Source organism: Capra hircus, chromosome 23, assembly GCF_001704415.2.
Source record: "Capra hircus breed San Clemente chromosome 23, ASM170441v1, whole genome shotgun sequence".
Taxonomy (NCBI): Eukaryota; Metazoa; Chordata; class Mammalia; order Artiodactyla; family Bovidae; genus Capra; species Capra hircus.
This window is the reverse complement of record NC_030830.1, coordinates 37,712,892-37,784,980: the sequence shown is the minus strand read 5'-3', so window position 1 is coordinate 37,784,980 and position 72,089 is coordinate 37,712,892. Positions and strand designations below refer to the sequence as shown.

The window sequence follows — 72,089 nt, the reverse complement described above, 5'->3', positions numbered from 1 at the left end:
GATAGTTCTTCTAGTGTGTATTTTGCAAAACTAGATGTTTAGTGTGATCCTAGAGAGAGAAAGGTTGTTTTTTTTTTTAATGGAGACAGAAGGTGTTTGTTTTTTTTTAATGTCACTCTTTTTTTTTTTTTAAGGTCTTTATTGAATTTGTTACAATATTGCTTCAGTTTGATGTTTTGGTTTTTCAGCAGTGAGGCTGGGATCTCAGCTCCCCAACCAGGGATTGAACCCATACCCTCTCCACTGGAAATTGATGTCCCAACCACTGGACCACCAGGGGAGTCCCCAGGAAGATTTGTTGAAATACTGCCTGGTTGCTATATTCTTTAGACTCTGGAGGAAAATTAGTGAAGATGAACCTCCTTCGAAATTCCAAAACTGGTTCTTTTCGCATATGCAGTTAGAGAAAGCTGGCTTGATGGAATACTTTTTACAGAATTCTGACCCTGAGAAACTAGAAATATTTCTAGGAGAAATCTTGAAATTAGCTAAGTAAATTTAACTTATTTCAACTGTTACTTTTGGTTTTGCATTTGCCAGGTGAGTGGCCAGGACACATGTGGTCATGATTCCCCATCTTTCCATTTGCGTGTTGTTTGTTGTTTGAAGAGAAGGATACTTGTTTGAAAAAGTTGACAAAATTGTTAGAATTCACCTTTTTCTTTTTTGTCCTGCAGGAATTAGATTCTGTTCTTTGCCTGTATGTCTGCATTTGTCTTATCTGCGAGTGTGCTGGCTATGGGAAACTCAAATGTGTTTCCGGAGTGCAGCCCCTTGAGGTCCTTTCTTCAAACTGGACCACTTTCAGTTGCAATATTGCTGAGTTAACTTGTAAATGAGCTCTATTTGATTGACTTAAAAGTACGCACTTACAAATGAAAGGCTTCCTAATATTTACAAAATGGGCCAAAATGAATTTCAGGCCCTCATGATTCTGGAAATATTCAGTACTGAATTGATATCTGCTTTTGGAGGTGGCTTAAGCTTGTTGGTTTGTTAAATGTAATATTTCTGCTGTACCTAGGTATCAGTTCAGTCGCTCAGCCGTGTCTGACTCTTTGCGACCCCATGGACTGCAACACGCCAGGCCTCCCTGTCCGTCACCAACTCCCGGAGCTTACACAGACTCATGTCCATCGAGTAGGTGATACTATACAACCATCTCATCTTCTGTCTCTGCCTTCTCCTCCTGCCCTCAATCTTTCTGAGCATCAGGGTCTTTTCAAATGAGTCAGCTCTTCCCATCAGGTGGCCAAACTATTGGAGTTTCAGCTTTAGCATCAGTTCTTCCAATGAATATTCAGGACTGATTTCCTTTAGGATTGACTGGTTGGATTTCTTTGCTGTCCAAGGACTTTCAAGAGTCTTCAACACCACAGTTCAAAAGCATCAATTCTTTGGCACTCAGATTTCTTTATAGTTCAACTCTCACATCCATATGTGACTACTGGAAAAACCATAGCTTTGACTAGACGGACTTTTGTCAGCAAAGTAATGTCACTGCTTTATAATATGCTATCTAGGGTGGTCATAGCTTTTCATCCAAGGAGCAAGTGTCTTTTAATTTCATAGCTGCAGTCACCATCTGCAATGATTTTAAAGCTCAAGAAAATAAAGTCTGTCGCTGTTTCCATTGTTTCCTCATCTATTTGCCATGAAGTGATGGGACTGGATGACATGACCTTAGTTTTTTGAATGATGAGTTTTAAGCCAGTTTTTTCACTCTCCTCTCACCTTCATCAAGCGGCTCTTTAGTTCCTCTTTGCTTTCTGCTATAAGGGTGGCATCATCTGCATATCTGAAGGTACTGATATTTCTCCCAGCAGTCTTGTATATTAGAGATCAACTCAAACTTTATATGTGTTGCAAATTAGTCAGCAAGGAAAAATAACTTTATATGATAAAACTTTATATCCACCTAAAATAGCCTGTCCAGATTTTGGTAACTTGAAACTGAACTAAGTTAAATGGCAGGAATTCAGTGACTATCTGGGTCATTTCAAATAGAATAAGGGAATTCCCTGACAGTCCAGCAGTTAGGACTCTGCTCTTCCAGGGCAGGGAGCACAAGTTTGATCTCTGCTCAAAAAACTAAAATCCTTCATGTTGCATGGCACAGCCAAAAAAAAGAAAAAAAATCAAATAGGATAAAATATTGGAACATTGGTTGCTAGGCAAATCTAAGTTTACCTACCTTTGCATTTTGAGGAAAGAAAAACTAAAGCATAAGTTTCCAAGCAGAAAATGCTGGTATGACAGTTATTTATATGTTTTGAGTTTAAAAAGGAGTTTTATGTATGCTCAGGCTGAGATTAGATTAAATTTAGGCAAATGGCTTTTGTTATTAAAACTAGGTAGTACAAGGCTAGATTTGGTTCCTGTCTGCTAAGAGAACAAGTTTACTTAGAATGCTACATTTGATAACAGATTATATGAACTTCCTTACCTTTAAGTAGTCTGTATTTGCTTTTGAGATCTCTTCTCGCTTTGGATAAGAAATAAATATTGTCTTACAGTGACCTATGATCTTATTTGACCAAGTATTCTGAAACTTTTTGACAACTGTTCCAAATATCAATTTTTAATTATATTTCCAGCTAACTTTGGGATGCTTTAGTTAGGCATCTCAGAGAGGAATATTTAACTTGTATTATTTGGTATGGTGAATTACATAGGGAAGCATTATCAAATGAGTGATAAGTCTCAGATTATATGCCATGGATAAATTCTACTATAGATATTCTAGAAATTACATAAAGTTTCTGAAATACGGATATGTCATCGTATAATCTATCAGCCATAATTCTGGTTAAATCACAGGTACTTGATTAAGCTTCTTTGTCAACACACTGTGATCTTTAATTTGCCTTTTTAAGTCTTTGTGCGTGTGTGCTTGCTAAGTTGCTTTGGTCGTATCCAACTCTGTGTATACCTATGGACTCTAGCCTGCCAGGCTCCTCTGTCCATGGGATTCTCCAGGCAAGAATTACTGCAGAGGCTTGCCATTCCCTTCTCCAGGGTTTCTTCCCAACCCACAGATGGAACCCATGTCTGTTAGCCTCCTGCATTGGCAGGTGGTTTCTTTACCACCTGGGAAGCCCTTTTAAGTCTTTAATAGACAGTCTGATGCTTTGCAAAAATACTTCGTCTTTAAGAAGTTTCATAGGAAAGACTTTTTGTCAAGTACAGGTCTCTAATAAATTTCAGACTATACCAGTGAACTGGGTGAGAAATTTAAATTCCTAATGGAAAACCTAATGGATTCATAAAACATTGACAAAAGGATTGGTTACTGAGTAAACTGTTGAATATGGTTATAATGTTTATGGGTTTTGTCTGGCATGTCACTGATTTTGATCTATGTTCTCCAGATATAGGAAAGCCCTTCCCCTCAAGTTACCCATGACTTACAACAATTTGGTAAATTATAGCTCTGTGAGTAAAATGAAAATATTTTTCTTTTCTCTCTGGCTGGTCCCTCCAGAAACTGGAGACTCCTGGGTTCTGAGCAGGTTTATCAGGTGAATTGGAGAGATTGTTTCCCAGCATGTGCAGGAATCTTGATTTTGGGGGAGCAAGAATTCCACTAAGACATGCCTTTGGCATACATTTCCTGGCCTTAAGAGCTTTGGGGCATTGTCTGAGACTCCTGAGGTGTTCCACTGAAACCACTTTGGAGGGGTGTAGCGATCAATTGACCAGGCTTACTTTACAAGCAAATTAGTCTTTATTTGGCGTATATGTGGAGAATACGTCCTGCTTTAACTCTCTTGCTAAAGCACACGCTTGTGTTACAGTTGGGAATAAGTGACAAAATGTATGACATACAAAATGTTTCCCCGTTAGCATAGCTCTGAGCCTGTTCACAATATCTGATCAGTTTCCCCAATGTGAATATCTAGGTAAATATCAATATAAAGGAGGCCTAGCACCATGGGACGTGATCTAGGCCCTTCTCTGGGCAAGCAGCTAAGTCACCCCAACATCAAGGGACATGTTTTGGTCTGTTGAAGAATTTGCAATTGAAAATGGAGATGACAGGGAATTCCCTGGTAGTCCAGTGGTTAGGACTTGACCCTTTCAGTGCCAGGGTCCAGATTTAATCCCTAGTGGGAGAACTAAAGTCCCACAAGCCATATGGCATGGCAAAAAAAAAAAAAAAAAAGATATAGGGAAATGATGGGAAAATCTGCATGTATTTTGAGGTATGGAAAGTCATTCTGGCTGATACATGATCTAACTTGAACTTTACTGACCAAAGCAGCCTGATTATGGTCTTTCAGACATGCATTGTACATCTGCCTTGGCCATAGGGGAGGGGAGTACATTTGAAAGTCAGAAATGGAATAGCTGTGGTTCAAACATCCAAGGTAAAGCTGGGGAGCCATAGTGGGTATAATTTTAGACTCATGCCCATATTGCTGAAAACTTGAATTTCCCGAGTTATGTCATGCTTGGGATGCTATCAACTATTCTCAAAGCAGTACCTGCTGGAAGATGGGAGGCGCCACCTTATGACCTCAAGATCTCCTCTGGTAACATTAGCAGAAAAAGGAGACATGTGTAGTGGCCAACAGCTCCTTTTATGTACGCCTTAATACCACATGGGAGGCTAAAATCACTCCAAAATCACCACGGATGGTTACTGCAGCCATGAAATTAAAAGACGCTTGTCCCTTAAAAGAAAAGCTACAACAAACCTAGACAGTATATTAAAAAGCAGCAACAAAGGTCTGTGTAGTCAAAACTATGGTTTTTCCGGTAGTCACGTAGGGATGTGCCAAGTTGGACCATAGAGAAGGTTGAGCTCTGAAGAATTGATACTTTCAAATTGGAATGCTGTAGAAGACTCTTGAGGGTCCCCTGGACTGCAAGGACATCAAACCAGTCTATCCTAGAGGAAATCAAGCCTGAATATTCCTTGGAAGGACTGATGTTGAAGCTGAAGCCCCAATACTTTGGGCACCTGATGTAAAGATTCAACTCATGGGAAAATACCCTGATTCTGGGAAAGATCGAAGGCGGGAGGAGAAGGAGGCAACAGAGAATGAGATGGTTAGATAGCATCACCAACTCAAAGGACATGAGTTTGAGCAAGTTCTGGGAAATAGAGAAAGACAGGGAAGCCTGGCATGCTGCAGTCCATGGGGTTGCAAAGAGTCGAATACGACTTAGTGACTAAACAATAAGAGGTTTAAAACCTCCTTAGATAAAAGTATTATACAAGGATCAGGACTTAGAACTCAGGAATATTTCCAACTAGGTATCCATTCCCCAAATCAAGGTAAGACAGCACCCCATTACAGTAGGAAGTAGCCAGAGCGGTCATCACCCCATTTCTTGAAAGACTTGCGGAAGGATGAAACAGGATTGGAGGTTGAAACTGAGTCTCCCTAAAACCAAGTTCCTCTTCTACGCTTACGATTAACCTCTCTATCCAAAACATTATACTCATGTGTTCTCCTCAAGATTGAGGAATGTCAAAGAAAAAGGGGGACTTGTAACAGGGGTGGGGCAGGTGCATGACTGCTGGCATGGGGCCGTTAGTGCCAGACCTTTAGCGTGAGACTGTCAGCGAGGTGGTTAGAGGTCCCACTGCAGCAACAGGCAGCCTCACAGCGGTGCTCACAGCAGAGAAAGAGGTGAGGTAACATCTTCATAGAAAGTACCATGTAAGGACTTCCCCGGTGGTCCGGTGGTTAAGAATCTGTCTGCCAATGCAGGCTACACATGTTCAATCCCTGGTCCGGGAAGATTCCACATGCTTCTTGGGGTCACTGTGCCCATGCACCCACGACTACTGAGCCCGTGGGCCCTAGGGCCTGTGCTCCGCAACAAGAGAGTAGCCCCTCCTCACCACAGCTGGAGAAAGCCTGCACACAGCAGTGAAGACCCAGCACAGCCAAAAATAAATAAATAAATAGTAAAAATATAAAAATAAAGTTTTTTTTTTTTAATACCATTTAAGCACTTTAGGCTCACAAAGCGTTTTCACATACATTAAGGTATTTGCTCCTGATGGAATCCCTGGATAAAAGAGATCATTATCATTTGCATTTCAGACAGGGAAGCACAACTCAGAGAGATGTGTTCAGAGTCCCCCAGCTGGGATTACAATCATTGGAGGCACGACTGGACATGTGTCTCAGGCCCCCACATCCTGCAATGCTTTTGCAGGTGGCCTCATGAGTTACAGCCAGGCTCCCCGTCTTGCTCAGCCTTCTCTGTCGGTCTTGTGCTATGCTCACCTGCTGACCGAGACGGTGAGCCTTGATCTCCAAGGCCAAATAAATTGCAGACTGTCCTTGTGAAGGCCAGAGATGCCTTTCTTGAGACTGCAGTTTTAGCATCGAATACCCAGCCAAGTATTGTAACCATGTGCCAGTGAGTGAAATGTTGGGGCATTCCCAGGCCCAGGAAAGGGCTGGTCAGAGGGGCTGGGCTGGAGTCCAGCTAAGCAGGGAGGCCTGGCAGCTGGCATAGGGCAGGGAGGCACAGACAGGGTCAGGCTTAGGGCTGTAGCTAAGGCCGTGACGTTGATATGAGCCAACATGGTCTGCTGCCCAGGGGTCAGAGCCTTGCTCAGAGGGGCCAGAGTAGGCAGAGGGGAGGAAAACAAGGACCTATCTCCCACCCCCCAACCCTGCCCCACCCCTGCCAAGGGTGGGCAGCTGCAAGCCTGAGGATGCTGGCCCTAGAGTGAGTGAGGGTGGTCACAGCCTGCAGGTGGGAGCAGCAGGATGCCCACCCAGTGGCCAACCACATCTGTTTGGTCCTTTCATTATGACATTTTTTTTCCTCTGATTACTAAAGTATCTTGTTTTCACAATAAAAAAGAAATTGAAGGCTACCAAAAAAAAAAAAAACACACACATAAGCACAAAATAAAAAGCACCCATAATGCTCTCTCTCTCTTTTAACTGTATAAAGGACAAAAGGTAAAAAGTAAAGGCCCTCATCTCCCTGCTCCTCACTGTCCCCTCCCCCACACACCCAGGGGTCATCACTGATGGCAGGCTGATAATGTTTGTTAAGGCTCCCTCTCTTCTCTTTCTTTTGGAGAGAAGCGGGTAGTGATTTTCCCAAGAAGTGAAACAAAACCTTAGTCACTGTTTTGACCGACAACATAAACATTTGATTCTAATTCCTTTGAAATATGTTGGTGACAAGGACCTCTTTCTGGGAAGTATCCTGGCTCGGTCCACCCTGGACACCTGCACCTCCTGCTCACATCTGGCGGCCTCTGCCACCTCCCTGTGAGGAAAATCAGGAAAGAAGGTCTCTGGGGGCAGATTTCAAGGCAACTAGGAGTCTTGCTGCCTCCAAACATTTCTCTATTAAGTCACTAGTGGTCAAAATTCCATTAGGACGTTATACCTTTAACAGAAAGCTTCATTTTCCCTGAAAATACAACTCCCTCATGAGAACTGCGAATCCGTTAAGAGTATGGAATACAAAATGAGTTTTAAATTTCTTTCCTGAGGACAGAGTTTTGCTTTTGTTTTTAGTTTTAAAGATATTAACATTTCTTCCCTACCTTCTCCTTGATGATAAAAGTCACACTTTTGTTGTGGAAAATGTGCAAAAAGAGAAAAGCATAAATGAGAAAACAAAACAAAATTTGCTCTAGAATATCACACAGAGAAAACAAAGCTAACGTTTTTATATAAAAATCTTCTGCTCTTTTAAAACTTTATTTTTGGGCGCACTGCATGGCTTGTGGGGTTTAGTTCCCCAAGCAGGGATCGAACCCACTTCCCTTGCAGTGGAAACATGGAGTCCTAACCACTGGGCTGCCAGGGTCTTTTTTCTGTGTGATTCATACACGTGTAGATAAACGTACCCACACACATTCCCACACACACATACAAATAATTCCAGATGGGCACTTCTGTTAATATTACACCACGTCGTTAAGTTTTTTGATACCGTAATTTAACATATACAGGCACACTGTCATATAAATATACCCAAATAGGGAACTAGTTCCCCCACTGCTAGACAATAAACTGGGGCTAACTTTTTCTCTACGTTGTCCAGCACCGCAGTGACCGTTCTTGCATAGAAATGCTGCAGGCAGTTTTTAATCATGGGATTAGGGAGCACACAGACATGCCCATGTCTGGGGGCAAAGAGCTGTTGAGAAGAGTGTCGTCCACTGAAAACCTGTAGAAGGTGGAGATCGAGGACACCACAACCTTTCACAGGCTGCACGGTGTGTGTCCTGAGGCTGACCCTCCCCGAGGGGCCCACGAGATATGGGCAGGAAGGTGCTGTTTGCTGGCCGGATTAACAGCCTCAGTGCTGTGCTCTCGCCATAAAAATCGCTCGCATTCTGTGATGGACAGTCTGCATTACCCTCTCTGAGGGCAAGCCGCGCCCGCGGCCCCCACAGGCCCTACCTGGCACCGCTGGGGTATAGAAGCCCACACCCCAGCCACAGCAGTCCAGGCCAAGTTTCGGCCTGACACAAAGGCAGTCCTTCACAGGGTGGATGTGCAGGACGGCCAGATCAGAGGGCCCCACCAGCATTAAAACTGCCCAGTGGGGACAGTCTCTATTGGACAGTGGCTCACCCAGCCAGCTTGCTCCCCAGGATGCTTGGAAACCAGCCCAACATTAAGTAGTCAGAAGGTGAGGGTTCTGCGGGGAGAAGGGAGTGGGCAGGAACCAGGACACAGAAACGGGGGGGGGCAGCAGAGGACATGAGGCAGAGAGAGCTCATAATCAGGTTTGGCACACAGGCATCCATGGACTCCAGGATGAGGACTCAGTTGTCCCCGAGGGCTGCTCTCTGTCTGGTGAGACCCCTCCTGGCGCAGCCTGACCATCAAGGTGGAAGTAACCAGAGTCGGTCTGTGTCCTCTGCAGGCTGCAGAAGTCTTACCCCACACATACGGGTGGTATTCTACAGCTTACAGGACGCTTCCCTAGGCTTTCTCATGCCACAGCTGTGGGAGGGAGTGTAGCTTATTCCCATTTAACAGATGAGGAAACTGATATTCAGAGAGGATCTGAATCTGCTGGCAGGTTAGGGAGCTCAGAGCGAGTTTTGCTGACTCCATATCCATGCTGTTCTCACCACACTAAGTGGCCTCCTGTTCCCTCCGCAGGGATGGCCTCACTATGTGGCTGTACTGTGGTCACGAGTCCTGTCTCCGAAGGCGAACTAGCCTGAGTTGATTTCATGTGTTTCAATTTGTCTATTCAACTCATTCTAATGCATGAGGACTGGGTTTGCAGGTTTTCTTGTCCATAGTGCTCAATACTTGTGAGGATACAGTAGGTGCTCAATAAGTGCTGATGGTTCCAAACACAGTTTTTCAAAATGCAGAGGCCCACATCCCACCTCAGAGTACAAAACAGGACTCTGGGCAGCTCTAAAAATTCCCCTGGAAGTCTGATCACATTCCAGGTTGAAAATCAGGTATAGAGGATGTTTAATCAGCCCCCTTAACTCTCAGAAAAACAATCACGACCCAGGTAATAGGCAAAAATATGTAAGTGAGCAACCAAACTGAATCTCATAAATGTTATGCACAAAAGGTGAAACATATTTATCTTAAAAAAACCTGCTCTAGCCTCACTCTGCACCTCCAGACCCTTACTTTACACGTTCTTCTAACAAGGCTGGTCACTTGGTTTCTCAACCCACGGTTTATTGGAAGCACACACAGAAATAGCTGTGGGAAACAAAGCTGTCGCAAACATCAGTAATTCTAATAGTGGTCGTGAGTGATCGAGAAAGGTCAACTTGCATACAGCAGGAAGATGTACAATCCATTTTAGAAAGATCTTCTAAAGAGAATCGGTTTTGATGTTTAAAGGGTAGGGTTTCAGTTACCCTGAAAACTGACCACATGCCAGAAAGGAGCCTAACCCTCCCCTCTCCTGTTGCCAATCCTGCCTGTAGTGATTGTGTCATCACACCGCATTGACAGGGACCAGCTCTCCAAGTTGTACGTAGTGTAGTAGCCAACAGCGTGAACTCTGGAGACAGGCTCACTGGGTTCAAATTCTGACTCTGCAACTTATGAGCTGTGTGGCCTTAGGTAAGTTACCTAATCCCTCCCTTCTTGTTTCCTCATCCGTCAATGAGGATAATTATAGCACCCACCTCCAGATCAGGTACATAGAGAACTCTTCTACAATGGGAGCAATAACAGCAGCGATTGAATCTCTTTTTTAAAATCAATGCATTTATTATTTACTTATTTATTTGGCCGCGTTGGGTCTCGGCTGCAGCACGCAGGATCTTTGTTGCACCATGCGGATTTTTCGTTGTGGCACGCGGGCTCTCTAGTCGCAGTTCGTGGGCTTAGGTGCCCTGTGGCATGTGGAATCTTAGTTCCCCGACCAGGGATCAAACTTGAGCCCCCTGCTTTGCAAGGCAGATCCTTAAGCACTGGACCTCCAGGGAGTTCCTCCTGGGATTGCATATTATCCAGCTCTGTGTCCCCACCTCTCCCTTAGGCCCTTACTCTTCAAAGTGGGATTCGACAGCAACTGGGAGCTGGACAGGAATGTAGGCTATTGCACGCAGACCTACTTGGAGTCAGCATCTTAAGATTTCGTGTGCACGTCAGAGTACGAGAAGCCCTGGATGAATACTGTCGGATGAGTGAAATTAGGCATTAGTATATACCGAAATCCCAGGAGACAGAAAGACAGAAACAGGGAGCAGAGGCGGGGGTGGGGGTGGGGGACTAGCTCCTGAGGAAACGAGGAACTAGACGCAAAGGAGAAAGCGTGGGCAGCCCCTCTCCCAGGTGGATGACCTTGGGTCTCAGTACCCTCATGCGGGACATGCAGGACCGCCCGCCTAACAGGGCTCTGACCAGGATGAGAGACGGATACATAGGTAAAGCGCCTGCGCACAGCGGGTTGTCATTACTGCAGGCTCACGGCTCCTCACCCGAAGCCCTGGGGCCAGACGCCTGTGGGTTTTCGGAGCTTTCCAGATTTCAGAAAGGTCACATGACGTGGGTGCTGATGCTCCAGAACACCCAGCAGGGTCTGGACGGCACCCTCAATTAAACACAGCAAAGCTTTTGCGACAAGATCTATGAACGGTAAGAGACATAATAAAGACTTTAAACAGCCTCACACCGGGGCAGACCAGCTTTGTAGCCAAATCAGTTTATATCAAACCTTTTTTTTTTTTTTTTTTTTTTTAGATCTGATTTTCAGAGCTTTTGGATTCCAGAATTGTAGACAGGGGAGTGTGAGCCGGAATGACCAAGGAGGGGGCAGCACTGAGCCAGGCTCAGAGGGGCACGCAGGAAAAGGGCTGAGTGGCCGTTTAACGCGGCGGTCAGCCCACAGGCAGAAGGAGAGGGCAGAAAGCAAGACTTCAGAGGTCTTGGAGACAAGAGGGACTCTGACACATGGATGGTAGGAAGTCACCAAGGTTAGGGCCTGAACAGGAGTGTGACTTAATCAAAGACAGCAACAAGTTGGTCAGGCTTACAAGCAGATAGGACAGGGCATCTGGCTCCGGGGAACCTGCCAGCACAGAAGGAAGAGTGGGCTCACCGCTGCTCCCCATCCACCATGCTCTCCCAACCACCCAGAAACACAGAGGAGAAGTTTTCATGATTCCATCACACTGTCAGGGCAGCCTGTAGGGTCTTATCAACTACATAGGCACAAATAAAATGATCACCATATGAACAAAAAGTAAAGAGAAGAGCTCCAGTGTGTCGCTTGCCACGAACCTATTGTCTCCAGCTCTTACAGTGGCTCTCTAAGATATTAGTTATTGTTCCATTCTACAGAGGAGAATACTGAGGCTCAGGTAGCCCTAGAAAGTCCAGGGTTACATGGTTGGTTCATCTAACACACCAGTGCCTGAGTGCCTTCTACTACACCACATGCTCACAGGATGACTGAGGCCAAGGCAAGAAAGGGACCAGCTGGGAGGCTGAAATCTGGGAGAGAGGGCAGTTCCTACAGCTTCAGAGATCTTTGATGTAGACTTAGGCTCTGCCTTCCCCCTTTCTGAATCCTTATTTATGCCTTCGATGTATCTCTTGTAAACCCCAGAGAGTCAGGCTCTGTCCTCTATCCACTCTGACAACCTTTATCTTTTAACAGCAACATTTCATCCATTTGTATTTAATGTAATTGTAAATGTGTGTTCAAATGTGTGTGCTCAGTCATTCAGTCCTATCCGACTCTTTTCCACCCTGTGAACTGTAGCCTGCCAGTCCATAGGACAGTCCCCTGTCCATGGGATTCTCCAGGCAAGAATACTGGAGAGGGCTGCCATTTCCTCCTCTAGGGGATCTTCCCAACCCAGGGATCAAACGCACATGTCCTGTGTCTCCAGCATTGGCAGGTGGATTCTTCACCACTGTGCCACCTTACAAGGCCCAGTTGTGAATATATTTAGGATTAAATCTATTTTCTATTGGTTCCATCAGTCCTATATTCTTTTTTCCCCTCTTTATATATATTGCCATTGAATGCTTCCTTCTATTATTTTGGAAATTATTCCACTTTCTCAGTTTGGCCCTCCTTTCAATATTTCAAGGGTTATGTGATATATGCATATTTTGTACCATTAGTCCAATAGCTTGAGATGATCTTATAAAAACAAGACAGGACTTGGACAGGCCTGGGTTAGAACCCTGGCTTTAGAACTTTTTAACTGTGTGCTCCTTTCCAGCTGCTTTTCGGTAAATCTCAGTTTGTGAAATACGGGTTGATGGAACTCATCATTCAGCTTATTGTGTCACCTCAGAGAGCTGAGGGGTGCCAAGTGCCCTTCCCAGGGCTTGGCACAGAGAAAGGGCTCGCTGTTCCACTCTCCACTCTGGACTTTGCCTCTCGGCATCCCGGAAGGACTGGCCCCGGATGGAGGCTGCTCAAGAGCCTGGTTGCACAGCTGGGCTTGACCGTAGAAAGCCTTCCCGGAAGGAATCTCTCTGGAATAAGATGTTCCCAGGGTGCAGCCAGTCTGCAGCCTCATCAGTGGACAGCACAACCTCAGTCTGGGAAGTGGGAGGCTGTTGGGAAATTCTGCTGAAACAGGGCGGGGAATGGGTTGCACTGATCAGTGTCCCAGGGGAGCCCACGGAATGGAGGGGGGGCTCCCCAACACTGTGTGTGTCTCTAATCTGGCCAGGGAAGTGAGAGGCTGACCCTCAAGCACCAGCTTCCCCTCCTGGGAGGCAGGTGTGTCCTCTCGGAAAGCAGAGCCATGACTCACCAGACTGCCAAGGCTTGTTATAAATATCCCCCGAGACACCTAACTCCCTCGGCCCTATTCTATATTAGCACAAGTGTCGCTCCATAATTCCATAATTAATTAGGTTTCCTAGGCACCTCGAGACTGGGAGAGGGTGTCTCAATCTGTGGACACAAATATTAAGAACTACAATGGCAGGTCCCCTGCCCACACTGTGAATAAAAAAATAAGTCCTCTTTTTCTATCTTATCTATTTCCTTATTGACAGTTAGCACTGGGTGAATTTTGAGAAGTGAGGGCGGCCAAATGTCGCCTGCACAAATAATTACTTTTTGTTGTTGCTTTTTGGCAGAACTGCATGGCTTCTGGAATCTTAGTTCCCCAACCAGGCGTTGAACCCAGGCCCTAGGCAGTGAGAGCACAGAGCTCTAAGCAGTGGGCCACGAGGGAATTCCCTGAAATAATTCTAAAATGTTCTAGGTGTATCCAGTAACCCAAACCAACCTCCCTCTCATTTACTTAACCCCGTTGGGGAAACTGAGGCCCAGAGAGGAAAATGAGCACCCAGATCTGGAAACAAGAGGAGGAGGAACTGGGTGGGAACTCAAGGCTTCTCTCTGGATTCAACCTGCACAAGAACCCAGAACATGGAGGGGCAAGAGTGTGGGTCCCTCTCTCTCTGCTTCCTTGAATTACACGTGGAGACGGACACAGTCTCGATGACATGATTAGAAATCGGATTTTAGTGGCTTCCCTGGTGGTCCAATGGTTAAGAATCTGCCTTGCAATGCAAGGGACACCGGTTTGATCCCTGGTCTGGCAAAATCACTACATGCTGTCGAGCAACGAAGCTCGTGGGCCGAAACTGCTAAGCCTGAGCTCTAGAAACCACCACAGTGAGAAGCCCTAAGACCACAGCAAAGAGCAGTCCCTGCTCTCTGCAACTAGACAAAGCCCGAGTGCAGCAACAAAGACCACCACAGCCAAAAAATAAATAAAGCAAATAAGTCTTTTTAAAAATTGGATTCTACCTTTAGACACTCTAGGTAAAATCCAATATAATAACAAAGACACTGTTTACGAAATACCTACTATGTGCTAGACACCGGTGTTCGTACATTATCATTTTACTTATTTAAATCTGAGTTGTCCAGCATTGAAGTCACTAGCCATACATGGCTACTGAGCATTTGAAAAGTGGCTAGTGCAATTAAGGAACTAAATGTTTAATTTAACTCAGTTTTAATTCAGTTATCAGAAAACTTTCAAGTATGTTTGGAGCAACTTTGGTATATGAATGAACTGTTTCAACCATATGTTTTCTGGAAGTCTTACTACACAGCAAGCAAAAAAAATTGTCTCTAAATTGAAATGTGCTATAAGATCCACACTGATTTCAAAGACTTACTATTTTTAAAATATCAACTATCTCATTCATAATGTCTTTTATATTGACTAATGCTGCTATGACACTATTTTGGATATGCTGGCTTAAAATACATTATTAAAATTAACTTTACCTGTCTTTTTAATTTTTTCATTTGAATTTTTATTGACTGATTGAGTTTTGGTCTTGACGTGAGGCTTGCGGGATCTTAGTTCTCCAACCAGTGACTGAATCCAGATCCCCTGGAAGCGAGGAGCCCTAACCACTGTACCACCAGAGAATTCCCTTACCTGTTTTTTTTTTTTTAATGTACCCAGAAGAAAGTGTAAAATTACATTTGATTGAGAAAACTAGTACAATCTGAATAAAGTTGATGTGCCATTGTTAATTTCTTAGTTTTGGCAAATGTACCATGGTTATGCAAGATGCTGACCTTAGGAGAAGCTGGGTGAAGAGTTTACTGGAACTCCCTGTATAATTTTTGCAACTTTCCTATAAATCTAAAATGCTTCCAAAATGAAAGTGTAAAATACCCTCGCCCATTACATGTGTGTTGACGTTATATTTCTACTGGATAAATATACAATAGAATTATATTTCTATCACAGAGCTTAAAACATTTCTTAGGGCTTCTCCGGTGACTCAGTGGTAAAGAATCCGCCTGCAAATGTGGAAGACATGGGTTCAACCTCTGATCTGGGAAGATCCCACATGCTGTGGAGCAACTGAGCCCCGTGCACCACAGCTACTGAGCCTGCGCTCTGGAGCCCGGGAACTGCAACTACTGAGCCCACGTGCCCTGGAGCCTGAGCTCCGCAGCAAGAGGAGCGACCACAGTGAGAAGCCCACTCACAGCAACTAGAGAAAAGCCTGAGCTGCAAAGAAAACCCAGCACAGCCAAAAATAAATAAATAAATGAAATTTAAGACAAACAAACAGTTCTCTAAGAGATATCATCTCGCAGCTGAAAAAAACAGTGCTCAGAGGGGTTAGTCAGCAGCGTCTGGGACTGTGTCTGTGGGGTTTGCAGCCCTTGAACTTTCTGCTGTACTCCTTGGCCTCCACTCCTACAGCTGGCACCCACTAGGGCTTTCTGAGGATTCCTCTGAGGGTGCTCGTGCGGGCATGTGGACCCGCGGGTAAGCCACTCTCCGCGGTGGGCAGGGGCTGGTGGGTGAGAGGCGGCGGAGAGAGGGAGAGCAGAAGCAGGAGAATTTGGGGGTTGCTGGGGCAAAGGGGCTGTCCAGGTGGGAGCCAAGGTCCGGGGCCCTAGGACAAAGGGGACGAGTGACAACTGAGGTGACAGGCCTTCTGTTTCATTGACTGGCTGTTTTCTTTGACCTCTGCCTCGTTTTGGAAAGGACATCAGGAGTATCTATCTACCTCTGTCTCAAGGAAAGAACCGGCAAGGTTGCTCAAGACTCGGCTGAGCCGACCCCAAAGGGGCAAATAATGGCACACAGGGGCAGAGCCGGGTCTGGGTGTGTCCTGGACAAGGCGATGGGGATGCTGTTTCCATCTTGTCTCCTTGCACCTCCCTCCTTTCTCATATGGTCCTGATGTAGAAGACCCTGCCTCCGGACCTGCAACCCCAGGGCTCAGCCACCCAGAGCTTAGGCAGTCCCCATTCCTATCCATTTCTGCTTTGCAATGGGGTCTGAAGCTGCCCTGGCAAGCTCCCCGGGGAACCCAGCCCCAGGCCGCCCAAGGGCAAGAGCACCCGGCCTGGATTAGAGCCCCCGCCTCTCAGTCTGGGAGGTCACAGGGGCCCCCTGGCTCTACCACCAGGGAGGGAGCTTCTCTGCCGGGCGGGGGCGGGGCGGGGCGCGGGCCCCCCCAGCCCGCAGGGTACTGTACTGTCCGCGGCCAGCCGCCCACCACCTTCCCACGTCCAGATGCGCTCCGGGCGGCCCTGTCCTGACGTGCCCCTTCCCCTCTGCTGCCCTGACGCGCACTCCGCCGCGCGGCGGCCAGATGTGCGGGCTTTGGTGCTGGCGGCTCCTAATGAGGTCCAGATGTTTGGCCTGGCCTGGGCCGGCGGCTGCGGCGGCTACCAAAGGCGAGGGAGGCCCTGGGAGGGAGGAGCCTGGCTGCAGCTGGACGCGCGGTGCTGGGGGAGGAATGCGCCGGGAAGAATCCCCGCTGGAATGCGAGCTCGGGCGGCTCTGCCTAAATAAGGACCTGGCCTCGCCGCAGCCGCCAGCCAAGCGGGACGCTCAGCTCCTGCAGGTGGGGCAGCGCCCTGCACGGGCCTTCAGCGTCACTCCCTCTTCTAAACAATTTTTTTTTCTTTTGTAACTCATTATAAAAACTATACACAGCAAAGAGAGGCAGTTTAGAAAACCCAAATCAATGAACAAATGAAGACTGAAATCACCGAAAATCTCGCCACCCCAACCACCCTTGCCTTTCTGGGATGTGTCCTGCTAGACTTTTTCCAAATACAGATAGACCATTGGTTGGCTTGTGAGTTTGAATTGTCCTGCAGAAACTCTCAGAACCCGCATTTTTCAGCCAGCTCTTCCCATTCGCGTCTCCTGTAACCAGTGTTCCCCAAACGGGTCCCACAGAGCACCAAAGCCATTTTGCTTTTCATAGGTGTGTCTTTCCCTGACTGTCTGGGACGCACTGGCTCACGCCAGCTTAAATGGGCTTCTTTCCTGGAGGACTTCTCAGAGTCTTTAATTTACTAGTGTGTATTCTGAATCATCAGGAGGAGACTGGCGGTTCCTAGACATATTTCACTGTGACGTCCCTTGAGGGATCCTCCTGGGGCTCGGGTCTGTGGAGCTCAGGTCTGTGGAGCTCGGGTCTCTGTCTGTTCTCTGACATTCTTCGTCATGGCTGCACGGAAGCCAGCTTTGCGTGGACTCCCTCATTTATCCCAGCATCCGTCACGGGGTGGACATTGTGGTTGCTGTCAACTTAACTGCTATTACAAATAACTCCGTGATGACCATCTTCATTCTTTCCCACTTGGTTGTACAGAAACATTCCAAAAAGCAGGACTGTTTTCCGTGGGAAAGACCATTTCTAACTCTCAGGTTCTGGGGCACTGGTGGCTCTTGCCCCAGCCTCTCATCCAGCCCTTATATGGTGAGGAAGGGTTTTACCCCACTCCCACAACAGCGAGCATCTGAGAGGATGAGGGTGGGATCTGCAAATCTTTATTTATATTTATTTAAAATATTTATTTGGCTGCCCTGGATCTTATTTGTGGCATGCAGGATCTAGTTCCCTCCCTAGGGATTAAACCCAGGCTTCCTGCATTGGGAGCACAGAGTCTTAGCCACCGACCACCAGGGAATTCCCTGCAAATCTTTAGCTTAATCAGTTCTTGAGCACTTGTAGGCATTGAGCCTTGGGGGCTATAATGAAAAATAACTTTTCTTGGGCTATTATCATCTGTTAACAAGCAACTATTTTCCTAAGAACTATTGCAACCAGAGAGTAAAACCACATTGAGGGGTGCAGAGAACCTGTTAGTGGGTCACCCATGAGGCCATACAGCCCCATAGTGCCCCTGGGTGCCTCACAGGTAGAATGACAACCCCTAACATGCTGCTACTTCAGGTGCTGAGTGCGGGTTGCCTGTGAGATCGGGAACACAGCACACACATTGTGAGCATAGTTCAGACCTGTGTAAGCCTTGCCATTGATGTCTTCCTCCATACTCTTCCCTTTGATCCTCACAACATCCTGTAAAGTAGGGAGCAGTAGGCCACTGGTCCAAGGTCACACAGCTAAGTGGTGGGGAAAATGGGACTTCCCTGGTGGCCCAGTGGTTACAACTCTGAGCTTCCACTGTAGGGGGCACAGATTCAGTCCCCGGCCAGGGAACTAAGATCCCCCATGCCAAGTGGCACAGCAAAAAAAAAAAGGGGGGGTGATATTGGAAAGGAACTAAAACGCCAGCAACACCACTCCACACCTCTGAGAAACACATCACCTTAGTGGCTGCACGTTGCTGTCAGCAAAGAAAGCCTTCCTTCCTTTCGACTGGTCTTTATCAACATGGGACCTAGGAGGGTGGGGTGGGAGAAAGCCCAAAAGGTTTAGAGCCTGAAACCTGTATTGCGAGGTCACTCCTGGGGGGGGTGTGTGTGTGTGTGTTTCCTTTAGTGGTGGAGAGGGGTGGAATGGGAACCCATCAGAGAGATACAGTCTAGCTCCCACAGGCTTACAGACAGGGAGAAGTGCTTATTTCTCTTCGCATCCTCAGCCCTGGACAGAAAGTAAATGTTCCATGTAGGCTCCTAAACTCAAGACATAACCCCCAACCCCAGGGAGAAACTCTCCTGGGCTCAGACCCACACAGTGTACACAGGGGCCGGGAGCGACCCATGTATATTTTCTTCTTGGCTCCCCTCACACTCATCCCTAACTCCAACCCCAAATTCTCCTCCTTCCCCCTCCCTCTCCACACCTCAGCCTCTCTGTGCACGGTTGCCGCCTGTCACCACCTCATCTGATCGTCACTGAGAGTCTGTCATCAGAGACAGTCTGTTAGACAGCCAGGTCCAAGCAGAGGAGCTCTAACTAAGCACCGCTTTGACCCTCAAGGGCACCCTCTAACTAAGCTCTAAGCCTCATTTGTGTAGACTTCTTTTGAAAATCTAAGCAAAGATAGAGATCTCAGAAAAATGCCCAAGACACATGCTTCTTCAGCGTCGGAAGCTCATGTGTGGACCCGCCAACAGCCCTAACCAAGAAACTCTGCTCCTGACGGACCGGCTTGGTGCACACTTCCAGAGGGCTGGGCGGGGGAGGGGGTGGGGTGGGGGCTGCTTTCTGTAACCTTCTATCAGCCCTGGATCCGGGTGCTTGCCTCCCACAGAGCCGATGGCTCATCGGGAACTAACAGGTTCACTATTCTTTTTTTCGGTTCAAAAACCCCAAACCTCTGAAAGCGTTTTATCTTAAGTCATTTGACTGCAAAGCCTAACCCGAGGTGAACTTCTTTAGCTGCAAAACCAACCTCAACTGAGGGGGAGTGGGGGGGGTGCTATTTACAGCCTTTATTTACACTACTTAGTGTGTGAATATTCAAAGACTTTTCTCAGAAATGTTTGTATGTTTACCCAGTGCTGCCCTAGACCCTGCTGGGGGCATTTTATAATATATACAGTGTAAGTGATCTCATCAAGCCACCTTTCTAAACTATGAAAAATCCTGCATTTCCAAAACTTATTAGGCCCCAGTGGTCATAGGCAAAGGATTGTGGATCTGTATTCATTAAATTTTCCTTAAAAAGTTCATGGACTTATGAGTGAAAGGAGCCAGACATGGGCCATATGTACTATATGATCCCATTTGTATGAAGTTCAGGAACAGACTAGGACTTCCCTGGTGGTGCAGTAGACAGGAATCGGCCCCCAATATGGGAGACATGCGTTTCCATCCCTGGTCTGGGAAGATTCCACGTGCCGAGCAGCAACCAAGCCCTAGAGCCACAACTATGGAGGCTGCGTGCTGCAACTACTAAAGCCCGTGTGCCTGGAGCTCGTGCTCTGAAACCAAGGGTATCCCCTGCTCGCTGCAACTCAAGAAAGCCCGAGCGCAGCACCGAAGCCCCAGTGCAGCCCCAAATAATGCATAAATAAAGAACGGGCTAAACTGACAGCTGTAGAAATCAGAATAGAAATTACCTCTGGGAAGGGGAATTGACTAGGAGGAAGCGTGAGAGAACTCTCTAGGGTATTGGAAATGTTCTGAGTCTTGTTCTGGGTGGAGGCTACACAGGTACATACATATGCAGAAATTCACCAAGCTCTACATTAAAGATGAGCGCTTTTTGCTGTAAGTCTGTTACACCTCAAAATAAAAGTAAAACTTAAATCTATGGGAATATATTATCTCAAATTAAGCAATAAGAAGCTGCTTGCCTTGGCACCCCATCTCGCCCTGTGATGTCTTTGAACTTTCCAACAAAGCTTAAATTAAAATCATCTTAATATATGTTTGGCTTGTCTTAATCCCAAGAAATGAGTTTAACAAAAAAATCAAATCGAGTGAACATTTTTTTTTTTGAGCTCTTGATTTGCCCTCAAAAAGAAAATCCATCCTCCTAAAGGGTATCTTTGCTTTGAAAGTGCCACAGGAGTACACTCAGGACCTGGCCCCCTTCCGCTAGAACCTTCCACTCACATCACCCCGAGAAGGATGACTCCCGGCCCTGCCACCTCTGGGACGAACACACCAGCCAGGCGGTGAGCACGAATGCAGGCATCCTACCCAGCGTACTGCCAGTCAGAACTTGCACCCAGCCAGCCATATCCTGTAATTGCCTCTGATTAGCTGGAATTTGGAATCTGTATCTAAGAACAGAAGGGCATCGGGGACTCCTTGATTAAACAAGTGAGATAACCGTATATTGCTAAGAGGAACAGAGATCTTTCCCCTCACTCTCACATTGCTCAACATCTGACTGCTCACGGCCTTGTCCTTTGACACTCACTCCCACAACATCCCCACCTCCGCCTTCCCTCCCACTTCCTATCTGGGCCCCGGAGCTCAGCCCACGGGGGCCTCTTCTCTTTGCTACTCCACTCGTGACCCAGTTCAGCCCACACGCCAGCCTTCCCATCTGTAGCCAGAGGGCACTGGGCTCAGGGCCACGGGCAGTCCTCAGCTGCTTCAGATCCTTTTGGGAACCAGTCAGGATATAAACAAACATCAACCTACTTGGGCTTTTCCCTCATCTTTCTAGAGCAGAGTCCGTGCTGAAGGAAGTATTCTCTGCTGCGTGGGCCTGAGTGGTAGCCACTAGCTGCGTGTGACTATTGAATGCCTCTTGTGCTTGACTTAGGAAGTTTGACTTAGGAACTGAGTTTTTAAAAATTTTTTTGAAATTTAAATACAACATGTGACAGGTAGATACCATACTGGTCAGTGCAGCTCTAAAGAGGAGGGAGGGTTTAGGGGCCTACCATTCCTTTGACCTCACCTAGTAGCCTGGAATCTCAGGAAGTGTTCTGCTCTTTGAAAATACCCAGGCCTTGTCTCCCCAGCTCTCAGGTCTGTCTTCTTCCAAAATAACTGGGAGCATTTGTGGAACCCCTACAATGCACTGGGTGTTTTGCAAATGTAAACCAGATATAATGAGTCACCTCAAGTCCTAGAACAGTATTCAAAAGAAGCTCAGAGGGGCTTCCTTGGTGGTTCAGGGTTAAGACTCTGCACTCCCAATGTAGGGGCCCCGGGTTCCATCCCTGGTCGGGGAACTAAGATCCTTCATGCTACACAGTATGGCCCCTCAAATTTTTTAAATTAAATTAAAAAAATAAAATTTGTTTTAAAAGAAGCTCAGAATTCCAAGACAGCTTGAAAATTAACACAATAGGTCTTTTCTGAAAACCTCCCGAGGAAGCACATGCGCCATGGGGAAAGTATATCTATGAAACAGGGGGACTTCTTATCTCCCTAAGTGCCACTCCTTAGCCCATCTCCTCTGCCTCTCTCTTCCCACAGCCCCAAACCAGGAATGGTTCTGTGGGTCTCTTCTTCCTCCCTCCCCCTTCATTCTTACTTAGTGATAAATGGCTTAGTCATGTCTTTGCGACCCCATGGACTGTAGTCCGCCAGGTTCCTCTGTCCACAGGGTTCTTCAGGCAAGAATACTGGAGTGGGTAGCCATTGCCTCATCGGGGGGATCTTTCCGAACCAGGGATCGAACCCAGGTCTCCTTCATTGCAGTCAGATTCTTTACCATCTGAGTCACCAGGGAAGCCCCATTTTCACTTTTTAAAAAAAATTTGACCCACTCTGGGCTTTGCCCTTTCTCACTTCCTCTGAAATAGCATGCCAACAGGCCAGCCTTCTTCCTTGGAAGGACAAGACAAAAGTGGCAGACTCTTCACATGGACCTTTTTTCTTTTTATCCCTGCCCCACAAGGTTACATTGTCCCCAGATTACAGATGAGGAAACTGAGGCACAGAACAGTTAAGAGCACATTCCTCTGACTCTGAACAGAGGAACTGCAATACAAGCCCAGAGCTATGATAGTCTGGACAATGAGGGGGTGTCTTTCTGCTCGAGACTTGCCCATCAGGAGGGCTGCACTCTGTCCCCACTCTAACCATAAACCCACCACTAGTGGCTGGCTTGCAAACCCATCTGCATTAACTTGATATGCGAGATATAGAGTCCCTGGGTTAACTCACCCCCAGGAAAGTGTTCATTTTAACCAGGAGGCAAGGGTTTGACTCCAAGGAGTGACTCAGTGAGGATCTCAAGTCCCAGTTTCTCAGCTGGACTTCAGAGCTCACTAGGGCATGCTGACCTCCTCTCCTGTCTCGTCCCAGTTCTGACCAGGCCAACCTCCACTCCAGCTCATCCCAGCTCTGCTGTCTCTCCAGCTCATGGGCCAGGCTTTCCCCACCACTGAACAGCCTGCTACTCCACTTTATTTTTAAATCATGGTAAAATAAGGACTTCCCTGGTGACCCAGTTGTTAAGACTTTGAGCTTCCACTGCACAGAGTGTGGGTTTGGTCCCTGGTTGGGGAACTAAGATTCCACATGTCTCACTGCATGGCCAAAAAGGAGAAAGAAAACAAGTAACAAGAAGAAAGGTGGAAAAATAAACGTAACATAAAATTCACTATTTTAACCACTTCCAGATATACAGTTCTGTAGCATTCAGTACTGGAGAAGGCAATGGCACCCCACTCCAATAATCTTGCCTGGAAAATCCCATGGATGGAGGAGCCTGGTGGGCTGCAGTCCATGGGGTCGCTAAGAGTTGGACACGACTGAGCGACTTCCCTTTCACTTTTCACTCTCATGCATTGGAGAAGGAAATGGCAACCCACTCCAGTGTTCTTGCCTGGAGAATCCCAGGGACGGGGGAGCCTGGTGGGCTGCCATCTCTGGGGTTGCACAGAGTCGGACACGACTGAAGCGACTTAGCAGCAGCAGCAGCAGCACTCAGTCCATTCATATTGTTGTGCAACCATCAATCTCCAGGACTCTCATATTCTCAACTTGAATGGTACCCATTAGACAATAACTCCTTATTCCTCTCTCCTCAGCCCCTACCAACCAACCATTTTACTTTCTATCTCTATGAATTTGACTGCTCTACAGACCCCGTATAAGTAGAACCATGCAAGGTCTTCCTCTTGTGTCTGGCTTACGTCACTTAGCATGTCTTTAAGGTTCATCCATGTTGCAGCATCAGAACTTCTTTTTATGACTTAATAATATTCCACTATAGGTTTAGGTCATCTTTTCCTTATCCATTCATCTGTCAGGAGACACCTGGGCTCTTCCCACCTTTTGGCTACTGATTCACCCTTTTGGTGGGTAATTTTTGGCTATGAACTTGGACGTACATACATCTGTTAGACTCCCTGCTTTCAAGTCGTTCAGGTATATGCCCAAAAGTGGGATTGTTAGATTTTATGATAATTCGACATTTGATTTTTGAGTAGTCGCCATTCTATTTTATGCTGCTCCACTTTTACTCTCATGCCACGCTCCTCTAACAGCTCCTCCATTCGCCAGCATATTAGCCACCCCACTTAGAAATGTAGGGCTACCCTCATCACTTCCAACCCAAAGAGTGTAGGTCAGTCTGGAGGAACTCAGTGGTGGTATGTCATGAGGCTGGTTTTGACCTGGCCCATTTCAATGTTCGTATTAGAAAGTCTGATAAAGGTGTGTATATGCTAAGTCGCTTCAGTTGGGGTCCAACTCTTTGTGACCTTATGGACTGTAGCCCACCAGGCTCCTCTGTCCATGGGATTCTCCAGGCAAGAATACTGGAGTGGGTTGCCATGCCCTCCTCCAGGGGATCTTCCCGAGCCAGGGATTGAACCCACATCTCTTATGTCTCCTGCATTGGCAGGTGGGTTCTTTATCACTAGTGCCTCCTGTCAGATAATTAGATACAGAGATGTTACAAAGGTAAGAAGTCTGACATACACAGAATGAAGATTTTAAAATACTGTGATGGGCAGGGTGATGGAGCTATAACTGAAAACCCCAGCTGGGCGTCGAACACACAATCTGCCAACTAAAACTGTTCCCCTGGCCTCAGGGCTTAATGAAGCTCAGGTTCTTTATGTCTCAGTGCAGAAGGAATTCAGTGAAAGTCAAAGTGATACATAAGAAGTAGATTTATTTAGAGAGCTACACATTCCATAGGCAGAACACAGTCTGTCTCAAAAGCCGAGGGTGGCTCTTGGAGATGCACACTCTACAGAGAGAGTGTGAGCCATCTCACAAGGTGAGAAGCCCTGAAATATGGGGTGGTTCATTTTCATGGGCTGGGTAATATCATGGGATAATGAGTAGAAGGGTTATTCCAACTATTTTGGGGAAGGGGCAGGTATTTCTAGGAACTGGACCACTGCTCAGTTTTTGGTCTTTTACGGCCCATGCGGGAAGTGTCCTGGCACCTGGGGGTGTGTGATTTAGCTAATGTATTACAATGGGTGTATGATGCTCAAGGTCTACTGAAAGTCGAATCTTCTGCCATCTTGAACCCAGTCTGTTCTAGCCAGTTTTTGCCCTATCTTCAATGACTGTTTGCAGTCTTTTAAAGGTTGTGCCCTGCCCCCTTCCCTTCCATCTCGAAGCTATAAAATTAGCTTCTCTTCACTGAGTGCCCTAATGGACCAAGTACTAAGTTCATTTCCTTTAGAGGTGTCGTTTGATTGTCACACCTCTACGAGATCACAAATATTGACTCACTTTACAAATAAGGACACTGAGTCTCAGAGAAGCTCAGGAACATATCCACCCTGAGCACCTAGTCAAAGGAATCTGACCCCAAAGTTCATATTATACTTTCCACTGTTCCATGCCATCTCTTGTTCCATTAGAAAAAAACAAATGAAATGAACATCAAATGGGGTAATTGACACAATTCACATTAAAACTGGAGGAGACCATATGTAAAATAGATAGCCAATGGGCATTTGCTGTATGGCTCAGGAAACTCAAACGGGGGCTCTGTGTCAACCTAGAGGGGTGGGATGGGGAGAGAGATGGGAGGGAGTTTCCAAAGGGAGAGGACATATGTATGGCTGATTCATGTTGAGGTTTGACAGAAACAGCAACATTCTGTAAAGCAATTATCCTTCAATAAAAAATAAATTAATTTTAAAGAATTGGAGGAGGGTTGGCATGTCAGCATTGACGATGTCAATGTCCTATAAGTTTTGCTGAACTTAAAGGACAGTGATAGCACTCCTAAAACTCACATATGGACTTCCCTGGTGGTCCAGCGGTTAATGGACCACTGGATTAACTGGATTAACTGGACCACTGGCTAACCGCCGGTCAATGCAGGGAACACAGGTTCAATCCCTGGTCCGGGAAGATTCCACATGCCGAGGGGCAACAAAGGCTGTGGACCACAGCCACTGAGCCCGAGCTCTACAGCCCAAGAGCCACGGCCACTGAGTCCGTGCTCTACAGCCCGAGAGCCACGGCCACTGAGCCCGAGCTCTACAGCCCAAGAGCCATGGCCACTGAGCCTGAGTGGTGCAACTGCTGAAGCCTGTGAGCCCTAGAGCCCACGCTCTGCACCGAGAGAAGCCCTCTGCAAAGAAAAAACTAAGCGCCAAAACTAGAGAGCAGTCCCTGCTCGCTGCACCTAGAGAGAGCCCACACCCAGCAACGAAGACCTAGTGCAGCCATAAATAAAAAAAATTTGGGAAAAAAAAAAAAACACCTCACATAAACTTGGGTTTCACCAACAGAATATAGTAACAAAATCAAAGGAGCTAGCTGCCCTACTGTGTACCACATCAATCAGTGTCAATGAGGGGATGTAGCCAATTCCAGACACTGATTTTCAGTTGCACTACAAGGCTCATGGGATCTTAGTTTCTCAGCCAGGGACTGAACCAGGTCACTGCAGTGAAAGCATCAAGTCCAAACCACTGGACCACCGGGGAACTCCTTAGGCTTTTTTTTTTTTAAACAGCGTTCTCGAGGTATCATTGAATTACAATAAACTGCACATGTTTAAAATACACAATCTCATAATTTTGACGGGTGTATAATCCATCACTAGAATCAAGTAAACATAACCATCACTACACAGAGTTTCCTTGTGCCCTTCATAATCCTTCCTCTTGCTCCTCCCCACCTCCACATCCCTGAGCAACCACTAAGGTGCTTTCTGTCACTATCAGTTTGCATTTTTTTAGAATTTTAAATAAATGAAATCACCTAGCACTAACTCTTGTTATTTTTCATCCAGCTTATTTTACTCAGTATAATTATTCTGAGATTCATCAATGTTGTTAAATATGTCAATCTATTTGCTTTTTAATTTGGTCTTTTTGCTGAGTAGTAGTCTATCCCACAGACAGAGGAGCCTGGTGGGCTACAGTCCAAAGGCTCACAAAAAGTTAGACGCCACTCGGCAACTAAGCTCTCACTCTATCAAAGGTTTCCCTGCTGGCTCAATGGTAAAGAACCTGCCTGCCAAAGCAAGAGACTCGGGTTTGATCCCTGGATCGGGAAGATCTCCTGAAGAAGAAAATGGCTACCCACTCCAGTATACTTGCCTGGGAAATCCCATGGACAGAGGAGCCTGGAGGGCTATAGGCCATGGGGTCGCAAAAGAGTTGGACACATTTAGTGACTAAATAACAATCACAAATTCTAATAAGTGTGTAGTGATCACACATCATTTTTTTAAGGGTTATAAGCCAAAAAATGTATGGAGGAAATTACTAGAAGGAGAAGGGTCTGGAAACAGGACCCACAGAGAAAGTGAGTGGTTTGGAGAAAGATCTTAAATATATCTGGAAGAAGAATTAAATTTCTGTGTTGTATTATTAACAGAAGAAACGTACTTTGCTTCTGATACAGTCTCTCAAAGGCCGAATGTACTTTTCAGGAAGTGAGATCTCTGTCACTAGAGGTATTCAAGCAGCAGAATGTGGAGGGTTTCCCTATCAGGGATGATCAGTTCAATTTCATTCACATTCACTGAGCACCTACTCTGTTGGAACACAGAGTGAGAGAATACAAAAGGAAATGTTATCATGCCTTTCCCTTAATAATATCACGTGATTAGAGTTCTGGCAAAGGTACGTGTCAGGATGATGGGAGAAGGAGGTAGAGCTCCCCAGAGCAGGCTGCACTGACCTGAGTCTCAGAAGCGGAGTAGGATTCTGTGACAGAATTTCTAAGCTAGGACTGAATAATCTCCCAGATTCTAAGACTTTAAAATTGAGCTATATTAAAACAAAAGTGTTCAAAGTACATCAGTGGGGCATGGCAATATAAACTAAGGTTCAAGTGATAAAAGAGCCTGCCTGCCCATATAGGAGAAGTAAGAGACATAGGTTTGATCCCTGGATCGGGAAGATCCCCTGGAGGAGGGTATGGCAACCCATTCCAGTATTCCTGCCTGGAGAATCCCCATGGACAGAGGAGCCTGGTGGGCTTACAATTCATAGGGTCGCAAAGAGTTGGACATGACTGAAGTGACTTAGCACGTATCCTTAGAGTAGAATAATATTCAGCTGAAATATAATCTGGATGTTCTTTACATATTGATATAGAATGAGCTCCAAAATATATTAAGTGCAAGAATTCACTGGTGGTCTAGTGGTTAGGATTCAGCATTTTCAATGCCTTGGCCCAGATTCAATCCCTGATTGGGGAACTGAGATCCTGCAAGCCAGATGAAGTGGCCAAAATTCTTTTAAAAGATTAAAAAAAAATTTTTTTTAATATATTGGGACTTCCTTGGTAATCCATTGGTTAAGACTCCATGCTTCCAAGGCAGGGCACAAGGGGAACTAAGATCCCTCACGCTATGTGGTGAGGCCAAAAAATAAAAATAAATACATAATTTTTTAAAGATAAGTTTAGAGAGCAAGGTCTAGGCACTATCATCAGCTACCATTTGAATTTTTTAAAAAAGGATCTTATGATTAAGAACAACACACACACACACATGCACAAGCGGGCACATGAGCTTTTATTGCATAATATCTCATATCTCTAGACTAGTAACAGAGGTTACCTTTGAGGGGAAGTGGCTGGGACGTAAGTGTGGGAAAGAAACTGTGTCTGCCATACCCTTCTGCACCTTAGGATTTTAGCTATGTAAATGAATTGCCTTGTAAAAATGAAGTTAAAACCAAAATCATTAAAGGCAACTACCTATTTCAGCGTGTTTTCCTAGAGGGCCTTCCTTAGCCTTTTCCTGTGTCCACTGCCCCTCACCGCCCCCCCTCTGCCACTGAACAGATCTAAGGGGGTATCTGCCTCTCAGAGGAGGTCTCCCCAGGGAGCTTCTACTTCCTTCTCTCCTTCCTGCCTCCTTAGGACATGCAGCATCTAGAACAAGGCTTCCCAAACACTCACATGCCAGCTTGGTATCTTGTAACACTCTACATTCGGATTCAGCATCCTAGGGTGGGTCCTGAGATGCTACCTTTCCAACCAGCTCCTAAGTGAGGCCAGGACTTCCAGTCACAGACCCAAGTTAAGTAGGGAGGGCCTGGAGCTCTGCTGTCCATGGTGAGGCTCATGGGTTAAGCATTAACAGGGCTTGAGAAACTGCCCTGCTCAGAGAAGAGGAAGGGATGTGGAGGTGAGGATTCTGACGGAGAGCAAGGGACGTCCACCCCGGGGACTTGGCCCAGACCTCTCAGCACTGCCAAGAGAGTGGAGCCACTGACCAGAGTCCCTGGTTTCCATCCCCACCTACCGCAGCCTTGGCTGGAGCGCAGACTGACTCCCCCAGCTGTTTCCACTGCAGGGAGCCCCAGACAGCGGGTGGGGACAAAGTGGCACCCCTGAGGGGACTGGAAGGCAGATGCCTGGGCTACGGCACTGTATGCGGTACCAGGCCAGCTGGCCTTGACTTCAGAGAAACGGTTCTCTTATTTCTGATGGGCTTGCGGTGGCTACAGGCCACCCCTGTCTCTCACACCCTCCCTGAAAAATCAGAAGTCAAACCAAACCTCCTTACAGAAAATGAAACCAGACAGCGCTTGGCACCTTCTTTTTCCCTGGGCGAAAAGCAGACGTCTTGGATCCAGGTGTGGAGGGACCACCTGCCCTGGCAGAATGTGGAAGGCCCACTCCCCCGATGGGAACTGACCTGCGAACCTGGAAGTCAAGCTGCTAAACGCCCCCTATCCCCGCCCCCTGCCGCCCGCTGCACCCCCTGCCCCAGGGGATAGGGTAGCTTTCCAGGCCACACACGAGGGTTTCCCTGATGAAGCGTTTTTCTGTATGACAAAACCCTACTCTTGGCCAGTGCCAGACAGAAACAAGTGTGATGTGAGTTCTGGAGGGAAACCAAAGGGCACGTCCATCCCTTCAGGGCCAACACCCCGCCCCGGCCATAGCAGCCCCCGCCCAAAACCAGTGACCGCTGGAGGAATGCCAGGTGAGGTGCCCCTCCCCTACAGCTTCCCCCACTCACCTGTGACCGTGCCTGAAATTGCAACAGGCACATTCATTCTTTGGGGATGAGAAATTACATCTCTTAAAATGGTCCCACCCACAGGACAGGTAATACATTAAGCTGTTATCAGTCATCTACACTTCAGTGTGAATTAGTTGAACAGTCCTGGAATATTACACCTGAAATGGGGGCCTAGACCAACCCTTCCTTTAAGAAAAAAGTATTTATTTATTTTAATTGGAGGCTGATTACAATATTGTGCTGGTTTTTGCCATACATCGACATGAATCAGCCATGGGCGTACATGTTTCCTCCCCGCTCCTGAACCCCTCTCCCACCTCCCTCCCCATCCCATCCTTTTGGGTTGTCCCAGTGCACCGGCTTTGAGTGCCCTATTTCATGCATCAGACTTGGACTGGTCATCTATTTCACATATGGTAATATATATGTTTGGAGAAGGAAATGGCAACGCACTCCAGTATTCTCGCCTGGAGAATCCTATGGACAGAGGAGCCTACACTCCATGGGGTCGCAACTTAGCGACTTCGCAACTAACCACCGATATACATGTTTCAATGCTATTCTCTCAAATCATGCCACCCTCAAGGAAAACTGAAGCCCAGAGCAGAGGCGACTGCCTCAGGGGCAGACAGCAAGGTGGTGGCCGAGGGGGAAGGATTGCAAACAGGTGACTGGGGTGATGCAGAAAGCCCCAGTACAATCAAAGGGAGCAGGGGGCATCCTCAGGTTTTCATTCTACAGACTAACTCAGAGTTGTACCAAGTTTCTCCCCTAGAACAGGTTGGGGGCACAGGCGGAAGCAGCTCCCCACCCCGCCCCGCCCTTGAGCATGTCTTGGAAGTCTTCAAGTTCATTCAGACACAACATCCGACTCAAATACACTCCAGTTTGTTTCCACATAAATACAATAGTGAGATTTATCTAGTGAGACGCCACTTTCCACTTCCCAGGGAGGCTGAGGTCAAAGTTTGTGTTTCTGGGGAGCGGACTTAGGTGGTGGTTGTTTTTTTCGTTTGTTTTTTGGCCTCAACCCACGACTGGAGGGATTTTACTTTCCAGACTAGGGATCGAACCGTTACCCGTGACAGTGAAAGCACGAAGTCCTAGCCACTGGACAGGAAATCCCCTGTGTGCTCCTGTATGCCCCTTATACCTCTTTGAGTTTTTTGCATCTTGCAAATATTCACAAGTCAGAAATTAATAAGATTTACACTTTAAAACGTGGGTGCATTGGGGTATGAGGAAACAGGCTCTCTTGTTCTGATGGGAAGGAATGCAAACAGAAACATCTGTGTGTTGCTCAGTTGTGATATTTATCCAAAAGCTAAATATGCACACTTTTTACCCAACAATGTCTGGTCTGGGGATCTAGCCCACACCTGAGGGGAATGATCCTCAAGTGTATCCACAGCTACATTATTTGTGCTGACCGTAAGAACCTGCCCTGAGCTTCGGACCATCTTTGAAGAACTTTTCAGCTCTAAACAAATCCCAAGAGCTAGATTTCTGCTCATGATCTTCTGGCACCACCTCGGGATATAATTAGTAAAATAATAACAACAGCTGATGCCTATGAGGGCTTGATTTGCGCCTGGCTTGGCATAGTCTCAACTCCTTCAGTTCTCACAACCACCTCAAGAACTAGCTGCTGGTCTCATCAGCCACCTGTGAGGAATGAGGACGGCAGGGCAGGTAAGTGCCAACCTTGCCCAAACCCAGCACATGGCAGAGAGAGGACTCGAACCAGGGCCCAGGCACTGAACCTCTGCCCTCGACTGCCTGTCTGTATGAGGCAGTCATAAGTGCTTAGCTTCTAAGTGCTAAGCCACCGGGCTAGCCACTTCACAGTGTTTTTACGAGGTCATCTCCATAGTCCTGTGTTGAGGGCAGGAGATAGAGGCTGGGGCGGGGGTCAGGCGGAGCGTCACTGAGGGAACTGAAGGTAAAAACAGAAGACACTGCCCCTGCCCTTAAGAAGCTGACAGTATGTGTGAGAAGATGACAACAGTCCTTATGATGTGTTTGTGCAACACATCAGCTTTCGAAGCCCTTTCATTATCTCATTTAATCTTCTTGTCAATCTTGCCAAATAATTTCTATGATCTCTGCCCCAGGATGAGGAAACCAAAGCTCTGCAAGTCACATGGGCTGCCCCCAAGATCAGCCAGCCAGCCAGGGGAGGGGCTGGAACCTGACCTCAGGTCTCATGACTCCCACTCTGTTAAAGGGGAAATGACATGCGGTCTTGACAGCCCAGCTCAGGGGTTTCCAACTTGCTCCAACATGAGGACTCCTTTTTCCCATCAGAAATTATTGTGATCCTGCACATGAAGGGAGTTGTTATTTTGGGCTTTAGTCAATTGGGGGAAACTCATAGAAGGAAAACGACCAAAGCTTCACTACAAACTTGAAAAGGAGCAGCACATTTATATCCCAGACATTGCTTATACAGTCAGCAGAGAATATTTGGAGCACAAATAGGGACTTCCAGCAATAATCCTGCAGCTCATAGGCAGGTAATAACTTGCTGAGACCATACTGCCACAGCAGGTCAGAGGAGGACACATGTCCGTAGTCCATCTTCTCTACCAGGGTATGGGAGAAAAAAGCCCCCAAATTCTATGGGGTTGGCAGAGAGTAGAGTGGAGGAGTCATTGGGAACAAAGGAATTTGGTTGCAGGAGGCAAGCCTGTGGGAAGCCCAAAGGGTGTGTGGATGGATATGTATTTCTGTTGGAACCAAGGGTTGGTTCCAGATGCCAAGGACCATTTGAGCAACTGGGATTAAGAAGTAGATCAGAAGTAGAGAGAGTGGTCCAGAGGGAAGCTGATGCCAATCTGAACCCCCTATCTGGTGTTTTTGGGGTCAGATGTGCTTTGTAATTCAGGGCTTTTGGTTTCAATTTTAGAAAAGCAACATGGTTGTCTGTAGTATATGCTTTGCAATGCCTCTAGTAGGATGTGGGCTGCATTCTCTATTCAAATACATTGATGTTTCTGTAATAAAGTATATGGATAATGGATCATTATACTAGGTGCAATTGCACTTCCCTTTCTGCAAATGCAAATGATACTAGGTGCAACTAAAGAAAGAGTTAACTTTGCCCTGGTTCAGGACAGGTTTTGTTGCCGCATGTTTCCTTTTCAGAGCTTTTTAAGGTTTTGGATCTGTAGATAAGGGATTGGGACTTAGATTCCATTTTTGGCCAGCTTGCTACATGCTAGGCAGTAGTTCTAAACTGATCTACATGCATTATCTCATTTAATCTTATGTCAGCACTGAGGTTTTATCATCAATTAACAGTCAAGAATAGTGAGGTTCCGAGATGTTGAGTGACTTACTCAAAGTCACTCAGCCAGTCAGCTGCAGGGCTGGGACCGGATCCCAAGTCCCTGTGACTCCAAAGCCAGGGGTACCCCCGATCCAGTCCTGAGGAGGAAAAGCCCATTCTGCCAACCTCACAATTCTGTTTAGGTTGCCACTCTTTAGCACTGCAATTAACCACCAGGAAACAAAGGGAACAGCCAAAGTCCAAGACTGTGGCAGTGAGTTCTCACCCGTCGCCGAGTGGCCATCCCTGCACTACACCATTCTCCGATGCACCTATGTCCCACCTGAGCAGAACAGCAGAAGAGGCATGAGCCACTCCGTGTCCTGTCCTGTGTAGAAGGCCACCATGCTTAGTGATCACTTACTCCCCTTTCCAGAATTCATTCAGGGCAGTATGGCACAACAGTTACACTCACGGTTAGAGCAGAGAGCCCTAGGTGCACAGATGGGCCCTGCAGCTCACCAGCGTGCAAACTTCTAAGACATTAAACCTCTCTAGGCTTTAGTTTCCTCACCTGCAAAATGGGGGTAATAATAGCACTTGCTTTGGATTGTAAGGATTAAGTGAATGAGCAGAGGTCAAGTACTGTACTGAAGACAGGGCTGTCCTAGAGAGAGCACTTGGTATTATTCCTATGGAAAAGCTCTTTCTGTCCTCAACCAGTCACTCTCTTCTCTACCTTGCACACTTGCCTATCTGAACTCTTCTATCACTTTTTTTCCTGTTTATTTGCCAATATATCTGTTTCTTACTATTACATTGTGAACACCTTAAGAAAAGGATTTATGCCTTATTAAATTTCCAGCACACAGCACAGTGCTTGGCACATCATAGTTACTCACTGTGTGCTGAATGAATGAACAAATGAAGGAAGGAAGGGAGGAAGGAAAAGGCCTCTGTCTGCAAAAGCTTATAATTTTGCTATGGTGAAGTCATCAAAGTGAAAAGAAACCATATGATTCTCACCTTCTATAGACATATCATAAAATCCTTCATCCTGCATACCTGTGCAAAAATCACATTAATTGCAGTCTCAGCCTCCATGGAGCTGAGTCTGTGCTGGGCAATGGGATGTGCCCATGTGAAAAAGAGCTGCAAAGCAAGGTTGTGGTATTGCCAGCCAAGGGACAGACAGGCAGTGCCGCCGGGAGTCCAGAGCAGGGAGAGGGCAGAACAATATGGGATGAGTCACAAATGTGCTTGTCATCGTTGCTCATGGTAAAATGAGATCGTTGGGTAACAACAGCAACAATGTCACAAGGCAGGATGAGCCAAGCGCATGCCTCTGAGTGGTGGGCACAGCCTTTGGTGTGGGGTTCAGAGGGGAGAAGAAAGAAAGCAGGCTTTTTGCTGGTAGTAGGGCAGGCTGGCTGAGACAGCAGGATCTGAGTCCAAAGTCATGGCATCTCCAGAGTTCATCCTGTCTTGGAACACCCAGTGTTCAGACCTGGCTTCCATGTTCACTGTGCTGATCTGCGCTGCACTGGACTTTGAGCTCTCCTAGGTCTGGGCTTCTGATAGCTTTTTATTATTGTACTAGTAACATCATTCCATTGTTTAAAAAAAGAAGAAGAGGAAGAAACTAAGAAGAGAACCAGAGAGAAAAAATAGCCTATAATCTCTTCTCCCCCAGAAAAATCACTCAATATTTTGGTGCCCACCCACCCTTAACCCACACTTCCATGCACCTACTCATCCATCAGTCCAACCATCGGTATCAGAGATCTTAGTTGCAAACCACGGAATCCACTTTAACAGAAAAGGAACTTACTTAAAAAGATTAAGAGGCTTACAGAATCCAGAAGGGATGATTGGTACAAAGGTCCAGTATTCAGAGATGACAGCCAGACCACCCAGAGGTACTCTTCCAGCAAAGCTACCGTAGCAGCTGTCAATCAGCATGAATTCTATAACTTGCCTCACCTCACTCCCACCAGCTGGGTGGACCCCCAAGCATCTCCTCTGTTACTCTAAAGGTGAGGTGCCTCCCCCACCCCCTTTTCTGGGTCCCTGCTTCCTCAGTTGCTCTCTTCCAAATCAGTCTCATATTGTTGCATCTGATTGGTGGAATGTAGGTCACACACCTATATCTTAGCTGCAAGGGAGTCTAAGAAAGCACATTTCTGGCCTTTACTTTGAGAAGTGGGACTTATGATCTGGGGAAAACCAACAAACATAGGGAAAATGGGCTTCCCTGGTGGCTCAGCAGTAAAAAATCTGCCTGCAATGTAGGAGACTTGCAGGAGACATGGGTTCAATCCCTGAGTCAGGAAGATCCCCTGGAGAAGGAAATGGCAATCCACTCCAGTATTCCTGACTAGGAAATCCCATGGACAGAGGAGCCTGGTGGGCTACAATTCATGGGGTTGCAAAGAGTCAGACAGAACTGAGTGATTAATCAACAATCTCAAGTATTCTCTGAAAGCAATCTAAAACAGTTACTGCAAAGGTAACCTAAGAGGCCTCTCAGGATGATAAAGATCACTTGTACTTAAATTTAAAGGGATTTGTTAAAATCTATCTTTCAGAATTACATGGATTCTGCCTTTTAGACGCTTATGTGCAGGACGACTGCTCAGTCCTGTCCAACTCTTTGTGACTCCATGGACTGGACTGTAACCCGCCAGACTCCTCTGTCCATGGGATTCTCCAGGCAAGGATACTGGAGTGGGTTGTGTTGCCATGCCCTCCTCCAGGGGATCTTCCCAACCCAGGGATTGATCCCAGGTCTCCCACACTGCACGTGAATTCTTTCCTATCTGAGCCACCAGGGAAGCCCCCTTAGAAATTTATACCATAGTTTAATTGATAAGAGGCAAGAAGCACACTTCAGTGACAAGAAGGTCTCTTAGTGACAAGTGAGATAGGAAAGTCACTGCTCCCAGGTTCAGAATGGCATATCAGCAGAGGACGGGTCAGATGAGGGAAGCCTGCTGAGAATGGGTGTGTGGAAGGACCAAGTAGCTAAGGTACAGGCCTTGGCAGCAGCAGCGAACCTGCATCCTCAGTGACTGCTTCACAGCAGGTCGGATCACCATCCTGAATTCCGAGAGCATCAGGCACCCCTCTTTATCATGGCTGGATCACACTTTGGCGATTCTCTGATCCACGCCTACATCCTCCACTCCACGGAGAGCCTGCCATTGTGCCCCAGAAAGGCTCTGGGTGGGCAGGGGCTGGTGAGGACCAGGTCAGGGCGTGGCAGCTGGGAGGGTGAGGCTGAGACCTGTCATCACAAAGACAGTCTGCAGCCTCCCCCCGCCCCCCACCCTCAACCCCCACCCGATTCCCCCAGGGAGGAGCAGCTGATGTGTTTCTGGAGTGTTCCAATCCAATTAGCGCCCTCCCCTAGCTCCAAGGAGAGGCCCAAGCCACCACTCCCTTCCCTGAGGTAGAGCCTCAGTGGGGAGGGGGTGCCGCGGAGGTCTGAACACCCAGACCCAGCTCCTCCCGGCAGCGCGGCTGGCTGGCCTCTAGACAGGCTGCTATGACAGCGCCCGTTTCTAGGCGACTGTTCTGGGGAATGGTCTGTTTTGGCAACCGGAGGGCCCCTGGGTAAGGGGAGCTTCCCACCCCGCCTCCCCACACCCCCCCCCCACCACGGCGCCGCCTTATTTGCATGGCAACCACCTCCCCGGCCCGAGCTGCGCTGCTCTGCGGCTGTCCGGCGACCTGGCGGCTCCAGCCCCTGCCCTGCACCCAGCCAGCCCCGGGCCCCAGGCCCGCCAGCCACCGCCTTATTGTCCCAGTCCTACCTCCCCGCGATGTGGAGGCTGCCCGCTGGGCAAGGGCATTTCCGGAAAGGCGAGTGCCCTAGGGAAGTGGGGAAAGGATGCTTAGGGACAAAACACGGGAATGGGGGAGGGGGAATGAAATATAATCTTTTTCAAACGAGTCCAAGTCACATGGCTTGGAAGCATCAAAACGCATACTGGATAACAAGGTTGGCTCACACGATGTTTGTTTAGATGACCTCTCAGCTCGGCCCTAGGAGGTACTCAGAATATGTCTTTTGGATCATTAAATTCCAAGTGTATGTGTGAATTTGGAAGTGGGTAGGTCTGAAAAAAAATATTTCTTACCTAAAACAATCAGGCAGTGATATTCTTATAAAATATTTTCAAATAGTTGCAAGAGGGACTTGGTGACATAGGATTATCAGATGATGAATTTCTTGGAAGAAACAGAAAGAGGAAATAAATAGATAGGCTGATAACTCGTGGAGGCTCCCTCTGTCCTTGTAGGCCCACCCCACCCCACCACACCCACCAGCTTGAGTCCATGATGCCAACTGAGATGCCAGGCTCTGAACACGCAGACTGACATTAACTGCCCAAGGACACATGCCCTGGACTGGAACCTGAGAAGGGGGTTGGGCAGGGGCAGGTCACCCCAGCTGAGCGATCACATTCCCTGGCAGCTGTCCAAGGGGCAGCTTCAGCTGCACCTGTTTGTGGGGTGATTTGCTTTTATCAGTATTGACACAGCAGCGGGGCCAGGGAATAGCATAGTAATAAATAAATGAGAGCAAGAGGAGAAAAAAAAAAAAAAAAAAAAAAGGCTGGAGCCACCCAGGCGAGGCAAAAATGCTGAGGTCTTTTTTTGCTTGTTGTATGTCAGCATGTTCAATCCAGTTTCCCCACCCCTGAAATCTCTGAGGATCATGATGTAGGCTTGGCATGGGAGCTCTGGGTCTTAAAGAGATAGAATTGCAGAGTCGGAAGCACTTTAAGATCCTTTTGTGCCAGGCATCCCTGCCCAATGGGTCTCAAGGTTACTCTGTATCCTCACCTGCCTCTTACGGTTTGTCACGGACCTCAGCAGGGAGTTCCTTCCTGCCTCTGCCAAGTTTCGGCATCAGGGACACAATGATTAAAGCATAGGTTTTGGAGTTGGTCAAACCTAGGATCAAATCCTGGCTCTGCCTAGCTGTGTGATTTTGGATGTGTTAACTAATCACTCTGGGCCTCTGATCCGCCCCAGAAATAGAAAATGGTAATAAATAAGTAAAATAGTACTATCTATCATTGCAAGGATGCAAAAGACCTAGAATAATTGCTCTGTATATGTTCACTTGGTCACTATTATTACTCACATCACCTCGAGTTTCTTGCAAGGCTTTGGAGAAAATACATCACCATCACCACCCCCCATGCCAAACAAACAAACAAACCCTAAGGGAATTGATCTGTTCCAGAAACTGGAGAAGGGGAGCAAGCAAGAGACTGACATGCTCTTTGCCCCCCAAACAGGGTCAAACATGGCCTCTTGGTTTCTGAGGCCTGTTTCCAGGCTTCAGGGGACTGCAGGCTGACTTACATTCATTCTAGTTCAGAACAGTAAGTGGAATGCAAAGAATCCTGGTCATCAGAAGCCACCTGACCAAGCCTAGAGATAAACTGCATTGGCAGAAATTACTAGCCATGCATAACTACCAGGTTTCAGAGAGGAGGTAGGTTCTCTGGGTGAGACATAGCGTAGCTGCTAAGAAGATGGGTTCAGCTGTCAGATCACCGGACTCTGACACCAGCCCCGACATCTGCTAGTCATGCGCCCATACCAAGTTATTTAACCTCCACAAGCCTTGCTTTCCTTATCTGTAAAATGGTCATAATAATACCCCATAAACTTGTTGTGAGTTTATGTATGAAAAGCATGTAGTGAGTGCCTGACATGGAGAAAGTGCTTAATCATGTTAGCACTCGCCATCCTTGCTATGAGATGAAAGAAACCAGGGACTATGTCATATTCATTGCTGAATATCCAGATCCTCAAACAAAGCTTGACATTTGGCAGGTACAGTAATGCTTGATGAATAAATGACTAACAAGGCCCTTGCCCCCAAGAAGTTGAATCTTCCCAGGAAATAGAAGACATAAACTGCCTATGCTACTCACAGTAGGAGACAGCAGAGGGTTAAAAGCCATCCTGCCAGTCCCCAGGCCCCAGAGGCAGACAGTCCCTTTGATCCCTCAGTTTCATCTATCCAGGATGCTTTCAAGAGAGGAAAACAGGAAGTATCCCTGATAGCCCAGCTTGCTCTGTTGTTGTTTTTTTTTATTTTATTTTAATGAATGGGGGGGTTGCAGTGGGAGGAGAATGGTCCTTTGGGTCACATTTTGCCAGGAAATCACTCTCCTTCCTTTCAAATGCTGGAGCTTCCAAAGGGGCAGATAAATAGTGGTATGCTTGATACAGAGAGATAGATCTGATCCAAAAATGGCAAGGCTGACAGGTTAGGGTCCTTAGTGACTCAGTCCATGCAGCCCTTTGTATATTCACTCACTCACTGTTGACTAAGTGCCTTGGGCTGGACCCTGAAATTACGGCTCAGTATCAAGTGTCCACGACTTGACCAAAAGGACAAAGGACAGTGAGCTCAGAGAAGATGGACGGAACACAGAAAAGTGAGGCTATTCCAAAGGAGAGAGAGAGCAGCTGGTATAAGAAAGCAGTCATAGGAATGAAAATGGAGGAGAACACCATGAAACACCCAGAGAAGAGTAAGTACATGGGAAAAAGAAAAGAGAACTGCTTCTAAGCATTTGAAGCCAGGGTAGCCGAGTCCTCGTAACAGGAGAACTGTACACAGAGGGCGTGCAGGAGAAGCCTGCGACCTCCAGGGACACACAGCTGACAGGCATGAACAGAAGCAGGAAGCAGAATAACAGTTTAAGACAACAGATCTGACTCTGACCAGGCCAGCCCCCAAAAGAGAGCATTTGCTAACCCTTTGTGTTAAACTTACATTTGCCCAGGATGGACACGAGAGAATGTTCTAGGAAAGTGTGAAGGTTCTATGTCATGATAGAGGTGTAGCTTGCACGGGCAGATCGGTTTCTCAGTGTTATACAGTTAAGAGTTCTGCACGTCCATGTTTATAAGTTTCACCTGAAAAACAAAGAATTCTACCAAATATCTGTCAAGTGGGCAGAGCGTGAAGGTAGAGAGGCAACAAGAAAGATGGTCATCTAAGCGGGGCAAAGGGTACCTGTGGGTTCACAATACTGTTCTGTTGACGTTGAAATTGTTTTAGGAAATTTCATGACAAAAAAAAGTTTTTAAAAAATTGTTCACTGCTGTCTTCAAGCAAGTCCCTTTCAGATTCTCAGAAAAGCAGATGAGACATTACCTATAAGTCCAGTCTAATGAATCTAGCCTTTCTGTTATATATGAGGAAACTGAGGTGCGCCTTGAACAAGTCAGATGTAGTCAGGTATCAGATTCTCAGATAGCCTGGGGCAGAGCTGAGGCTGGAATCTCAGGCAGGAGAAGTGCCCTTTGACCTTTTCAACTCTCACCCACTGGTAGGGAGTCAGCTGGAATTTACTCATTAGCTTGGGTTGCCTTTCAAACCTGCAGTCCCAAGTCTTGAAGGGCAGGGAGGCTGAATGGCCTGGGGGGATTCCAGACTCCCAACCACTTTCTCCTGCACTGTTTTCCTTCTGTGGGTAATCCTGAGCTCACAGAGATTCAATTAGGTCCCTTCCTGCCACTTCCAAATGAAGCAAAGGAAACCCACACGATTAAGGATTCCCAGTAACCCAGAGTGATACAGTAGCTAACAGAGGTGTTGCCTCAGGGCAGCCCATCCTCCTCTCCTACCTTGGTTGCCCTTTATCTGTAAGAAGATTTCGGGTTCTGTTATCTTACAGGGTTGTAGGGAGGATCTCAAGAGGTGCTGGTAGGGAAAGCACTTTGAAAAGTTAAAAGAGCTGTACAAATGGAGAGAGCATTATCAAAGAGAGAGCTCGCAGAAGAGGAGGCAGGGAAGCACAGAGGCTTCTCCAAGGTTCTTAACTGCCTTTAGGTTGTGCCTTAGGGGAAAAGACTTTTCGGGGAGGGGGGAAAAAGAGGTGCTATAGCCTTCTCTTTTCCGTTTAAAAACATAACTGTATTTCTTTTTGTCTGCGCTGGGTCTTTGTGGCTTTGCGAGAGCTAGCTGCTCTCAGTTGCGGGGTGCAGGCTTCTTATCGCGGTGGCTTCTCTTCTCGCTGAGCACAGGCTCTAGGGCAGGCAGGCTAAGGAGTTGCGGCCTGAGGGCCCTATAGCCCTGGCTCAGTAGATGTGGTGCACACACTTGGTTGCTCCATAGCATGTGAAATCTTCCCGGACCTGGAATTGAACCCACATCCCCTGTATTGGCAGGCAGATTCTTAACCACCCTGCCACCAGGAAAGTCCTCTAGCACTTCTGGCTGCTTGCCCTGTGCCAGGCAGTGTGTTCTGCTCTTGCTGTAACATCTCATTTCTTCCTTTGACTCTGGTATTATTGTTCTGCCCATTTTGCACATGGAGAAAAGAGACCCAGAGAGTCTCAAACAACTTGCCCAAGATCATACAGCTGCTGAAGGCAGAGCTGGGGCTCAAAGAGGTCATCCCGTCCTGGGAGGGAAGGCCACCCGTCCCTCTGGGGGAGGGGAGGGACTGCAGAGACTCCCTGGCACAGGGGTGTCCGAGTCACCGTCAGGAGACCTGGACTCAAGTCTCAATTCAGCCGCTTATTAACCATGTGACCTGGGCCGAGTCCTGTGGCCTCTTCAGCAGCAGTGCGGTGATAATAAAGCCTGCCCCACCTCCCTCATGGGAACACATGAGGATTCTGTGAAATCACTGATACTGCAGGTGCTTGGAGACAGCGGCAAAGAGAGACTGAAGTGAAGAGTTCCTGATCGACTCTGCGGAGAAGCAGCCCTGGCTTATGACATGCTGACATCCACCTCCTTGTCCCCTCGGCTTGCCCTCCACCCCTGAGAGGCAGAAGCCTAAGCCGGGGCCAGGGTGTCTCCTTGGATATGGCTTTGGTGGGAAGGGGGTTAAGAGGCCTCAGACTGTGCCAGTTTAAGGATTTCCTGAACAAACACGTTAGAGGGTAGCGTTGGCTTAGGATTCTCCCCTAGGCCCGAATTGCAGCAGGGCTCCTTTCTCCTCCTGTTTGACGTAAAACAAACAGGCTTTCAGCTACTTGGGCAGGATTTAACTAGCAATCAACCCTAGAGATAAGTGGATCACGCTCAGCAAGCTCACATGGGAGTAATTTGTACCCAAGAGCAGTTCATAATTTATATTTTTGAGTCCACAGCCAGGGAGCTATCTTTTATTGGCTAGAGACATAGTCATCCCATACTGTATACCCCTTCTGTCCAAGAAGGAAATAACAGGAAAACAGAGACTGTCCAGAATCCAATCACAGCTAAATGTGTACAGAGCTTATTCTTAGAAGCCTGTAAACATCTGTAGGTAGGATCTCTCTTTCAATGCATCTGTTCTATATATCCCCGCCCCACCATCCCCCCACATACCTGCAGCACTGAGCTCAAAAAGCACAGAGAGTGTTTGTGAAATGAATGGAATTAGGGGAAAGAGAATGTAGCGGTTTTACAAGTTTCCTGGAAGTCAAGAAAATAAAAACAAGTTTCCTGGAAGTCAAGGCAAGGCTGGTGTGGCCCTTCCGGGTGACCAGCAGGTTTGTGCCTCCCGCACCCTGCCCGGCCCATAACCTCACTGCCGCCTCCTCAGGCTGTGCTTAACTCTAAGCTGAGAGGGACCATATTTCCAAACCCCAAATTAGGAAACAAGGCTTGAAGGACTATTTGAAACCAGAAATCTATATTCCAGAAGGATATATGCCCTTCTGTTTGCCCTGGGGTTGATAGTATTTGCCTGCATTTAAATATTTATCTATATATACACACACATATATATATGGCTGTATCATGTCTTAGTTTCAGCATGTGGGATCTAGTTCCCTGACCAGGGATCGAACCCAGACCCCCTGAACTGGGAGCTCGGAGTCTTAACCACTGGGCTGCAAGGGAAGTCCCATATCTGCCTGCATTTGGGCAGATTTTTCTCAACCCAGTTTGCCAGCTTATAGCTTCCTTCCTGGCAATGATTACCACTGACTCCAACATACATGTAGGGAAGTCCCATGAACTCATCAATAGATCTTCAGATTATCTCACCCCTGTGGCCTGCTGGTCCTACTTGAAGCTTGCCTGTTTCTCTGTTTCCCTCTCAGCGTCCTTCCTGGGATCTACCAGACTAACGGGGTGAGTGACAGAGTATGGTCAGGATTCCACCCGAGGGGAGAGCCCTAAGGGGCTGGGTGGGGCAGAGGAGCCTTGGTTTCTACCCAGTGGTATGTCTGTCCGTGGCGGGTCTCTCCTCTGGGTCTCCTCTGTGAAAGCACATGGTGGGAGGTACAGACTCACAGTCTTAATGACCTTTTGCAATTCAAGCAATCGGTGAGCTGTGGGTTGTGAGCACTTGCCCACAACCCCTGCTTTCTCTCCTGCAGTTTGGGGATAAGCAGTCGTTTGTTCCTATCTAAGGCAAACACCTGCCTGGCCGCTGATCCGTCCCCTCCCTCCTCCAGCAAGGCTTCCTCCTCTCTCCTGCATCATCTGTTTTTCCCTCTTTGCTGAATCATTTGCCATCGGTATATACATATACATTAACATTCTGTAGTCTCTCCCATCCAGAGAAAAAAAGAAGTCTCTCTTGACCCTACTTCTCTTCCAGCTCCTCTCTCAGAACCATTTTGATCACTGCACAACTCCACCTAAACTGTTGCCTGTTCAAGTCGCCAGTTCCCTCCACTGTGGTTAAACTGAATGATCATGACTCTTTCATCTCAACCACTCAGCAAGAATCAGCTGACCCTTCATTCCTCCTTGAAACACTTTTCTTCTTTTGGCTTCCATGATACTACATTCTCTTGATTATTCCTCAGGGTCTCCTTTGCTGGGACCTCCTTATCTCCTTCATCTAGAAATGTCGGAGGGTCCTGGAGCTCAGTCCCTGGATCTGTTCCCAGTCTTCATTAATCCATTGGTGATCTCATTCAGTCTTATGGTGTTAAATGCCGCTTGTCTTCTCCCAGGATCTCCTACAAGCAGAACCTTAAAAGGTTTGCATGCATGTAGTTTATATGGGAATGAAATTCCAGAGAGCAGAAATGAGGGACCGACTAAGAGAAACAGAGAAGAAACAGAAATAAATTCAAGGATGCATTACTGAGCTGAGCATCACTGTGGGAGACTGATGGAGATTCAGAACCGTCTATCAAGGATGAAGAGGGATCTTCATTTATCCACCAGCTTCCATGCACCACTGGTTAAGGGTAGCCCAAGGATCATCACCTTTCCCATAATTCTGGTTGGACATGTGGCAGTGCTGAGTGAATTCCCACTGTTGTCCTACAGCCAGCCTTGGGCAGGAAGCTAGAGGTACACGGAGCAGGCAAGAGTTCATACCCATTGCAAATCTGGCCAACAGCAGCTGCACAACATCGGCTGGAGGGAGAGGTGGGACCAACAGGATTTAAAGGCATGCCTAAGGTGGCACCAGTGGTAAAGAACCCGCTTGCCAATGCAGGAGACGCAAGAGATGTGGGTTTGATCCCTGGGTTGGGAAAGTCCCCAGAGGAGGAAATGGCAACCCACTCCAGTATTCTTGCCTGGAAAACCCCATGGACAGAGAAGCCTGGCGGGCTACATACAGTCCATGAGGTCACAAAGAGTCGGACACAGCTAGGCACACGCTAGCAAGAGGTGTCTGATACGTCCTCTATACCTTGATGACTACCACATATTTATATCTCCAGCCAGAGCCTCCTCCTCAAACTCCAGACTCACATAGCCACTGCTCACTCCATATTTCCTCTGGGGGAGGGGGGTCTCCTCAAAACCTGCCTCTCTCATAGTCTTCCCCTTGCCTTTAATGGCTATTCCATCCTTTAGGAGTTCCTTCTTCCCACGACAGAGACCTTGCAGACCTCCTTGAATCGGCAACATATATAATCCTCCAATGAATTATGTGGGCTTTACTTTCAAAATATATCCAAAATCTAACCACCTCTGACCACAGCTCCTCACCAAGCCACAGCCTCCCCACCCCCGCCCAATCTGGATTGCTGCAATTACCTCCCCATTGGCCTCCTGCTCATTCACTTATCTTATTACAGTCAATTCTCCACCAACAGCTAGCGAGCCTTTTAAAATGCAAGTCAGATAATGTCACTCCTCGGCATTTCCTTTCCCCCTTCCCTGCTTTCTATTTCTCCACCACACTTAACCACCATCTGACATCATATACCCTTCACATATTTATTTTGTCTGTTGTCTCCGTCTGCTAGAATGAAAGCAGAGATTTTGTCTGTTTAACCCCTGGTGCCTAGAGGCCTGCCTGGTGTGTAGGGGGAGCTCAATAATTATTTCTTGGCTAAAGAACATCTAGATGGAGGCCCTGCTCTTGACAGATGAGGAAACCGTAGCCCAGAGTTATGACTGTGCTGATGGCAGTGACAGGCCTTCTGAACACCTCTGCTGCTGTCCCGAAAGATTGTCTCCACTCTCAGTCACACTCAGTTCAGTCCAGTTCAGTTCAGTTGCTCAGTCGTGTCCGACTCTTTGCAGCCCCATGAATTGCAGCATGCCAGGCCTCCCTGTCCATCACCAACTCCCGGAGTTCACTCAGACTCACATCCATCGAGTCGGTGATGCCATCCAGCCATCTCATCCTCTGTCATCCCCTTCTCCTCCTGCCCATAATCCCTCCCAGCATCAGAGTCTTTTCCAATGAGTCAACTCTTTGCATGAGGTGGCCAAAGTACTGGAGTTTCAGCTTTAGCATCGGTCCTTCCAAAGAAATCCCAGGACTGATCTCCTTTAGGATGGACTGGTTGGATCTCCTTGCAGTCCAAGGGACTCTCAAGAGTCTTCTCCAACACCACAGTTCAAAAGCATCAATTCTTTGGCACTCAGCTTTCTTCACAGTCCAACTCTCACATCCATACATGACCACTGGAAAAACCATAGCCTTGACTAGATGGACCTTTGTTGGCAAAGTAATGTCTCTGCTTTTGAATATGCTATCTAGGTTGGTCATAACTTTCTTTCCAAGGGGTAAGCGTCTTTTAATTTCATGGCTGCAATCACCATCTGCAGTGATTTTGGAGAGCAAAAAAATAAAGTCTGACACTGTTTCTACTGTTTCTCCATCTATTTCCCATGAAGTGATGGGACGAGATGCCATGATCTTTGTTTTCTGAATGCTGAGCTTTAAGCCAACCTTTTCATTCTCCTCTTTCGCTTTCATCAAGAGGCTCTTTAGTTCTTCTTCACTTTCTGCCATCAGGGTGGTGTCATCTGCATATCTGAGGTTATTGGTATTTCTTCTGGCAATCTTGATTCCAGCTTGTGCTTCTTCCAGCCCAGCGTTTCTCATGATGTACTCTGCATATAAGTTAAATAAGCAGGGTGACAATATACAGCCTTGATGTACTCCTTTTCCTATTTGGAACCAGTCTGTTGTTCCATGTCCAGTTCTAACTGTTGCTTCCTGACCTGCATACAGGTTTCTCAGGAGGCAGGTCAGGTGGTCTGGGATTCCCATCTCTTTCTGAATTTTCCACAGTTTATTGTGATCCACACAGTCAAAGGCTTTGACATAGTCAATAAAGCAGAAATAGACGTTTTTCTGGAACTCTCTTGCTATTTTGATAATCCAGCGGATGTTGGCAGTTTGATCTCTGGTTCCTCTGCCTTTTCTAAAACCAGCTTGAACATCTGGAAGTTCACGGTTCACGTATTGCTGAAGCCTGGCTTGGAGAATTTTGAGCATTACTTTCCCAGCGTGTGAGATGAGTGCAATTGTGCAGTAGTTTGAGCATTGTTTGGCATTGCCTTTCTTTGGGATTGGATTGCCTTTCTTTTCCAGTCCTGTGGCCACTGCTGAGGTTTCCAAATTTGCTGGCATATTGAGTGCAGCACTTTCACAGCATCATCTTTCAGGATTTGAAACAGCTCAACTGGAATTCCATCACCTCCACTAGCTTTGTTCATAGTGATGCTTTCTAAGGCCCCCTTGACTTCACATTCCAGAATGTCTGGCTCTAGGTGAGTGATAACACCACCGTGATTATCTTGGTTGTGAAGATCTTTTTTGTACAGTTCTTCTGTGTATTCTTGCCACCTCTTCTTAATATCTTCTGCTTCTGTTAGGTCCATGCCATTTCTGTCCTTTATCAAGCCCATCTTTGCATGAAATGTTCTCTTGGTATCTCTAATTTTCTTGAAGAGATCTCTAGTCTTTCCCATTCTGTTGTTTTCCTCTATTTCTTTGCATTGATCACTGAGGAAGGCTTTCTTATCTCTCCTTGCTATTCTTTGGAACTCTGTTTTCAGATGCTTTTATCTTTCCTTTTCTCCTTTGCTTTTCGCTTCTCTTCTTTTCACAGCTATTTGTAAGGCCTCCCCAGACAGCCATTTTGCTTTTTTGCATTTCTTTTCCATGAGGATGGTCTTGATCCCTGTCTCCTGTACAATGTCACAAACCTCAGTCCATAGTTCATCAGGCACTCTGTCTATCATAATTGTTAGTTTTTATTATGGATGTTGGCCGTCTATCAAGTCGGCATAGTAGTTTGTAGTCAGGCTCAGACGCACCTCTGTGAAATCACTAGAGAACGATTCCGAGGAAATGGAAGCTTAAGTCGTTTATGATCATATAGTATGCAGGGCGCAAGCAACAAGCGAGGGAACTCGAGGTGAGGGAGGGTCTCTAGGATGTTCTGAGGAAGTGTGACCCTGAGATCCCTGAAGGAGAAAGTGAGTATTTCAGATGTGGGAGCAGCAAGAGTGAGGAAAGATTACTAACCCCTTACATATGCCGTTTTCCCACTCCTCATCTCTGCAGAGTAGACAGTGAGAGTGGGATGGCTTTGGGTTTGACCTGAAGTTGGGGGGTGGTGAGTTCTATTTAGTCATGCTCTAGCTGTGTGACTTGGGCAAGTTATTTAGGCTCTCTGAACCTTAGTTTTCTTATCTACAAAATGAGGACGATGATACATACCACAGTGAGTTATGAGGATTATATGAAATAAATGAGGGACTTCCCTGGTGGTCCAGTGGTTAAAACTCTGGGCTTCCACTGCAGGGGGCACAGGTTTGATTCCTTGTCGGGAAACTAAGATGCTGCGTGCCTCTTGGCCAAAAAAAAAAAAAAAAAAAAAAAAAATCTTATACTGAATAAAATTAAAAAGAACATATCAACAAAATAAGTAAATTTTTAAAAATAACGTGAAAAAGTGCTTAAGGCAGGTGACACAGTCCAGCAGTAAGTAGGGCCAGGGTCATTGCTATGATTCTTTGACTAGGTCATAGGAAGATGGCTGGGCCAGTCAGCAGGAAGCTGCGAGGGTACAGATGGTTGTCCTGGGGAATAGCAAAATGCAGGGGCTGGATAACAGAGGACAATAAATGCCAGGCTGAGACTAACATAATACTGTAAATCAACTGTATCTCAATAAACAAAAATAAAAATCATCACCAAGCTGAAATTAGTAAAGGACCTTGACCAGGGAACGCAGAGAACACCCTGTGTTATCTCCCTGTGAAGGGAGATAATCCGGCAGCCAGAAGACCAGTGGGAAGGAGCAGCCTGCCACCTCCCCTCAGCCCCTGTGCGTCACCTCGGTTTCCTCGCACCATTGCAGAGACCTGCATCTGCTCTCCTGTCACCCTAAAGGGCCTCGGGGGTATGTCCTCCCTACCCTCAAAACTTGGCACGAGGCCTGGCACATAGTAGGGCTCCATCATGTTCTAGTTGGAAGACCCTGGAGAGATGCTCTGGCACTAATTCAAATGCATGGTGGGAAAAGTCCAGGTGGGCACAGAGGCAGTGAGGACTTGGAGAGTCACATCACAGGCAGCCTGGAGGGAGAAGCAGCAACTGCTGCAGTTCTTTTAAGGTAAAAGTCAAGAAGACAAATGACCCAGGCGAAGAGGGAAAATACGGGTCTGAGTCCCAAGTCTGCTCCCAGCTCCGGGTCCTTGGGTAATTTTTAACCATTTTGTGGGCAAATGTGGTATGCATGTCAGGGATGGGGGCAGATAGTACACAAGGTAACAGTTGTTGAATGCCTGCTGAGCATCTAAAACCTTTGAATCCAGACTCTAAGAAACAGAGAACAAACTGGTGGTTGGTTGCCAGAGGGGAGGTGGATGGAAGGCTGAGTTACATAGGTGAAAGAGATTAAGAGGTACAAACTTCCAGTTATAAATAAGTAAGTCACAGGAACGTAATGGACAGCATGAGGAATATAGTCAATAATACTGTAATAACTTTGAATGATGACAGATGGTATCTAGACCTTTCGTGGTGATCATTTTGTAATGTATAAAAATATTGAATCACTATATTGTACAGAGGGAAAAAATAGAGCTCTGAACCTAGGCTTTATCACTGAATAGCTGGTTGAACCTGGATATGTCACTTGACCTCTCTGAAGCTGTTTTATCTAGAAAATGGAGACTTAAAAAGAGATAATAGGAACTTCCTTGGTGGTCCAGTGGTTAATTCCAGTGCAGGGAACGTGGGTTTCATTCCTGGCCTGGGAACCAAGATCCCAAAGGCCACAGGGCAACTAAACCCATGTGCCATAACTAAGACCCAAAGCAGCTGAAGATATATAAATATCAAAATTAAATTTTTTTTGGAAAAGAGATGCTAATGCTTACTTACCTTCCAATGTTGTTGAAAGGATCAGCTTATGGATATTCAAATAATTTGGAAACTGTCATATATTTTTAAAAGCTGAAGAAGTGTTAATAATATACTTGTGATTAATTTCTTGATCCTATTCAACTCTTCATTGGAAAGGCTGATGCTGAAGCTGAAGCTCCAATACTTTGGCCATCTGATGTGAAGGACTGACTTCTTAGAAAAGACCCTGATGCTGGGAAAAATTGAAGGCAGGATGAGAAGGGTACAGCAGAGGATGAGATGGTTGGATGGCATCACCGACTCGACAGACATGAGTTTGAGCAAGCTCTGGAAGTTGGTGATGGACAGGGAAGCCTGGCATTCTGCAGATCATGGGGTGGCAAAGAGTCGGACTGAGCAACTGAACTGAACTAATTCAACTCTTCATTAAAAATTATGAGGGGATTGACTTTGAAGGCTCAGTATAAGTCATTTCACAAAAACATATAAGTTTTGTTTTGCTTTCTCTGTAAAAAGGGGAAATTAGATTTTCCTGCTTTAAATGAAAGTGAAGGGTGAGTCGCTGGTCTGCAACTTCTGGGTGATGAGAAGTAGCAAGAGACCACGAAGCTGGAGCCAGTCAACCTTCAGTCCTTCCACCCCCAGGTGGGGGTCCCACCTGCTCAGAGCTCTCCCTCTGATGCTTTAGGGAGTTACCACAAAGTGCCAGCTCCTCATCCAGGGTCTGAAACATTGCCTATCTGAATATTACATTATAAATTACCAAGAAATGGGGATTAGAGTAGAGATGAGAAAGACATTCTTTTGAAGGACTCAGTGGCTTACAAGACTAGGTTGAAGGTATTTTGGCATCCCTTAAAACTGCAAACACCCAGGCCCCACCCCAGACCTACTAAATCCAAATCTGCATTTAACAAGATTTAACAATTTAACAGGATTTTTGTGCAGGTTGTTGATTGTAAATCATCCCTTAAAGGAAAGGGCAAGGGAAGGCAGCTTAACAAAGGTTTAAGTTGACAGTGCACACCTGAGCTCTATCAGGGCTTGAGAAAGGGAGTCTTGGCCAGCAGACTTGGAATATTAAGGCCCACAGGCAAGGTCATCCCTACTGTGGATGAGTGAGTTTGGATAGCCAGCCTGGTGCCCTTAAGCTTTCAAGTCATCTGATCATTCCTTGCAGAAAAATTGGTGTTCCCCAAATATTACTCCATTTACCACCTGGCTTCTGCTTGGACATAACATGCCGGACACATTGACGCAAAGGTTCAGATGTAGCTGATAGACATTCTCCTCTTTGTAAGCTAAACTGGCATTCTCATTTTATATACTAATCAAACGAAATCAGATCAGGCCCACTTTTGGACAATGATAAATCAACCAGGGTGACAATTAGACAGCCTGATCCTGAGACCTGCCTGCCAGCAGGCCTCTTCGAACTAACCATCCCTCATCTCCATCCCTCCTCTGTCTTTGAATTTCTAGCTGTATTACTTAGTAATTTGCAACTAAAGCCCCCGCACCACAAGTACTGAAGCCCGCACACCCTAGAGCTTGTGCTCTGCAACAAGACAACGCAGCGCTTCTCTCTCCATGCACCGAAACAAAGAGTAGCTCCTGCTCCCTGCAACTAGAGAAAGCCCGAGAAGACCCAGTGCAAGCAAATACAAATAAATAAAAAAATTTTTTTAAAAAAGAAAGGAAACCATGGTTTCTTGTCTGGGGAGTAGTTCACTGAGATTTTGATACTGAAGAAACAGGAAGCATATTAAATAAGGGAATCAGTTCAGTTCAGTTCAGTCGCTCAGTCGTGTCCAACTCTTTGCGACCCCATGAATCGCAGCACGCCAGGCCTCCCTGTCCATCACCAACTCCCAGAGTTCATCCAAACTCACGTCCATCGAGTCGGTGATGCCATCCAGCCATCTCATCCTCTGTCGTCCCCTTCTCCTCCTGCCCCCAATCCCTCCCATCAGAGTCTTTTCCACTGAGTCAACTCTTCGCATGAGGTGGCCAAAGTATTGGAATTTCAGCTTTAGCATCAGTCCTTCCAAAGAACACCCAAGATTGATCTCCTCTAGAATGGACTAGTTGGATCTCCTTGCAGTCCAAGGGACTCTCAAGAGTCTTCTCCAACACCACAGTTCAAATTAAGCATGGTATATGTATATACACCATATATGGGCTCCAAAATCACTGTGGATGGTAACTGCAGCCATGAAATTAAAAGACGCTTGCTCCTTCAAGGAAAGCTATAATATACCTAGATAGCGTATTACAAAGGAGAGAGATCATTTTGCCAACAAAGGTTCGTATAGTCAAAGCTATGATTTTTCCAGTAGTTACAGATGGGTGTGAGTTGGACCATAAAGAAGGCTGAATGATGCTTTCAAAAGAATTGATGCTTTCAAATTGCAGTGCTGGAGGACTCTTGAGAGAGTCCCTTGGACTGCAAGGAGATCAAACAGGTTTATCCTAAAGGAAATCAACCCTGAATATTCACTGGAAGGACTGCTGCTGAAGCTGAAGCTCCAAAACTTTGTCTACCTGATGCCAAGAGCTCTTTGGAAAAGACCCTGATGTTGGGAAAGACTGAAGGCCAAAGAAGGGGCAGCAGAGGACAAGATGATTAGATAGCATTACTGACTCAATGGACAAGAATCTGAGCAGACTCTGGGAGGACAGAGGAGCCTGGCGTGCTCCTGTTCATGAGGTCACAGGGTCAGACACAACTTAGCAACTGAACAACACAGCAATATATATCTACTCAACACACTGCTATGAAGCTATAGTCCACACAGATTATGTGTAGGAATCTGGAAAGTACTAATAATATATATTCCCTGACAGTCTCAGCAGGAAAACTGACACACCCAAAACTGGAAAATTTGAAGAGAGTTGAATGAAGGGGTAATTACAAAAGCTTGGGCAGCACTGGAAAAGCAGAGGGAGCTGTGTCTACTTCCAGGCTTGACCTGAAGGGGTAAGTGGGGCCCACTGGAACGTGGAGAAGGCGCACAGACAGGACCTGTGCCTTTGATAGAGGGACTCAGCTAGACAGCAGGGGTCTGGAAGGGAGTGAGGCAGACAGGAAACCAGTCAGAAGCCAGAGGAGGGCAAAGGAGCACACAACAGCCTTCTAGGGACACAGAGCAGGGTGCAGGCTACTGGGAGAAAATCTGCAGGGGCAAACAAAAGATATCCAGCACCACGAATTTACTGGGGGAAGAAAACCACGACGCAAAATTGTAGGCGTACTATGGAGAGTTAAGTATATATTATATATAGTATATATGGGCTTCCCCAGTGGCCCAGATCATAGAGAATCTGCCTGTAATACAGAGACCTGCATTTGATCCCTGGGTTGAGAAGATCCCCTGGAGAAGGGAACAGCAGCTACCCACTCCAGAATTCTTGCCATGGAGAATTCCATGGACAGAGGAGCCTGGCAGGTTGCAAAGAGTTGGACACAACTGAGCAACTAACACACACAGACACAGACACACATACACAGTATATATATTAGAAATCAGTTCAAAGGGAAACCCACCCCAATCATTATTGTATGGGGTTTGGGGGAGCGGGGAGGGGGGATTTTGGTGAGACTAGCTGACTTTCAATTACTGAAAGCACAATCAATCAATGAAGCAAGCTGAAAAAGCCTATGGGGCAGGAGGTGGGGCAGCGGAACCCCGGTTATTCCAATGCAGTCTCTTGAGGAGCTTCTGGTATCCTTCCAGTCGCTTCATTTCACAAAAAGGACAAGTGACTTGCTCAAAGTCACAAAGCGAGTGAGTGAACAAGCTTGGAGGAAATCTGGATCCTGCCTTCACCTCTCCATCCAACGCCGACGCCCCCTGCTGCCACCACGCCCCTCACCCACCCCCTATCTTCACCGCCCCCCTCCCCGGACACACCTCCCACCTCCCTATCCTCATCCCCGCCCTTTCCTCTCCTGCTGCAAATCCAGGAGCCACCGCGATGCGAAGCCGCTAAGCAGCCTCACACCCTTAATCTCACTGTCTCTGAATGGTAAATCCTGCAGGACAGCTCATTCCATTCAAACCCTTCACACTCTGGCTTTGAGGAGCTGGGTGGTCTCTTCCGCCGACGCGGGGGCTGCCTGCCCTTCCTTCCACTTAGCATTCCCCTAGGAGTCGAGGACTTCCCGGGACCCAGGCATTCGCCTCCAAAACAATATCCAGATACAGCAAAGCCCTCCCAACCCCCTTCCAGAGCCAGACCGTAAAATAAAGCCGCGTGGGCCTTGCACCCCTGGACGGCATCCTTTGTCTGGGTTGGAAACAGCCTGAAAAGATGAAAGGGGCTTCCACTCTGACCTCTTCACCCCTTGTTATCTTGTGCCAACTCCCTTTAGACTCTCGGAGGCCGACAGCAGCATTTTCCCATGGTCGCCGGGGTTAACAACGTCTCAGCCGCCAGCCGAGAGCGGCATGTGAGGAATGTACCTGCCTAAGGGGCGATTATTTTCATCAAGGACAGGCTGAAATGGATAATGAGGTCAAAAACAAACGCCATCTCTTTCTCAAAGGACTCTCTAAAGAGAGGCTATTAGATATAGTTCATTAGTTGGGGGGTGGGGGGTGGAGGAAGAGAATTTAAGACTGCTGCTGGAAGAGAGATGGAGGCATTTTGCCAAGTTTAGATTCTTCTCCAAGTCGGTAGGGGGCTAAGTTTAGACTCAGATGCAAGCTTGTATGTGAGTTTCTTTCAGGTGCAGGCAACAAGTGGACTCAAAGAAAAGATTTGCAAGAGAATGTATTGTAGCCATGCAAATGGGGTCCACAGTAAAATTTTTTTTTAAAGGAAGAAAGAAAACAACAAATATCTAAGAATCAAATTTGGAAAATTGATTTTATTTTTTAAATGTTTCAGAATCAGAATTTATTTATAAAATCGTTTCTCCTGTGTTGGCATCTTTATAAATTAATGTCCCTTTTCGGTTCATTATCACCATCACCATAACTCAGGCACTAATTTCCCATCCCTCAGCCCCAGATTTTACTATCCCTTCACCAATGGAATCTCCACTGCTAAACCGTTTCCTTCCAATTTATCAGGCATCCAATACAGGTTTACCTTCTTAAACTGAGTGTATCCAAGCTCCACTCAAAAACTTTCACTGCTCACCAAGTTGGGCTGTGAAGAGGTGTATGCTAGCTGAGTGCCTGGGCACAGCAGGCACCCTCTCCCTCCCCTTTTTCTTCACATCACCGCAAGATGAAATTCCAACTACCTAAATGGCATTTAAAGCTCTCCAAAATCTGAACCTACCTAACATCCATCTGTAGGCCTCCCCATTGAACCCTCCCCCTACATACATATTTAAAAGACCACTTTCCTATAATAACCACAGCTTTGCCAACGTGGTCTTAAGGCATACGCCTAGAGCAGTAGCAGGGGCACAATAGACTCTTATGCTTATGTTTTGGTTCTTCTTTGAGTTTCAATTTCTCATGGAAAAAAGTAACAAATGAAACTTCAGGCTTGTTTTGGTTTATGCAGAAATGACTTGCTGGAACACTGTGGAGAGATAGGTCAAGGCCAAATGGGTGACCTCCCAGTGTAACAGAGGACTGAACCGGGCCTTCCCAGGATAGGCCTTCCCCCACCTCCTCTGCTTTCAGTTCAGTCACTCTGTCCTGTCCCACTCTTTGGGACTCCATGAACTGCAGCAAGTCAGGCTTCCCTGCCCATCACCAACTCCCGAAGCTTGCTCAAACTCATGTCCATTGAGTTGGTGATGTCATCCATCCATTTCATCCTCTGCCGTCCCCTTCTCCTCCTGCCTTCAATCTGCTCTCTGAAGTACCTAGATAACAGTAGTTGATGCACATTCCCTGAGTTGTTTTACAGATGTGGAAACCCCCCACCAAATGGAACATGTTAAGTTCTTGATAACCAGGAGCATATACATAGCCCTAGGCCTCCTGGAGCCTAAGGACTGATAATGTTAACCCCTGTGATACCACCCTGTTACTTCATCATCAGCCAATCAGAGAACTGTGCACAAGCTGATCACATACCCTTCAACCCACTCCCGGCTCACCTGGATTTTAAAAATGCTTTGCCAAAATCCTTCAGGGAACTAAGAGCTTTGTTGGGCTTGGGCCATACTCCCTGCAATAAACTTTCTCTGCCCCAAACTCCATTTTGGCTTGTTTGGCCTTGCTGTGTATTGGGCACACACCAAGAGTGCCCCTTTGGACAGGTGGTGGCCTGGATGTGCATGTACACTTAAGAAAAAAGTGTTAGTTGCTCAGTCGTGTCTGACTCTTTGCAACCCCATGGACTGTAGCCCACCAGGCTCCTCTGTCCATGGAATTCTCCAGGCAAGAATACTGGAGTGGGTTGCCATTCCCTTCTCCTGGGAATCTTCCCGACTCAGGGATTGAATCATGGTCTCCTGCCTTGCAGACAGTTTCTTTACCGATTGAGCCACCAGGGATAAGAAAAAAGTGCCCCCTCAATCACAGATGCTTCCTAACCTGGGTTAGTTCCCTTGTAGAGAGAACTCTAAGCCTGTTTTCTCACCTGTAATAATGGTGTGAAGAGGAACTAAAAAGCCTCTTGATGAAAGTGAAAGAGGAGAGTGAAAAAGTTGGCTTAAAGCTCAACATTCAGAAAACGAAGATCATGGCATCTGGTCCCATCACTTCATGGGAAATAGATGGAGAAACAGTAGAAACAGTGTCAGACTTTTTTTGGGGGGGCTCCAAAATCACTGCAGATGGTGACTGCAGCCATGAAATTAAAAGACGCTTACTCCTTGGAAGAAAAGTTATGACCAACCTAGATAGTATATTCAAAAGCAGAGACATTACTTTGCCGACTAAGGTCCGTCTAGTCAAGGCTATGGTTTTTCCAGTGGTCATGTATGGGTGTAAGAGTTGGACTGTGAAGAAGGCTGAGTGCCGAAGAATTGATACGTTTGAACTGTGGTGTTGGAGAAGACTCTTGAGAGTCCCTTGGACTGCAAGGAGATCCAACCAGTCCATTCTGAAGGAGATCAGTCCTGGGATTTCTTTGGAAGGAATGATGCTAAAGCTGAAGCTCCAGTACTTTGGCCACCTCATGCGAAGAGTTGACTCATTGGAAAAGACTCTGATGCTGGGAGGGATTGGGGGCAGGAGCAGAAGGGGACAACCCAGGATGAGATGGCTGGATGGCATCACGGACTCGATGGACGTGAGTCTGAGTGCACTCCGGGAGACGGTGAGGGACAGGGAGGCCTGGCGTGCTGCGATTCATGGAGTCGCAAAGAGTTGGACACGACTGAGCGACTGAACTGAACTGAATAATGGTGTGAATAATACCTACCTCTTAGAGTTCTTGTATTAAAAAAGAATTGAATTAGCCTCCAGTTTAAAAATGAATTAATTTTTGAAAAAAGAAAAAAAAGAAAAGAGTTGAGGAAGGCACTATGCAGACTGCCTGGCACACAGTCGGTTCTATACATGTTAGCTTTGCTGATGGGGATGAGATAGGCTGACACCTGCAAAAGCTGTTCTTTGCATAAAAAGACTACGTGGCTCTCTGTGGAACCTGCTCCAACCCCCTGAGCCAGGTGTGCTCACACCAGCCTTTGCACTTTGCTCCAGCTCCTCTCTGGGTCTGGAATGTACTGTCCTCTCCTCATATCTAAGGATTCGGTTCAGAGGACAGCTTCCTTGAGCAGCCCCCCCCCCCACGCCCACCCCCCCCCCCCCAGCCGAGCAAAGCTATTCCTCCATTAAGAGACCACAGTGCTCTGATGGTAGTTCTCACATTGTATAGTACTGCTCGTGTACATGGTAGCCTCCAGTTAGAATGTTAACTTCTTGATTATCAGTTTTGGAATTCTCAGTGGCCAATGCAGTCCCAGATCTAACCTGCCCATTAGGGTGCTTAGTAGGTGTTTAGGGAAGGAATGAACAAAGAATGCACAAAAGAATGGCTTGTCCCTGAGGGCACCAGCATAGTTCACACCCACCTACCCACCGAGCCTCTCAACCCTCAGCCTCTTGCCAACACTTGTTTGAGAAGAATCACCACTCCTAGAGGATCCCTGGAGCCTAACAGAGTATTATTGCATTTTCAGCTGCTGAGTCCACACCACCTCATGTGACCTGCTGGTCAGCTGGAGATGCCACAGGAACATGACTCATCGAGGTCAGAAGATAGTTTTAATACCCAAACTACAGAATTCAGTTATACAGGAGTGCCCCAACTGCCACTCTAGGAAACTTTTACAAAATCAATCCGTGTGACGTAATTTATCAATGATAATGACTCGTTGGGCTTCCATTCTCTTTAGCTCCTAGAAAGATCAGAGGAACAAAATGATAACTGTTTACTCGGATTTTTGTCCAACAAAAAGATATGAAGGATCCTCACTCTTCTCTACACTGAGCCCCAATCCCAACTATTCATTGTGAGACAACGGGTCAAATTCAAGGGTACATACAGTCTGTGGTTTTGATATAGGACAAAGATTACGTCTTTACAAGAATAAAGCCAATAACTTTAATCTCTTTAATTAATTAATTAGACTGTGCCGGGTCTTAAGTTTTGGCAAGCAGGATCTTTAGCTATGGCATGTGGGATCTATTTCCCTGACCAGGAGTCAAACCCTGGCCCCTGCATTGAGAGCAGAGTCTTAGCCACTGAACCACCAGGGAAGTCCCACCAATGACCTTAGTCTTGTTAGCACCTATCATATCCAGGTGAACTTAGAGGCCACAGTCAGAGCCTCAGGGCAGCCAGAGAGGTAATGTTAGGGGGTGTGGGGTGGGCCATGCTGGAGGGGTAATATAAGAAATGAAGCTCTAGTCAGACTTGAGTCACTTTAGAGATTCACCACTTACTAGCTACTGGAATGTGCAAGTAGGGAACCTTGATTTTATCAACAACATAACGAGATAACCTAAATCAGAGGATGGAGGGAATGGGATTAAATGTGAAGTATGGAGTCCTTTGCTCAGTGAGTGATGCCTCAATGAAAGGCAGTAGAAAAGCTACACACACGTGAGCTGGAGTAACACTGGTCCAGTAAATTAGCAGAAATCAGAGAATATGTATGTCTGTGGGTTGGAAAGGGAGGGTGGCTGCTGGAGGACAAATGCTGGTCTCCAGACAAGGGCAAGGGGAGGGACTGAAGGGAGAGGTGGTATTAGAGGTGATGAGATCACCTGGCCCAAAGTCATTTAACCATTCCCACCTTCCTAGCATGCATCCGGCCTTGTTTAGGACCCTGCTCCGCTAGGATCCCCCAGGGAGCCTGGGAGAGTCACCCAAATATGGCTTAACATTTTAAGATCTGGAGGAAATCTTGAACATCATCAAATCCCACTGTGTCGTTTCATCAGTGAAGGGACTGAGGCCCAGAGAAAGATTAATTTGCCCAAGGACACGGTTCTTAGTCCTGCCCCTGCCCCTAATGAGATGTGAAGCTACGGGCAAGTCACTTTCCCTCTCTGAGCTTAGTTTCCTCTTCTGTAAAATGGTGGCTTGAAGTATTTAGATTTCTAAGTTCCCTTCAACTCCGATCTTTGCTGTATTAAAATAATGATTCCCCTCTATCACTCTGAAATTTTAGAGGTCAGATTACTCACTGCCCCCCCCCCCCCCCGCCAATACACCCACACATACATACTCCATCTCAGACACACAAGTCAAGCAAAAAACATGCTTGGAGAACACTTGAACTCACTTAATTTTAACCCAGTGCTCGTTTTCGGCAGGGGTAAGGACAAGAAATCGGGCACACGGAAGAAACTGCCAGAGGAGGCCGGTAGCTCCCAGGCGCCTGCCTGGTGTGGCCAGTCCCTGCAGGGCCCCTAGGAGCTGGCAGCGCGACAGGATAAATCAGGCCAGCCATCGCACCTTACATGGCCGTCCCCAAGGCTGCCCGGAATCCCTGGGATTACGCAGACTTGCGGAAGATTTGGAGCAAGTGCACAATCACCTGCCGCCCCCACAAGTGTGCCCGGGCTTCTGCAACCCCCGTCTTGTGACCGAGGAATTTTTAAATGGAAGCTCTGAGCTCACGGAGAAGAAAATGTCTCCCTGATGTCACACAGTTGCTGCCAATTCATCAGCGCAAGCTAAAGGTCAGAGAGAGGGAAGCCACGGCTCCAGGGTCCCTCGGCTGCTCCCTCGGCTGGGGCTTCCCTTCCAGCAGGCTTGCCGCCAGCCACCCGGGGCCAGCCCCGGGGAAGCCAAGCTGAGGGCTGTTTGCATTTCCAGGACACGCACAGAGGCAGTGCTGACTCCACTCGCTGCTTCTGCACTTCCTTTCTCAGACATTAACCACTTCGTCCTCCCAGCCCTCTCCTGCCACCAGGCTTCTCTGTAGACAGTTTACCTCGTAACATCAGTACAATGCTGTCCCGAGGATCTTTCCCCGGGATCACTGCAGGGGTAAAACCAAATTGCACAGAGGTTCTTTTGGTATTTCAGCAACTAAATTCAATGGTCAAAGAGCAGAGACGAGTCCCACAGTGACAAGCTTGGCTCCACTGCTTCCTGGCAGTGTGATATTTCCAAGTTATTTAACCTCCTGGAGCCATCTTCCTGACCTAGAAGATGAGGATCCTAAGAATAATTACCTCATGGTATTTGAGGATTCACTATGAAGCATGGGTACAGACCCTGGAGTGTAGTGAATGCTCAATAAATGTCAGCTTGGAACCAACCCTCACAGCTTTAACTGGACACATAATTTCCTTATTTGTCCAATGGGGATAGGCTGATGTGTGATTGACAGAGTCGCTGTGAGGATTCAGTGAGAACGAAGAGAAAGCAATTAACACAGCACCTAGCACGGGACAAATAAATGGTGACTACTGGGACTATTGTCTCCATCAATCAAAGTGTGATCTATAGGGAAGACTCAGCGTATTCATTAATACAACACCTTCTCGGAGCCTGACACAGTCCTTGGGTTCCCAACAATTCATACTTTAGGGTTAAAAGATGAGACATATGTGATCAAACACACATGTGATCACGTAACGTGTATGTGATCAAACACAGACAAAACATTAAAAAAAAAATGAGTCTTCCCTCTTTGGAGGACCATTTTATATTCCAGCCAAAGTTTCTAGGGAGAAGAGAGAGATGAAAAGGAAAAGTTACCATGGGTAAGAGAGAAGGATTAACTGGGTGACGGCAAGGAGACAGCCGATGGAAAATGAAGTGACGCAGGAGGAGGAGGCTGAAATAACTGAGTAATCAGATAGCAGCGGATTTCTCTAGAGTTGGGAGGGACCACAGGCTAGCTGTCTGCTTCAGCTGTAAGGGACAGATCTGGAAAGAATGGCAACCACTGCCATGGCCTGCTCAGCGAGGCTCACTGTCCCCCCCAGTCCCACCCGCTGCTCTCTGTGGGTCTCCCTCTGGGGCACCCTCAGCGCCTCCCAGATTCCTGCATCAGTGATTGACTGAAGGCTGTCCCCTAGATCAGTCGGCTGTCGACCCTGCCTCTCCCTCTGCGTTGGTACCCCCCATCCTCACCTCTCCTGACACAGGGAAGTTCTAGATGAACTGCAATAAAGGTAAACATGGGCTTTGCTTCTGGGCTCCTCTCTCAGTGTCCCAAACAGGTGCACTCAAACAGGAAACACTTCCTTCCCCGCTTAGCCCTCCTCAGCCTCTTCCCATCAGTTCTTCCTCTTTCCCTTAAGACAGATGTGTTCAAGGCTCTTGGTTTTCTCTCTCCATGGGACATTAATATTTAAATTACAGTATCTGGAGATCCAACAGAAATATATTCTGTCAACATTTTTTCCCCTTCATTTCATAGCAAAGCTTTAATCCTTTCTTTAAAAAAAAATTATTTATTTATTTTTTGGCTGCGCTTGCTGGGGGTTCTTTGCTGCCTGCGAACTTTCTCTAGTTGCAGCGAGCAGGTACTCTCTCTTGTTGCAGACCCTGGGCTCTAGGGCACTGCCGCGAGCTTCAGCAGTTGTGGCTCAGGGGCTTCGCTGCTCGGCAGTATGCGAGATCTTTCTGGATTAGGGATGGAGCTCATGTCCCCTGCACTGGCGGACTCATAACCCACTGGACCACCAGGAATGGAACTCCTTAACCTCTGGACCTCCAGGGACGCCGTTGTAAACACTGCTTGAATCTATAATCGATTACCAGGCACTGGGAGTTCCCTGGCAGACCAGCGGTTAGGACTCGGTATACTTCCACCGCAGGGGGCACAGGTTCAGTCCCCGGTCCAGGAAATGAGATCCTGCATGCCATGCAGCACAACCCACCCCCTTCCCCACGCGCAAAAAAAGAAACCTCACCAGGCACTGTTCTAGGTTCTTCTGCTTCACAACTACCTCGTTACGCTGGGTTGAGGCATCAGCTTTCAGAAGCTTCCGATGAGAAACCTGGGAAAATCAGTGTGCCTGAGCCTCCCCACCCTCCTGCCCTTCACATCCAGGCAATGACCAAGGCTGTGAGGTCATGTGTCTCCCATATCCACCGGGCACGGCACCTCAGGCCTTCCTCGTCTATCGCCCTATCTGTTCACGGACGCCCCTGCCTCCGGCCTTCCCTTGTGTTCTGCTTGGCCTCCTCACCTTCCTCAGAAGCCCTCCTCCTCACCTTAACCCTCCTCAGCTGCAAACCCTTCAGTGATTTCCCCCTACATTCCATTCCAGGGCTTCCTAACCCTGCCTCCGCTCTCTGGAGTGGAGAGAGTCCTAGAGCCCTGCCTTACCCATGACAGGGGTTTCAGGGAGGGACGGAGAAGGAGGGTGATGTCAGGGTACCAGTCTAACCAGAGGGGCTGTGTACACAGGAGGGCTGGTGCAATGTGGCTGGGGCGAAAATCTGAATCATAGTCAACGAGGGCAGCCAAATTCCTATCTGGGAAATCAGAGCAGCCTGAAGGGTGAGGCCACGCTGTAAACAGAATGAGTAATGAGGTCAGAAGCTGGTGGGGACCAGAGTCATGTCTAGATGCAGTTCAAGGAAACGGAAATGGTAGGGCCCTGGAACTGTGAAGGGAGTTGTAAGAAGGTGCTGGAGACGTGCTGCGTTGCGCTACACGGGGATGTGAGGGGTGCGGCAGCCCGTGAACTCTCCCTTCCCTCTGGCTTTGCTCTTTGACTTTGCATGCGTGGAAGGCCCTGTCTTCCCTGCTGCCTGGTCTCACACCCTTCACATGCCCCCAGCGCTGCCGAAGGACTTGGCCTAGGTTGCAAGCTGATGGTTGTAGAAAAAGAGCTCCCACCTAATAGGGGACGTGCTCCAGAGGCAAGCGTCAACTCCTGCTCATTAAGTGGCAGACTGCTTCACATCTCCGTGTGTCGGATTCCTCATCTGTAAAGTAAGGATAATAATAACACTTTATAATAGCGTTATATAATAATAACACTACTCTGAGGATTAGCCGAGCAAATGTTTATAAAAAGCTTACAAGAGTGCTTGGCACATAGTAAATGCTGTATAAGTGTTTGTTAAATAAAAATAAGGTGCCCAGATGGTAAATAAGGCCAGTACTCAAAGTCAGTTCTAATTTTAACATTCAAGCCCTTAGATCCTCCACCACTAAGGTCAACAGCAGGTTACGATGGACTAAGCTGACTATAGGACTTTCGAAAATTAATTCTCATTTCAACTAACAATAGAAAAACACGCTGCTGGCTTATTGCACTTGGGCACAAAGGAAATATCTCTTGAGTGACTACCCTTACCTGTTCTTAGGAAACCACTAAGAAATCCAGAACGACCAGTTCAGGTAATAGCACCCATCCCCAATTTAATACACCTTGCAAAAATGAAAAAAAAGTTAGACTTAGAAAATGACTGTGGACATCAGAAAGGAACAGCACGGATTAGGGAAGCTCAGTCACGGCTGCAGCTCGTGTTGGAGAGGTTGCTGAGAGGAGATAATGCAAAGAAAAGGAAACAGTATTATATTTCTTTTTTTATTAAATAGCTGAGGGCAAGGTGTTTGGAAAGGAGAGGGAAAATGTGAGTGTATGTATGGTTTGTAAAATGATATTTTAAAAGTGCATTCAGTGTAGTTATAGTTGAAGTGAAGTGAAAAGTCGCTCAGTCCTGTCCGACTCTTTGCGACCCCATGGACTATATACGGTCAGCGGAATTCTCCAGGCCAGAATACTGGAGTCAGTGGCCTCTCCCTTCTCCCTCTCCCAACCCAAAGCCACATTCAAAGAAGAGTGCAGAAGTCCACTCCAGCTATCAACCAGAAATCTTTATTAACTGAGCCTCTCAGGCGAGTACAGTATTGGCACTAATAGATGTTTGAAAACGATGACCCTGATAGACTGAAAAATCCCAAACAGCTCTCTGAAACAAGAAGAAAAAGATTAAATGAAGCTTGGTATGGTTTGTGACAAGCATATTTTATGGTATTCTAATGTTTCCAAAACAAGCAATATTTTTGTCATCTATGTATGTGGTGATTTATATGCCATCTAATAACTTTCTACCCATCATCTTATTAAAACAATACATTGCCTGTTGATGGTATCGGGGTTTAAGAAGCATTCCTTTCTCTAAACGTACTTTCTTTCCATGTTCCCACCCCCTACCCTTTATGCACAGCAGGATTTTGTTTTCAGTCCAGACTTGACCTGATGGTCATCTACTATTTTTACTCTTCCCTAAAAAAATGAAAGGTGTCTCTGGCCTTAGGAGCCACCCTCACTTGCATAACTTTCATACTCAGGGTGGAGGTTCTGAGGTGGGTGCTCGCTCATAACAGACAAGAAAGGGCAGCGCCTGGGTGGAATTTTTAAAAATAGACTCCTCTCTTGGGAGGTAGGGTCCTCGGAGAGTAGGGCCACGACAGCTGAGTGGTGTGGAGCACGTGGCTTGATACAAACAGAAACAGTCCTGCTGGGACCGCCCCGGGGACTCCCCGAGAGAGGAGAACTCACAAGGTGCCCGCGGGTCCCCAGATTCCCTCACCTGCTTTTTCTAATTACCATCCCATTCCTTTCGCTCCCCTTCTCAGCCCACAGCTCAAGGCTCTGCATACCACAGGGGTCAGACACAAATAAAATCCATACATAGACTCCATTCTGGGGTCACACAATCTGGTTAACAGCTCAGACTGAAGATGGCCCCAGCTCCCACCTCCCTTTCCCCACCACAAAAATCTCTGCTTGTAAACACCAGTCACTTAGTAACACCCTCAATCCGTCGCCTCTCTCGGCTATTATTCATCACCGACTAACCTTAAACCAACTTCTCTCTTCACAGGCCTCCCCCTAGAAGAGAGGAAATTCCACAGCTCTGATGTGATGTGAAATATGACCTGCACGCCCAGCACTCTTTCTTTCTCACTCTCCCCGGCCAGTTCCCAAACTGGGTTTCCCTGGTCCCACTCCCCCCTCCCCCGCTTTCCCTCTCCATTTTACACGCCGTAACCTGATAGGCTGAAAACTCAGCTTCTTTCATCTTCCATTTCCCACATCCTGAAAGTCTGTGGAGAAGGAGCCCACCCAGATAAAGGAATCCCAAGTATGTGCACCCCTCCCCCTTTAACTCCATTCACAAAGCAGATTACTAATGGCTGGGAGGCTCCAGGGAGGCCCTACCCCCCTCCCCACTCCCGGCCTCCAAAGAGTTTACTCAATCCACGCCCTCAACTCCTCGCGGGCGCAAAACCCCAAGTCCACAGGCCCAGAACCCAAAATTAACTTTTCCCTGGCCTCTGCCCCTAAGGAAAGCTTTCAGACTTCACTCTGAGATTCTGTCTACCACTATTCTGTGCCCTCTTAGGCATTTCTAGATAAGAGGGCTCAGGCAAAATGTGTCATTGGATCAAGGGGGAAAGATAAATATGTAACATGTGATGTTTCAAGGAGACAAGTGTGTGTCTTTGGGAAAGATCCCAGAGCGTTCTAACCCAGAGACATTCCTCTCTGACAGAAACCATTCTGAGGCCAGAGAAAAGATGCTTTATTTGGGGAATTCCCTGGCAGTCCACTGGTTAGGACTTCAGGACTCTGCTTCCCCTGCAAAGGACTGGGGCTCCGATTCTATCTCGAGTCCTGGTCAGGGGAACTAGGATCATGCATGCCAAGCAGTGTGATCAAAAAAAAAAAAAAAAAAAAAAAAAAGCTTTATTTGAGGTGATAGGCAAAGAATGGGTGAATGTGAATGGTAGGTGGGTATGTTTGTGGAGGGAGGTGGTTCTGGTAATATTTTTGCTAATAAGTTTCTTGAGTTGAAGTATCCTATTGTAGCTCCTCACTACCTGGAAATTAACAATTACAAATCATGTCCCCTGGGTCAGTTATTGAGTTCACTCCTCCAGAGTTCTATCACTGATAGGGAAAAGAGGGAGGGGCAGATTCTTTGACTTCCACCTCAAAGGTTAGGAAATTCCCCACAAGCATCCCCTTTTTATCCATCCTTTAGGGAGGGTGTGAAAGCTCTTTTGAATCTGTACCAGCTTTGGGATAATCAGTTCCCTAAATTTACTAATCAATGTGTGAAACATGATATTCTGTATCAAGGAGTGCTCACCAGTCCTGATATCAGGGAGTATATTTAACAGTTTATTAATCCATACAGTCTTTGCAGTTCGCAGGAGAGTTAGCTAACTTGCTCGATGCACTAGCGCTGGACCAAAACTATGCTAATGGCTGGGTCCATTGTGAGTACATTGAATCATGTATTCAATAGATCTCTGCTTGCCCAGGAAGTCTCCTGGAATCCCAAGAAGACCTGGTAGGTACAGTGAGGATGATAAGAAATAACCGACTATGGCAGAACAGCCACATGGTAGCTCCCCAGACCATCCCTACGGTGCTGAGGAGAAATCTGTACCATGGTTCAGCTCCAGGACTGGCTCACATTGGTAGTCTGCATGTAAGAGCAGCCTGCTCCCCATACCCAACTGGTAGCAGGCTCCTACACAGGCTCACCCTTCCAAGACAACAGCAACACAAAAAGATGCACCGACAGTTTCCTTGTCTATGAAATGCTAATCCTTGCTGATCAAGGGCTTCCCTAGTGGCTCAGATAGTGAAGAATCTGCCTGCCAGGGTTTGATTCCTGGGTTGGGAAGATGCCCTGGAGAAGGGAATAACAACCCACTCCAGTATTCCTGCCTAGAGAATCCTATGGACAGAGGAGCCTGGTGGGCTACAGTCCATGGGGTCACAAAGAGTCGGACACGACTGAGCAACAAACACTTTCACTTGCTGATCAAAGTGTGGTCCTTACCTGGAGCTGGTTAGAAATGTAGGATTTCAGGCCCCATCCTTGAAACCCGCCGCATTTGAACAGAATCCCCAGGTGATCTCTGTGCACATTACAAGTTGAGATGCTCTGGTCTAGACTCAGGATCTCTAAGGTCCTCTTTCTAGTTCTGATCCCATCAAGTGGCTCCCAAGGAAGGTTTTCTTCTTTGAGAAATGATTTCCCTTCTTGTTTACGTCTCCCCTCTAGGCACTTACTGCCTCCTCTGCCAAGAAACTCGAGTTTCAGTTGTTCAGCAGCTCAGTCGTGTCTAAATCTTTGAGACCCCATGGATGCAGCATGCCAGGCCTCCCTGTCCTTCACTATCTCTTGGAGTATGCTTGAACTCATGAGATTTGCTTGAGGAGCTTTTTTAAAATGCAGATTCCTGAACCCCGTGAAATCAAGAAATGCTCTGAGTAGGACTGCAGTGGAGCCAGAAGTTCTGTATTTCAGCCAGCTTCCTCTCAGTAGTTCTACAGTTAATAGTCCCTGGATATTTAAATATTTAAAATTTTCATTATGGAGACTTTTAAACACGTAAACAATAGACTGAATAGTAATAATACTCAGCAAGTTTCAATACCAGCCTCAACAAAGATCAACTCCAGGTTGACTTTGTTTCATTCAGTTTATGTTTGAAAAACTTTGGCATCTAATTGCCCCCCCTCTTCTCTGTTCCCTTCGCTTAGCTGCTTCCAGTCTTTTAAGGCTCCGTTTATTCTTCTTAAGGGCAAGACTTATGTCATATTGTCTTTGAATCTCCAGTACCTAACACCGGGCCTGGTACATGCAGGCACTCAGTAAATGCTTACAGTAATACATGAAAAAGAATTTTAAAGTAAAACATAAGCTGGATGGTTTAAACTGGAGATTATCTGATCTCTCATTTTTTCAATTCTTCTCCCGTGATTCCTTTTTCAGTTAGAGAAATGACGGCATCCAAATGCATCCTACCGAGTGAAAGAATCAGGAAAAAGTTTCCACAAGTCCTGGTTCACCTTGCTTTCCTTCTGATCTCAACACTTTGAAAAAGATTTTGTGTGTGTGTTAAGAGAGAAAGTAGGGAAATACCTCTGGAGACTGAGGAGATTGTCTCACGGCCTTTATTTTACTCTTTAACCTAGTAATAAATCTCTTAAAGCTCCTGTGGTATTCAGAAGATCCTGGACATGGGGAGGTCTTCCCACAGTTGTGAAAGGAATTGGTTTTACTAAGTGGATGGAGCGCCCATATCCAAAGGCAGAGTCCTTGTTTTCACCTATTTGCTAATTATAAAGGCTAGAGCTGAGAACTCAAAGGGGTGAGCTGAAGACCAGGAGGGAGACAGGACCAGACTGAGGCGAGAACTCTGCAGCTCCCCAAACTCAGCACAACAATCAGGGGATGAAGCGGTAATTAGGCCTGATTATCATGCAAGGCAGCCCGGGTTAAATTGGAATGTAGCCGGAGAGACGAAAGGCTGGATGGGGAGTTTGCTATGCTGGAGACAGGCTTTGATGTCTGCAGAGAAGGTTGTGTTTCATTCAGCCATCCAACCAACCAAAAAAATGTTTCAGGAGCAACATGAAACCTTCTAAAATGCAGCATACGGCAAGCTGGAGAGGAGAGTGAGTGGCTGGGTGCGGGTTCTTGCAGTGTGTGTGTGTGTGTGTGTGTGTGTACTTACATGCCACTTTTCTCAGATTTACCTCTACAGCTTCTTGAATCTGTCAGAAGACAGGAAAAAGTGAGAAGGAGCCTACACTCCGACTCTTAACTCACCGCCCTTGGCTTTGCAAGTTCTTAGGACAAGGGGAGAATATATCAGGCTGTCACAAGACAGCCTTTCTACCTGCTGTGGCGAAAAAGCAAAGGAAATAGAGGTAAATGATTCTCTGCGTCCTGGAGAGACCCATAACTATGCTAAGAGATGCAGACGGAGTCATCTGAGGCTGCCAGCTACCACAGCTTTTATACCAACTGATGTAGGAAGAAGAAGAAAATGAGCCAAGAAAGTAGGTTAGTCTCCCAGAGAAACACAAAATAGGTAGCAAGTTGGATTTTTACACCTTTCACTCTGATTGCTTCAAACCCAGAGCTGTGAAGACCAAGGAATTCCTTCTGTGTCCTTACCTCACCTCACCTTTTAGAGGTGTCCCCTGTTCTAAGACATTGTTTTTGTATCTCAGCTAACTTGTTTCAGCGAGGTGCCATCCCCAAACCAACCAACAACTTTCGTTTCATGCAAGGGACTTTTGATGTAACTTGGTGCTAAATCACCAGCAGGCAAACAGGTTTGCAGGCAGATGTCATCATGTTATTGTTTAACTTACAGGGTGCTCACCATAGGAAGTAAGATGTGCAGTCTTAATTCTGCATTAAGAAAATCCATGAAAATACAAAAACCTTACCTGGGAAATGAAATGCAATTTCTATCTCACAGAGATTACCAAAATAAGACCCGCAATACCATCCAGACACATGGTTCAGTATTTCTTTTCAAAAGGGATAAAGTAACTTGTTGATCAAGTTATCTCAAAAGGATTAATAAAGGATTTTTTTTTTTTTTTTAGCATGTCCAACACATCACTTCTTGGGTTTCTGTCAAGCTTTTCCTCTATATCTGTAATGGACCATCCACAGACTGCTATTTTTGCTGTGATCTCTTCTGTTGTTCAGTTTACCCTTAAGACCTGTATAAAATAATAACGACATGTCTTTACCATAAAGTAAAGAGTCCATGAAATAATTACAGATGCCGCCTTCCCATATTGTATCTTTCTCTACTGATATTGGTACTATACTTCAGGAATTGTGTAAGTGAAGAATGATGCTTTGATGTAACAGGCTGTTCCTTTTTGTTCTCCAGTTTTGTTTGATTTAGGAGAAACTCTGCTTAATCCCTTCTATAAAATTCCCTGAAGTTACTCTTGCAGTGTGCAGTATGGGTTTAGGATAAATAAATTGCACAATATTGAAAATACCCTTTCATGAAGCTATTGTATTTTGCATAATATTTGAAAATGAACTGTGGAATTTAGTTTTTACTCAGCATTTAGAAAAAAATAGAGGGGAGAAAGAGGGGGGAAAAAAGAGTCTTAGCAGCTGTGTATTTTTTTTTAAATAATAAGAAAATAGCATTCCCCAGAATTTCCAGTAAAACCCATAAGATTTAAGCAGTTCATCCTTAAAGTATGTGTGGGATGCTGGGAGCTCCCTAGCTTTTCCAGGCAACCCCACCCCCCAAAAAAACTCCCCACAAGAAAACAAAAGCAGATGGGCTGCATCTGAACGAATGAAACTCCCTAGAGGCCAGAGCTCTCTGCTCTAAATGCTAATAGAGTGAGTAATCAGAAACCTACATTTGGTAAATTATTTATCTTATCTCTGGAACTCAGCAAAGCATCGAAGGCAGCAACTTCTGTAGAAAGATGTTGTTGGTCAAGCGCTCCAGCTGGAATTTGTACTTTTACTAGAAAAGGGAAAAGTTCAGAGACAAGAGTGGCTCGTGAAGCATTTTTTTTTTTTAAATGACCACGGGCAAAGCCAAGGAAAACTGACTTCACAGTTCTGTGGAACAGGTCTGGTTCATGTTTTGTCTAATGGGCCTTACGTTCCATCTGTATTAGGGTAATGGCAAAGGAAACCAATAGATAATAAAGTTCCCTGAAGAATTGAGAATAGGTTCCTGCACTCCTCGTCTCCACTCTCCCCTGGCAAAGGGCAGCCAGCCAGAGTGACCAGAAGCCGAGGTTCTGAAACCCAAGCTTCCCGCATCCAAATTGTCAGGAGGGCTTGTTAAAACCCAAAGTGCTAGGTCTCAACCCCAAAATTTCTCACTGTGTAGGCTTGCTGGGGTGAGGCCTGGTGATGTGCGTTTCTGCATTTTGAACAAGTGCCCAGATGCTGCTGTTGTTGGTTCAAGGACCACACTTGGAGAACCACTGGCGTGGAGGGTGGGGTCTTTCTGGAATTTGGTTTGACTTCTGTAGAATTTAAGCATCCTCCCTTGGGATAAGGTATGGCGATTTAGAGGTTTAAGAGCTGTGACTGGGATTCTGAAGGTGGGATTACCCTAGAAATGAATCTTAGCACAGTCACTTATTTCACGAAACATATTTACTGGATAAGTCAATTCCATCCATGGTTAACATTACAGTTAAGAGTGCATACACTTGCTTTGCATCCCTCACAGTCTCAAGTACTTCTGAGTTCAGTAGAATTAACCAAATTAAAAAGTAAACATTTCTGGGAATTCCCTGGCAGCGTAGTCAATAGGACTCCTTGCTTTCAATGCCAAGGGTTCAGTCCTTGGTCAGGAACTAAGATTCCACAAGCCGGGTGTGGCTCAGCCAAAATAAAAAGGAAGTAAAGGTTTTGTTTGAATAAATATGCTTGTATGATTCACATTCATATTTATAAACACATTAAAAAGTCTGTGTTGTCTCTACCCAACTTCATTAGTTCTTCCACATCGTAAACTCAAATTTGACAGGTAAAATTGTGAAATAAAAGAAACCCAAATGACACCTTTCCCTTTGTTTCTTTTCTTCAGACGACAAACATATTTGCAGCACACACTGTATGCATGAGTAGTACGCAGACACAAACACATAAATATAAGACAGGGCCTTGAATCTAAGGAGAGATGAGAGAAGTGAAAGGGCAGTCGCTCAGTCGTGTCCGACTCTTCGAGACCCCATGGACTGCAGCCCACCAGGCTCCTCCGTCCATGGGATTTTCCAGGCAAGAGTACTGGAGTGGGGTGCCACAGCCTTCTCCGAAGTTAAAGGAACTCCCCACCAAATGTGGTGGCCAGGCAATGCTTTTACAGAAAGCGGCACTTTCGTTGGATCTGTTTAAAATCCTTTCATGGCTTCCTATCATCCTTCTGATAAAATCGATATTCGACCGAATGGCATACACAGCTCTTTAAATATACATATAACATATAAAACTTTATTTTATATATATATAAAATTTTATTTTTTTAATTTTAGTTTGGGTTGCACTGAGTCTTCCCTGTTGCAGGGGCTTGCTTCTAGTTGCAG

The 72,089-nt window shown here is 46.6% G+C and overlaps 1 long non-coding RNA gene across 1 annotated transcript; it reads left to right on the top strand.

The window, feature by feature from the left end:
• LOC102182550 lies at window positions 31,607–60,779 on the top strand. Its single transcript, XR_310987.3, has 3 exons — window positions 31,607–31,686; window positions 57,932–58,002; window positions 59,574–60,779. It is a non-coding gene; the product is annotated as an uncharacterized LOC102182550 (long non-coding RNA).